Raw genomic sequence first — 72,089 nt, 5'->3', positions numbered from 1 at the left:
GCACCACATATTCCCTTTTGACCTATTCATGCTTCTTTTCCTGCATCTGTTCTTTATGCATGACATTCTTATTAAATATAACATCTCTACTTCTAATTATTTTCTAATTTCAAAATCCTATAACTGATAACCAAAGCCATCCATTCCATATCCAATGAAGGTGCATTTTTTAGATTTAGCATCAAGGTTGGTTCTATTTTCTTTATCAACATGGAAACAAGCTTCACAAACAAAGGTTTGTAGAAAAGAATAGTTTACCTTTTGCCAATCCATGCCTCCTCTAGAATGACACCATCCAAAGGATTTTAAGATCCTTTATTTATCAAATAAACAATAGTATGTATAGCATCTACCTAAAATTAGTGGCAGTCCAACATGCAATCTCATGCTCCTTGCACGCTCCATGATGGTCATATTCATTCTCTCACACACACCATTTTCTTGTGGGGTTCCTAGAACTATTTTCTACCTTCGGATTCCATTGACAGAATAGTAATCCTCAAATTCTTTGTTGCAATACTCACCTCCATTATCAGATTTGAGATATTTCAACTTTTTTCTTGTTTCATTCTCAACCAAAGCTTTCCATTTCATAAAAGTTTCAAAAACATCTGATTTCTATTTTAGCAAATATACCCATGTTTTTCTAGTTGTATCCTCTATAAAAATAACATAGTAACAAGAGCCAACAAGAGACGATACTCGAGTCGGCCCCCATATATCTGAATTCACAAGCTCTAATTTCTCACTCTTCTTCTCTTTCGCAAACTTGAGAAATATGACTCTTTTCTATTTACCATAGCACAATTTTCATAGAATTCTAAATCAATCTGCTTCAATCTTGGCAACAAATTTTTAGAGTGAAGGATTTTCATTCCTTTCTCACTCATGTGCCCAAATCTATGGTGCCGCAATTTTGAATCTATCCTTGCAACATCTATTTTTGTTGTCCCTACAAATTTTTTTTCTGTAGCAGCTAAGGTAGAATAAGTATTACAGGTACATAAATACAATGTGCCTACCTTTGCACCTTTAGCTACTACTAATGTGCCTTTAGTGACATGCCTTACCGCCTACAACAAGTCATTTCCATTCTTTAACTTGATCTTTATCTTGCATTTTCCAACAATCTAACAAGGCTCATCATCACCCAAATACACTTGTCCAAAATCACTTTAAACATAACATATAAAATATTTTTTATGGGGTGTAGCATGAAATGAAGCCCCTGAATCTATTACCCAAGAATCATTAACATTATGTAAAAACATAATCAAGGCATCTTGTAAAGTATTACTTGCAACATTAATTTCCTAAGTGTCATCTTTATTTCCATCTCCTTGTTTGTTTTTTCGAGACCAACAATCTTCCTATAAGTGTCTTGGCTTTTCGCAATATTAGCAATCCTTTCTTTGACTTCCCTCATGACTTGTCACACTCAAGGCCTTTTCCTCTTTCCTTTGATCTTCCCCTACTCTCTACATTCAAAACACTACCCGATGATGTTGAAGTCTCACATGTACTTTTCTGTTGCATTTCCTCACTTTGGATAGCACCAGCAACATCATCAACTTTCAAAGTGTTTATCCAGAGACACAGTTACTTACTGCCATAACCAAGCTATTCTTTCTTTTTGAAAATAACATATAATTAAGAGAGCCCTAACCTCTTCATCAAAGTTAACTTTTACAAAAGTCAATTGGTTGGTAACTGTATTAAATTCATTTAAATGATCTGCTACAGATTTTCTATCACCAATTTTCATATTAAATAAATGCTTGATAAGAAATACCTTATTCAAAGTTGAGGGTTTCTCATATAGTTTAGCCAGTGCCGACATCAAATCTGCAAATGTTGTTGCTTTTGATATATTGCATGCCACAGATGGTGCAAGGCACAACCAAATGGTTCTCAGTGCTTTTTTTTCCAGAATATCCTAATCTTCATCTGGCATAGCGGTTAGTTTCTATGTCTTTCCTTCCAATGTTCGCCATGAGTCCTTTTGATATAGGTAATCCTCCATCTACATTTTCCATAATTGATAATTTTGTTTGTTGAACATTTTGACCTTGAATTTGGTTTCTTCCATTGCTCCCACTCAAATATGAGAGTACCTACCAATTTAAAAAAATACACGGCTCTAATACTAATTGTTAGGGTTTAGGTAGATCTAGAGAAAATAAAAATTAACAATTATATACAACTATAAACATAAAAGATGAAGGAAAATGCATAATATAGATAACACAAAGATTTAATGTGGTTCACCCAAGATGGGCTCCATGCATTGAACACAACCATCCAATCTTTTCTTATTATCCAATAAATTAGTACAACACCATTACAATGCCCTTTTACATTCCAACCGCTTATAAGAATCAATTTTTAGGGCAACACTCAAAGTTGGTTATTTTAGGGTTTTTTCAATGTTAGTTTTTTCCATAAAAAATGACAATTTTTTTTCCTTAGGGCTGCGCCCCCAAACCCCGACGAGGATACATAATGAGTGTATATTAATTGCATGATCAGGTGCCACATATCAATAGTCCTCAATGCATAGCATCTTAGGGCTAACCCATGCCATGAATAGGGTGGCAGAAACAAGGGGTGAAACCCCAGGCGCTAGACCCATACCATCATGAATTAGGGAAAGGACATAGGGATAAAAGGAACCATGGCCAAACCTTAAGTGTGAGGGGCCTTAGTAGACATCAAAGGAGATCCTAGCCCCAAGGCAACATTTTCTTTAAGAGGAATAGGGAACATTACTTCTTGAGAGACCTCAAGAGTAGAGTGGTGATCCCCTAAAGTATAGGGAGACATCACTCCAACCAACTCCTCAAGGGATGAACTAGAGCCCATAGTTGAGACTAGAGCCAAAGCATTTAGGCAGATATTCATAGAGGAACCCATCAAATAATTTGAAGTTTCCATCAGTGGTCACAAAACCCTAAGATTTCTCATCCTTCCCTTTAGAAGAAGAATTTAGAAGAAGATTTGGAAGTTCCAACAGGGCACTTATTAGAGAGGTGGCCTACTGACGAGTAAATCTGACATAAAAGAATGGAATTTTCATATTTCAGAGGCTGAGACCAAGGTCCGAGATGAGACTTGATGTCAATGGACACAAGTAACATGGTGCTTGGAGTAATACCCACTCAAAAATGTGCATAGAGCAACTTGGAACGTTACTTTGTTATGGTGTCAAGTGAGATGAACTATCTAAATGAAGTAGCTAGCTCAGTAATGATCTCCTCATCTTAGAACTCCAATGCTAGACCAGTGAGGCAAACCCAAGTTCGGGTAGCACCCACCAAGTGTGACTCCAGTTTAAACCCAGGCTGCCACATAAGAGAAGTTAATATTTGCCAAAAAAACTAGGGCCCAGAGGAGGGGATGACGACACTATCCTCCTTGAGTGAGAACGAGAAACAAAATGTAACTTTAAATGGCATCAAAACCAAAACATTTCCTTCGACTGCCCATCTAGCCGAAAGCCACCTGTGAACTGCAATAATCTTAGGCTGTCTATCTACCCTTGAAATTGCCCACTAGAGTGTTTTCTATCTTGCCCAGAGTGAGATTGTGAGAGGAGTTCTTAATATTAACAAAAGTGCCATTCTCGGATCTCTCAATAAATACACTGTCTGTGTCGGGGAGACTGATCTCTGCAAAAAAATATTTTTCCTGATGGAGAATTAGCAAAAATTGACGATGGAGGAGATGAGTCCCCTAAAGAAACCCCATTGAACACCATCAAAGGGGACAAGGAGGGCTCCAAGTGTGGAAATTCTATTGTAGTTACTAATTATTAATCTCCTATATCATACAGATTATTTGCTTCTCAACAAATATTGAAAAGTAACACAACTACAACTCCACAAAACACATAAAATACTCAACACAGTGAACACGACATTTTCGGACAAATTGTCCCTGGAAAAACCCCAAAGGGAAAACCAGTACTGCAAATGAGAAATATATTAAACTTCAGCAAATTAAGAGATACGAAATTCCTTGCCTCTCACTGGTAGAACCTCGACAATCTCCCAATTCCTCCTGCTGATATTCCTCCACTACTATCTCCCAACGCTATCACTACGCCTCTTGCTAACACTACAAGACTATTTGCTATTACTGCAAACAAATTTCCTAACACTGCAAATGCTCTCCAGGATGTGTTTTCCAAATGCCCCTAGACCTCCTTTTATACTACCCTCGTTGATAAACCAATGGCCAAGACTGATTCTCAATCAACAGTTGAGATTAAAACAACCCAACAACCAATAACAAAATCAGTTTCCAGTTGCTTCCAAAAGTGGTCAATTAATTAACAAATAATTGTCCCTACTCTAACTAATTAGTTAGTAAAACAATTATTTACTAATTAATCACATCTGGACAAACAGTTGTCCAAAGCTAACAAACTAACACTCCCTCTTAGCGAGGAAGCTGTTCTGCATGACACCCAACTTCTCTCTGAAGAAGATGAATTTTGCCTTCCCTAATGCCTTTGTTAGAATGTCTGCTACCTGTTGATCTGTAGGTATAAATTGTAGTTGAACAATCCCTCGCTGTACACAATCCCTGATGAAGTGATACCTGATGTCTATATGTTTCGACCTATCATGAAACATTGGATTCTCAGTCAACTTGATGCAACTCTGATTGTCGCAATGTATCACTGTAGTCTCAACCTTCTGACCAAACAAGGCTACTAGCAACTTTTGAAGCCATATAGCTTCACATGTCGCCATGCTAGCTGCTATGTATTCTGACTCTGCAGAACTTAGAGCCACAGACTTCTGCTTCCTACTGAACCAAGAGAGAACCCCTGATCCCAAACTGAAACAACACCCTGAAGTGCTTCTCTTGTCCATTGTACTACCTACCCAATCTGCATCAGTATAGCCCATCAACCTGATTCCTTCACCTCAAGAATATCTAATCCCATACTCGATTGTACCTCGCAAATAATGCAGCACATGCTTTGCCACTATCCAATGCACTCTCTTTGGCTCTACCATGAACTAACTAAGAGTGTTGACTGCAAAAGCTATATCTGGCTTAGTGTTGACGAAATACATGAGAGAACCAATCAACTGCCTGTATAAGGTGGGATCTACATCCTTCTCCTTGGATGTGTCTACCTTCCTCCAATTTGTGATCATGGGTGTAGACATGGCTTTGCAATCCTCCATCCTGAATCTCTTCAAGATTTCAAAGAAATATTTCCCTTGTCCAAGGAAAATCTCTCCATCTGTCTACCATACCTCCATGCCTAGAAAGTAGTGCATAAGTCCCAAATCCTTCATCTTGAACTCTGTTGCAAGGTCCCTCTTGCACTCTTCTATGAGCTCCAATGAACTTGTTAAAAACAAGTCATCCACATATAGAACAAGAATGAGTATCTCACCCCCAACTACCAAGTAGTAGAGATTAGCATCTGCCTCACTCTTCACGAAGCCCATTTCCTACAAGTAACTATCAATGCGCTCATACCATGCCCTGGGAGCCTGCTTGAGTCTGTACAAAGCTTTCTTCAATCTGCACACGTGGGTCTCTTTGTTGTGTGCTACAAAGCCTTCTGGTTGTTCTATGTATACCTCCTCTTTCAATTCTCCATTAAGGAATGTTGTCTTGACATCCATTTGATGGATCTGCCATCCCATCTACGCTAAAAGTGAGATCATGGCTCGTATAGAAGTATACCTAGCCACTGGAGCAAATGTCTCCTCATAGTCTATTCCCTCCTTCTGAGAGAACCCTTTGGCCACAAACCTTGCCTTGTATTTCTCGATGCTACCATCTGCACCATGCTTGATCTTATAGATCCAACATGATCCAACCACTGCCCTATCTGTTGGTCTAGGCACTACCTCCCACACATCATTCTGCATTATTGAGGTATATTCCTCAACCATCACATCTCGCCACACTTGATGTTGTGCAGCCTCCTCATAACTAGAAGGCTCACTATCTACCAACTGACTAACTAGTGCCACATAGTCATTGAACTTGGCTGGTTGTCTCCTTTCTCTTATACTCCTCCTAGGAGCTCCCACTAACTCCTTGTTGAACCTCACGATTCCTGCTACCAACTGTAGAGGATGAAATATCAACCTCCATGTCCTTTTGATGCATCTCTTCTTGCACCTGATGCTCTATACTCTGTGAACACTCTCCACCTGAGCCATTGCTAGTACTAGTAACTGTACTTGAGCTTTGCTGCCCTTGACTTGATTGAGTGATTCTTGGAGCTTCAGTTGACTGTTCACTCTGATCACCTGTTGGCAAATCTCTGGACCTTCTAAATGCCTTGTCCTCCAAGAACTTGACATCATGTCGAACAATAATCCGCCTGGTCCCTGGAATGAATATTCGATATGCCTTTGAGGTTTCATTGTACCCCACAAAGTACCCCCTCTCTGCAGTCTAATCTAACTTGGTACGTGTATCATCTGGAACATGGCAATATGCCAAACTTCCAAATATCTTGAAGTGACTGACATCTGGCTTCTTCCCTATGAAAGCCTCTTCTGGTGTCATCTTACCTAGTACCTTATGTGGAACCCTATTCTGTATGTACACTGCTATACTACATGCCTCTTCCCATAAGTAGCGAGGCATATCCTGGTCATGTAGCATAGCCCTTGCTGCCTCCGATATAGATCGGTTCTTCCTCTCAGCAACTCCATTCTGCTGCAGATTGTAAGGAACAGTCCACTCTCTCTTGATTCCTTCCTTGGTACAGAACTCCTGGAATTCATTCCCTTTGTACTTGCCTCCATTATCTAACCGAAGAACCTTAATCTTCTTTCCTGTCGAGTTCTCCACAAGAGCCTTGAACTCTTGGAAGCGACTGAAAACCTCATCCTTGGTCTTCAAGAAATATATCCAGGTCTTCCTGGAGAAATCATCAATAAAAGTAACATAGTACTCATATCCTCTGAGAGATTTCGTTGACATAGGTCCACATATATCTGAATATACTAAATCAAGAACACCCTTGGATCTAGTGTCACTCCTTGGAAAAGATGCTTTCGCAAAATTCCCCAACACACATCCTTTACATACGTCATCATACTCTGTGCTCACCTCAGGAACACCTGTCACTGTCTCATGAAGCATTTTAAGTGCTCCATGATGTATATGGCCCATCCTCCTATGCCATAGCTCTCCAAGATCTCTAGGATTACTGTTGCTCATGAGTGCCTTAGGAGTGTCAAACTGCAGCCTATAAAGGCTTCCGCTCCTAACTCCAATAGATACAGGTGATTTCCAATCTTTATGCTTAATCAAAACATGCATCCCTCTAAAGAGAATATTATACCCTTTATCCTGAAGGATAGATACAGAAACCAAATTCATACCTAAGCCTGGCACATGCAACACATCGTGAAGGGAAATTACCTTTCCATTCTCCCTCTGAAACTGAACAGTCCCTTTGCCAACTGAGTTGAGCTTGGACAAGTTTCCCATAGAAATCTGGATACTAGTGTTCTCCTCCTTATAACTGGAGAAGTACCCTCTTACTCTTGTCATATGAAATGACGCCCCACTGTCTATATACCAAACACTTTGTGAGGTTGAGCTAACCATACAAGCTATGAGTGCAAACTCATCTTCCAATCTACTAGAGAGCTCATCTGCACTTGCTGAAGCTGCTACTTGCTTCTTGCCCTTATTTTCATTCTTCTTCCTTTTTGGGAAATCTCTGACATAGTGGCCAAACTCATGACAACCAAAGCACTTGACCTTAGATAGGTCCTTCTTCTTCTTCTCACCTTGTGAGCTTGATCCTTTGCTAGACCCCTTCTTCGATTTCCCCTTTCCTGCTAGGGAAACATTTTCCTGTTCCACCTCACTTTTCTGACTCTTGTTGTTGGCTACATTGACAAGACTAAGTCTAAACTCCTCCTGAGTGAAATCACTCCAAATTCGATCCCAACTCGGTAAGGTGTCTCGTCCATTGATAACTTGAACAAAGACATCCCATTGTTTAGTAAACCCATTTAGGGCTATTCTGACTAGCTCATCATCACTGGGACTATCTCCAACAGCTGCTAACTCATCCTTGACAAGTCTAAGCCTAGTGAGGTAACTTGTGACGTCTTCTCCCTTGTTCATCTGGGTATTCTTCAACTTTTCTCTAAGAATCAGCTTTCGGTTGGTGGTAGCATTCTGGTACAGATTCAGAATGGCATCCCACATCTTCTTCGCAGTATCTAACTCTGTGATATGTGGAACAATATGATCCTTGACACCATCAAGGATTATCCTCCTCGCCTTGGCATCATTCTTCTTGTATGTTGCAAGTTGTGTTGCATCTGAGGGAACAGCTACAACACTAGTAACATACTCCTTGATACCACTCTCTTCCAGCAATAAAGAAATTCTAGCTTTCCAGACACCAAAATTTGAGGCACCATCCAATCTATCCTGATCTCTCAAACCAGCTACGGCCATCTCAAAGAAATAAAAGAAATAACTCGAAAGAGGTCAAACTAGGTTTTATAAACCTTTAATTTCTTTTCTTCCTAGGGTAAACCTTTTCTACCCTCAACTTAGCTCTGATACCATGTGGAAATTCTATTGTAGTTACTGATTATTAATCTCCTATATCATACAGATTATTTACTTCTCAACAAATATTGAAAAATAACACAACTACAACTCCACAAAAAACATAAAATACTCAACACAGTGAACACGATATTTTCAGACAAATTGTCCCTGGAAAAACCCCAAAGGGAAAACCAGTACTGCAAATGAGAAATATATTAAACTTCAGCAAATTAAGAGATACAAAATTCCTTGCCTCTCATTGGCAGAACCTCGACAATCTCCCAATTCCTCCTGCTGATATTCCTCCACTGCTATCTCCCAACGCTATCACTGCGCCTCTTGCTAACACAGCAAGACTATTTGCTATTACTGCAAACACATTTGCTAACACTGCAAATGCTCTCCAAGATGTGTTTTCCAAATGCCCCTAGACCTCCTTTTATACTACCCTCGTTGATAAACCAACGGTCGAGATCGATTCTCAATCAACGGTTGAGATTAAAACAACCCAACAACCAATAACAAAATCGGTTTCCAGTTGCTTCCAAAAGTGGTCAATTAATTAACAAATAATTGTCCCTACTCTAACTAATTAGTTAGTAAAACAATTATTTACTAATTAATCACATCTAGACAAACAATTGTCCAAAGCTAACAAACTAACACCAAGAAGGACCCACACAAGTCACGAACACCATCCACATTCCCAATCTCTACGAAAATTATGAAGCAATCCATACGAATGTCATCAAAAGGCAACACTTGCACCAGGTCCTGAACGACAGAACCAGATGGGAGCAGATTTGTCGCATCGTCCTTGCTAGAGTCCCCTTGAACCTCCCCTAGTCGTTCCCGCCCTCCACTAACTGAACTCATTTCAAAGTTATTTGTGAATTGGATATCCGAGTTGGTTTTAATTACAAAGTTAAAAAAATATTTAAATTGCAATAAATTAGTAAAATAATACAAATCAATTATACTTGATTAAAAATCAGATTAATTGATTTTTTAGTCTCGCAAACTCCTTAAAAAAACTAAAGTAATAAAGAAATTCAATAGCATCTAATTATATCTCTATAAAATATTTAAACCATTTCCTCCTTATATGAAGGATTACATCTTTTCTATGTTGAGGGTAAGCAATTTGCATGAATATTTTGAAACCATATGTTATCTTTAGAAGAGTATGGACAATCTATTGATAGATGCCCTCCATCAATGCTATCAAGTTTGTGACATAGATGACCATTATTTATCTAATATTCATTTCACTTTTCAATAAAAATATTTATAATTTTTTATATAACATTCATATATTCTCTTATCTATATAAAGATTCATCTTGACAAAAAAATTGATTTATTATTTATTTTTATATATAATTACAAGACTAAAAATCCTAAGACCACTCTAAGTACTTTATAACAACCCTAAATACATTCAAATATTGAATATATAAACTAAATTCTAAAACAAATCCTTCATACATTATTATTAATACACTAACTTTAAATTGGACACAGCCTATACTAGAGGAAAAGCCTATAACATGTTCATCAAGAGAAACCATAAGTATAATTTGTAAAATTCCAAATATTAACGCAAGTGCTGTAACAGCACGAAGATCCCGTTTAACTACCAGATACAATGTAGGGAAGTTAAGATGCCGATCTTTTGAGAACCTTCGTCTGATTACTGACAATAGAGAGTGAGAAATAAACACAAGCATTATAAGAAGCAGAAGAACAGATGCAAAATGGACGCCTCTGAAGAATCTCCGCACCGAGTTGTGAAGCCTTTGCGTCCCTCAACGAGCACCAGTACTCTTATAGCTAACTGATATGAAATAAGGGATGTCTTAATTAATACAGATCAATAGAAATACGCGTCGGGTAGAAACAGAGAGCTTTCAACTATCGTTACTTTTCTCACAAACTGCCTTCTGTCGTCAGATTCGCACGGAGCTGTGATACAATAATACATCTTCCCTCCACGGACATACCTTATTCTGAGCACTGTCTTGCCCTCCAGCGACTTCCACTCTTTCAATGTCTCTGGCGCGCTTACATCACTTAAGTTTGAGAAGGTTTCGTCTTTGAATTCAGAACTGTCCTCAGAATTTTTGACATCATTTTCTTCAGGAGAATACCAGCTCAGTTTGATTTCCTCTAATCGTGGGCACTCTCCCATGTCGGGAAGTCTTTTGAGATTGTCGTTGTAGACTAGATGGAATACCTGTAATTCATGGCAGCCACTAACATCAGGAGGATCTTCAACCCTGGAGCAATTATATAATCCTAACTTCTTTAATTTCCTCAGTGGTGAGAAGTCGGGAAAGCTTTATAAATTTTCTAGTGTGGAAAACCAAACATCCTCCAACAAGAGACAACATGTTAGATCCCGGACCTTGCTTATACCAGACTTGCCAATTTTGAGCACAGTCAAATTTGATAGAAGTCTGAAACTCGGAAGCTCCTCTAGATTTCTCAAATTCCATAGTTGAAGATTTTTCAGCCCTTCACACGATTCTAAACTTTTGAGGGCTGAAACATCTTTTGATGCAACAATCGACTCTACCTGGGTATCTATATCTGGACATTTCTTCACTGCATCTAAATCTGGACATGCCTTCACTGCATCGCGATCCCATAATAAAGTTTTCGATAGTTTCTTACGTCCAATCAGGTAGGCCGTTGTCTTATTCCACCGGGAACGTCTCTTGAGGAGAGTACTCTGCAGCTCCACGCATTCTGTACAGTCGAGGGGCCCGTTCACATTATCACGCACACTAAATTCCACTTTCTCCAAATACCGCAAACTGTTCAACCCTGGAAACTCCCAGAGGGATCGGCAATAAACATTTATCTCTCTCAGAAAAGCACAACTGGTAAGATATCCCAGCTGATTGAGCACCTGGCTGCCTGCTAAATTGATCTGAAGATGTTGTAATCCTTTGAGGCTGCTTAGCTCTGGAAGTTTAAACATTGGATTTACTTCACTTATCTGAAGCCACGCCAGCTGTTGCAGTTTTTCCATACATTCAAGCGCTTTCAGGTCATTGCATTTATGTAATGTAATACTTCTGAGACAGCCCATCCCACCCAAGTCAAGTTTCCTCATTTTCTGCACGCCTATAAGCTGAAGCACCAACAGATTTTGAAGGTTGTTGAGAGCTATCTGGGACAGTCTTTGATGCATGCACTGCTCAAGCTTAGCCAATTCAAACCCTGCATTGTCTTTTGATATTAACCCACGTGTACTACGTCGGTCACCCATCCACCACAGCCATCTCCCCATTTCAACTGCTTTGCTTTGTGCGAGTTCAACATATAGGTCGTGGATGCGAATTTTAGGTCTTGATTCTTCAATAAAAGCCTTCTTACATAGATCCTCAACCTGAAACCACGTATAAATAAATTAAGCGTTCAGAGGTTTATCAATTAAAAACACACAAATTATAAACTAAAAGGTCTTTAAAGAAAATATTCAAACTCACTGCTTTCTCAATAAACGAGATCTCTTTGTTGACAATCATTGCCAGCCATTCAGTAACTTTATGGGGAGACATATCAGGCGGCATATAAAGGGTGAGAAGCATGAATATGGTGCGATATTCGGGACACATGTTGTCAAAAGGTTTGCGCAGCAAAGCAAACAAATCATCCAAACCATAACCGCATCGATCTACCCAGCCTTCTATCTCAGCAACCCACTTAGACAACTGCAGACCATGATTATTGAAGAGGTGACCTCCAAAAGCTTTTAAGGCTAGCGGATGAAATGTTCCTTCTGTCCCAGCGACCTCTTTGAACGAACATCTACCTGCACACTTTACAGCAAAAGCTTTCTCGTCTGCCCCCAACATTGCCACTTCTACAGATACCTTTTCCAACAAGATGGCTATGGCCTCTTCCTCTATGAGCCTTGGTACTCGAATGCATGACTGCTTATCTATCTTGAATTGCCTTTCTAGAACATCCGCACTCCGAGCGCTCAAAAGGATCCAGCTGTTTTCTCCCAGGTCTGCCTTGAGATAATACGCCACTTCATCTATACTTTCTTCTGTGATATTGTCGAGAACCAACAATACCCTTTTCCTCTCCAATCTTCTATATTACTCAGTTTGTGCCTGTGAGTTTCGTTGAATATTTCAGAATACTTCAAAAGGAAAGGAAGAACATCCTGTCGACAAAATTAAAACATTTGAGATATTGGTCACCTGATCTTGGTCGGTCAGTGCTTGGAGATACGACTGGGCCGGACAGCAAGTGAGATATTGCAAGGCAATTTTAAGTCTTTCGAATGAATCGCGTCTAGAAAATTCTAGATGACAGACTTTACCCTCGAAATCCCCCAATTTGAAGTTGCAGAAAGCCTTGGCAAGTGTAGTTTTCCCCTGGCCCGGTATTCCATACAATCCTGCAATACGGATTCCCTTTTTGTCTGGATGAACAAAGTTGAAGAAATCTACAACCCCCTGCAACCAATATATATAATAAATACATTAGCCTATGAATATATGGGAGATAAAAACAAGACAAAGTAGTGACACTACTACATAATAGGGATGTTTAAGACTTTAACTAAAACAAAACTTTAAGTTCGTCTTAAACATATATTTTACATTTAATTTATATGTTTAGTTATTTAAATGTCTTAAATTAAGACAATATAAAATAAAAATAAAGTTTCCTAAGCCTAAAATCTATTTTGCCCTCTTCACGCACTCGTCTACGGCCTCTTCTCTGCCGCCGGGTTTATTTCCCTTTTCACTCGTCTGCCTCTTCTCTGCTTCCGCGGCGGCATCGGCATGCAATTTCCAATGGTGGGAAGGATGGATGCTTTCTCATACTTATTTAGCGAGAATCAATGGGAGAGGCCAGTGTGTGAAGGTGCGGTAGGGGCATTGCAGGACTTGAGCAGGTACTATTTTTACCCTAACTATGGTTGTGCAGGAAAAAAATATCTTTATATTGCTGTCTTTTTTCATATTTATTTCTTATTGTTTGTGTGACATGGGAATGATGGGAAATCATGGATGCCTCAGACCGTGGCCACATTCCCCAATTTCTTTTCCCACACATCCATTTCTAATGAAATTCAATTTTAACATTGTGGTTCTGGATCTGGCACTGGTTAAAGGGATGTTGGGTCGTGCTTGTATCTGTTGTTGAATATTCACTTGGAACCGGGTTTGCGGTTTATCGAACTGCAACGGCTAAATGGGGGACTCCGTCCTCTTCTATGGTCCCTCCAAATACATGTGTTATCCATTCATAGTTAAGGGACATGTTCTTTTTCTCCATAGGTTCAGTAGTAACCAAGATTTGACTTCAGTAGCTCCATCTTTGTGCCTTTGGGCCTTTTCCTTTACTGCTGCACAATAATATCAGTGATTTGGATTGCAATACTAAATAACTTGCACCTTTGAATGAGATGCCTTCTTTTATGATTGCTCCAAAATCTTTCCCAATTTTACTCTGTTTGTCGCCATTATTCATACACAGAATAGTAAGGAAAAAAACGCGTGGCTCACCTACACTCTTGGACTCCATCAAGCTTGAAATAAATCGTTTATAAAATTTTGTGGTAAATTCTACTTCTGTGTATTTCTTTTGGAAGTTTCTTCTCATCACCGTAAAAACCACATGTTTAAAATTGGGCTTATTTTGCATATTTTAATATTTAGTACGCGGTTTTCATGGATACGTGTTTTTGTCTTATATGTTGTAGCTTCTAACACATATACAGATTACCAATGTCATGCCTGATCATTTTTTTGAAATGACTGTGAATTAGTTCTATTTTGATGTCTAGCCTTATAGTTACTGTGAATTTGCTATCACAACTTCTCTTTTGATCTCTGTCATTGTATTAGCTAGCCACCCTTATCACTATTCTTGGTCTGCAACAAATTAACTTCTTTATGTGCACAATAATAGTCATTGTCTCATAAGGATATAAAATATACAAATGACTGCTATAAATGATCCTAGATCACTACCTTTTATCTCAATCTTTGTTGATGTATTCATTATAAGGTTAGACTCAAACCCTAAAGGATTGTTCTCTCATGTAATCTTTTCTAGTTTTATTGATTTATGAAGTTCATCCAAGATCATGGACTCCATTTATAAGTCTTCAAGCCTTGAGTGCTACCATGAATGTCTTTATCAACTTGTTGTATCCGATCATACCTTGCCTTTAAATATATGTCTTTAGAGTATTGAATCATGCTATGATTTGCTTTTGCTATTAGGACATCATTGTCCTTTGGTATCTTGTATTGTTCTATTCTGAAAGTATTGTCACAAAAATGCTTCAATGAGTATCCTGAGTAGTAATTTGATGACCTTAATGGCATCTGGGGCCTTTATTTTTGTCTGGGTCTGTTGTATCCAACAGTGATCTTCATGATAGTAAATGGCTCCATTTGTTAATACAAACTCTTTAAACACTACAATACACCCAGTCATGACTGATGCATGCTCACTTTTGATTACCTTCCTAACTACAATATCTCTATGAGACTTATAGTCTTTGTGGAGGGATCTTATATACAAAAAATGATGAGCCCATATCCAATATTAAATTGTTCTATTGTATTTAACTTGGGTGCTTGGACTGTTATTTTATTGATTCATTGTTCATCAATCAAAGAACCTTGTCTTCGTGTATTGCTCATGCCATGGTTTGAGGTTGTGATCCTCCATTTGGCCTAATGACTTATACTTCCATATCCCTAGTTAGCATGACAGTGAGTTGAATGTTTGATGGCTACTTGGAAGGATGGTTTGAGGCTCTGAGCTTCTGTGGTACCCATGCTACTATTTTTCCTGTGAAGGTCACTTATTTGTATGGATTTTAAACTCCCTGTAAGTGACCGTTGTCTTTTGTATGCTCTTTAACAGTCACCATGACTATGCTCTTAATCATGTGACCTCATATTTGGTACTATCTTTGTAGATGGACCTATCTTAAACCTTGATCATAAGTGTTCTGATAGAGTTGCAACTTTGGCTTTAGGTTGTCCTTTTACTGTGTGCTGCATGCTAACATTTGACAGTCGAAGATCAGTCTCTTTTTTTTATATGATCATTCTTTTTAAATATTTGATTGTATTTATGGTCATCAAATTTACCCTGTCAGAATTCAAAAATATTCATTTATCTTTCTAATATTCTTTATCAAATGATATGGTAATTGCCACATTCTCTCCTTAAACATTAGGGATGTGTTACGTAATCTGACTCTCTTAGTTATATGGAAAATATGCAAGAAATTTTTTCATTGCCATTAATCTTGATTGCCTCAGTCTCTCCTTAAACATCAGGGACATGTTACGTAATCTAACACTCTTAGATATATAGTAAATATACAAGAAATGTTTTCATTGCTATTAATCTTAAGGTTGCAGTTTAAGTTTTTATAAGTAATACCAAACATTATTATTATTGTAAAATCTATGTAACATTCGTGTGACAGATAAACTCTCACTTGTTTACACTTGTAACTTATTTGGTCATAGGTATCGTTACCTACTTTATGATTTTTCAGATTTAAAAACTTTACCTTTTAGGGTGCAAGCAATTGTTTTTGGGGATAGATTTAGGTTAGATTTGAAATAGTGCATTATAGATGGTTTGTTTTGAATATTATTTACAGTTGGCAAAGGTTTTTACAATTTAAGAAGATTCGTAGCTAATTGCCACTCGTTGTCTAGTATTAGGGATTCATTTTTCATAGAAATAATATTAATTAAAATTTAGCAAATATTCAATACTTTTGAATTGTAATTACTGCAATTTTATAATTCCTCATGTTTGGTTCTTCAAATTTCAATAGTTTAAGGGGTTATCTCTTAAAGATCATGGGACGACTTGAGATGGTTTTCTAGCAAAATCATATGGAGTTCATAAACCAAGTCCTATTTATCTTTGTTAGCCTCTAGTTTCAAGTTCTACATTTTTATATTACTCATTTCATTTTTTCATACAAACACAAATGTGATGGTTAAATTGTTTCTTGGCACCCCCTCTTTCATAGATATGGAAGACAATGTAGTTGAAAATATGTCCAATGATTGCTTTGGTCTCTATCTTGAACTTGGTTGCTCGGAAAAGGGATCAATGTTGATTATTTCCATGTTGGAATGTTCAATTCCTGATTTTTTGAAGTTATTGATTTTTATCAAGGTTTTAGCACCTTCCATCTAAATATTTTGTAGGGGAAAATAATCTTCGTGGTTTGGCTGGCAATGAAAAGCCAAAGGATATCAAAAACCAAAAAAGGTTTCAAAGATTAGAAATTTGTTAAACCTTTATGGGTGTAATTTTAATTCCTTAAAATGTGACACATTTGATCATGTCTACCTTATCCAAGCTTATGTCATACTTATCTTATGCCAACTCCTTTTTAAAATTGGACCATAGGGACTATAATTTGTCATATTTAAAGACAAGTCTTAGATCACTAATTAATCAAATCAATCCATCACATCTTAGAACATTAGATCATTTAGAGCATTAATTGCTTTAGGCATATTACATCTTTTTATGACTAGTACTTTCAAACTCTTACATGTAGGTCAAAAGTTGTTTTGACCAAGGTTAAATGAAGTTCAAATCTTGATTCCTAGCATAATAGACTCCAAAAAAAAAATCATTAACATCACCATAGTGCCAAAACATACGTCATGTTATAGGAGCAAAAATAGACTCCATTTATAAGTCTTCAAGCCTTGAGTGCTACCATGAATATCTTTATCAACTTGTTGTAACTGATCATACCGTGCCTATCAATATTTGTCTTTAGAGTATTGAATCATGCTATGATTTGCTTTTGCTATCAGTATAGCATTGTCTTTTGGTATCCTGTACTATTCTGAAAGTATTGTCACAAAAATGCTTCAATGAGTATCCTTAGTAGTAATTTGGTGACCTTAGTGGCATCTGGGGCCTTTATTATTGTCTGGGTTTGTTGTATCCAACAATAATCTTCTTTGACAGTAAATGGCTCTATTTATCAATACAAGCTATTTAAACACTGCAATACACATAGTCATGACTGATCCATGCTCACTTTTGATTACCTTCCTGACTACAATATCTCTGTGAGACTATTGGTCTCTGTGGAGGGATCTTATATACAACAAATGATAAGGTCTCCTAAAAGCTCCCTAAACACCTCCCAGGCTTGATATTTTCCTAAAACAGAGTCTATTAGAACCATGAACTAACTTAAATTCACTTCTAATCACAATGACATGCCTTTCAATTGCTTATTTCAAGAATACAGTAGTCTATTTATGCTTCACAAACAATAATAGAAGCTTGAAAGCTGAAGGGTGTGGAAAAGTTAAGGAAGCTGAAATGTCACAAGCCATTTTTTGTTGCATAACAAATCTGTTGGTGTCATCAAGGGGTGATTACATAACTATTTCCTATCTAAACTTGGTGGTTTTGTTGCTTGCATAGAAGCAAAAACACTACTTTTCCTTAGTTATCCCTTTTGCCAAAGCCTACATTGAAGTTTATTGTACCATCTGGAACATTTTATAGAAACCCCATGTCTAACTCTATTTGGAAACCTAATCTTCCTTCATTGAAAGTGTTTCTTGAATTGTACACGTTGTTGTTGTAGAATGTGTCCAATTCTTTTACCAATCACTCCCAGTAGGCTACTGAGCTTCTGTAGCATTGAGCTACCTTTCTATACACTTGGAATGGATTTGTATCCAATTCTCCCTTAAGCCATGTTTCTGCACTTGGGGCACATAACTCGGATTTGATAATAAGTTAAATTTCCATAGATCAGCTAGAAATTGAATCCTTGACCTACCATAGGCAACTTGTCTAGATCAGTTGGAAATTGAATCCTTGACCTGCCATTGGCAAACCCCGACAATACCAGAAATTTTGTGATGATGTTTTCTTCCTCACTTTCTGTGATAGAATTCTATTTTCTTGACAGGTTTCCAATTGGTTATGGTATGTGTAAAGATTAATCATTTCAAAGATATGAGCTCTTTTTTTTTCTTTGACAAATTTTACTGAGATACTAATTCATATGCATCTTTTCAGCATTGTATCTTATAGGCATTTCTATTTTAGCCAAATTTTGGGGCCAAGATATGTTTTGGAAGCTAGTGACATTTCTAGGAAGGTCCTTTCTAGTGTAATTTTTGCTAGTGCATTGACTATGGGTAAGAAAATTGACACCATATAGTACATTAATATTTAAAATATAATTTTAGGCAAAGCATATTGCACATAAGTACCATTTTGTATTCCTACTCATTACACTGTTGTCCTATCTTGATAGATTATTGAGTCAACAAGTATTGGCATCAGGTTTGGACACTTTACAATTGCAACTGAAGATGTATGTATCATTTTACAACGTATAGATCTATTAGATATGGCTTTGGAAAGCTAGCAACTTAAATATGAACAATTTTTTAATAATTTGAAAAGTTTAATGATTACTAATTCATTAATGAACTATTCCAAATGTTATGTTCTAATTTTGAAGTCTATTTTGTGCATTTTGACTTAATTACCTCTAAAACTCCCCGTTTTAGGCTCAAACTACTATGAACTAGACCTTCACTTTTTATTTCAATGATTGACCCTTATAGTGTTGAATGATGAACTCAGAGTGTAGCCTTCATTAGGCATAGGATTTCTTTAAGGAATTAACACATGTTTTCATCAAAGTAATAATCGAGAACCCTTTGTTGATGCCTTATATCTAGAAATACCTTTTGGATTAATGCATTAGTTTTAATCGTGCTATTGTCAACATAGTGTATGATCAATGATGACTATCTCTTTGTTGCTTATGCTATGTATGCTTTCCACATATCCTTGGTTTATGTGGCATGTGTCCTTTGTACTTCTGCGATAACCTCTTTGGGACTATCACAATAGTGGCTGGTTGCTTTATGAAGTTTTCTCTATGTGACCATGTATTGCACTAATGCCTTGACATACCTTGTCATAGTGATGTCCACTTAGTCTAGGTCTCTTATACGTTGTTCTTTAGCTTTATTTTTTACTGTGATGAGGAATTTTGCTTACTTTAGCTCTTCATGACTCTACTACTCCAAATCTTCCCTATTTGTGACTTCTCACTATTATTGATAGTACTATCTTCTTCTTATATTGTTTGGTATCATTGCACTGAGATCATAGCTATGACATATCTTTCATTGATTGGTCCTCTGCTATTTTGACTAAGACCAATCATCTTTTATGCTAGTCATTGTATTTGCAAGATATGAATGTCAATATTGCATAAGTCATTGTTTCAACTAATCACTACCCTCGAGCTATCACCATTATAAGATTGTGAACTGTGACCTTATACATACTCTGTACTTGGCAAACTCTTTACAAACTGTTTCATACTCAAATTTTTCTCATTGTAATGTGAAAGGAGGTTAGTCTTTGTTGTTTGTGTGTCATCTCTCCCTCTACTAAGGTTTCACTTTCAGATCAAATGACTGATATGAAGACATGATGATTGTCATTGAAAGACTATTTATTAGTTTTTTATCATCTTTGATGACTGATTTGAAGCCTTGTTCTACAATATCGTTGTCCTAAGGCTAGAAGTTTTTTTGTACATTCATAACAATCAAAAGAATGTTGCTTACACAGTGAGTTTTTTATTGACTTGGTGTTTTAAAAAAAAATTCTTTCATTAGTTACCACACCCTATCATAGGTCTTCAACAATACGACTGTGTTTAGCTATAGAGACTGTATGGTATGCATTGAATTCTTTTTGAAGCTTCTCTTGAACTATAAATGAATACTTTTTGCAAAAGGTAACATTGTACTCTATCATGTATCAACAGGGTTGTTCTTTTGTTTTGAAGGTTTTGATCTTGGAAGTCATTTCACTTTCATAGTAATCTATACTATTGTTCTCTGCTCTATCATCAGGTGAAGAGGCTTTCTATGCTTTTGTTGAGATGCAACCATGTCTTATTGCTCATTCATCTTAGCTCTCTGTCCTCATGCTTAGGGAATGAAGTGACCTTTTACCAAAAGCTTTATCATTACCATTAACCTCAGTATATTCCTATCATAACTATATCTAACATTGTCCTTTTAAGGCTTGATTTAGATCTCCTATGACTGTCACAACCTACTATGATCATCGTTGCCTAGAAATGTTGATCTATGAATGTCTTCCATATTTACTATGGCTTCTTTTGGTCTAGGTTACTACATTTGATTTGAAACTTTGTCCTTTGTCAATGGATGCTTTGTGTAGAGGATGTGCCTTCACAAGTTTGTTTCTCTAACAGTCCCATATTCCTTTGGTCTATATAGAAAATAATGCCCTTTGAGCTGTTGTTGTTCCCAACTAGGTCTCATTGTCTTGATGAGACTGTGCTCTTTATCTTGTTCAATGCCCTTACATCAAAGTTTCATTGTCCCTCATTTTATTTGTATTAGTTGTCAAAACTCTTGATCTGTGACCATTCAAGGGTTTATGACTTCCTTTCTGGCTTTTGTCCTCAATCATAATGCCATTTAATATTGCCTGCCAAAGCAATGTTGTTTAAGACTTCTACAACGGATACACAAACTTATTTTTCAGAGACAAAAGGTCTCTCTGTGTCCTTCCTAATTTGGACTGTCAAACCTTTATATTATACTTGTGACTGACAATTGTCACTTTTATGCTCTTTAGGCTACTATAGGTGTGGTATCTATATGGTTACTCCTTGAATCCTTTGTTATCGCTTTAGTGATTGCTTCATTAGTTTTGACTACAACTTTGTGAAGTGTGATCTCATCCTCATGTCTTTTGACTGAAACTACCTTTGATATTGTGTCTTCTCTGTGATGTTCTTGTTTGAGCCAGTGACTATAGGTTTTACCCTTTGTGATCTTTGTCTAGAAAAGATAGTCCATGTTATTTGTACTATGTGCATATGACTGCAAATGGTTTCTAGGAACACCACTGTTCCAGATGCTTTGCTGATTGGCTCTTCATTATAACCTTTTGACTTGCAATTTTGGGAATGCACATAGTTACTATTTGAAGGCTCTGTTAAAATAGACGTGAGAGTGCTAATTATGATTTGATTTGATAGCTTGTACAATCTTATGACTTGGATGATCCTTTATATGGATTCTTTTGCTCTTGTCTTATAAGACCATCACTGCATCTACCTGATGACTACACTTTTGAAGATTACTGTCATGCTATAAATTACTCTCTTTTACAAATAATCCCAATTAATGCCTTTTGGGTATGAATGATGTTGTTTAGCTTGACACTATCATAGCTTGTATATGATGCTGCTATAAGAGTGCTACTATAGTGTCCCTTTCTAAGATAACTTGGAATTCTTGGATAGTGACTTGAACTCCTTATATTTATTTGGATTATTGAGTCTTATTTTTTTCTTATTTTGTCCCAAATCACTGAGTGTAATTCCCTAATAGAATTTTGATCTAACATTCTATAGCTATGTATTTAACTCATAGATGCTCACCTGTAATATAATACGATTCGTCTTCTAGTTATAATAATTCTTATCCTTCCTTTCTTAATTTGATTCCATATCCCTCCTTATAAAGCGAGAAAGGATTCCTCATGCATTGTTGTCGATAAATCTTAATTACTTTAAAACTTGAGAAATTAGTCTTTATTAATTTTTTTTCTCCTTTGTTATTATAAATGAATTATAAATTAATTTCATTGTTGCCTTTGTTAATCTTTTTCATTTGTCATCCATTTCATTTATATAGATAATACAAGGAGCTTTCTCACAATGTAATGTTTTTTTGTTTGGTCTTTATGAATTGGATGGGTACATCACAGCTATTCTAGTCTTTTTGTCAATCTATGTGTCTTGACTGTTGCCTTTGTACTAGAAGGGTAATAGTACTATCTTATTGTCCATAACAATGATTTTACCTTGATAAGACATTGTGTATATGGCAACTATCACAGGTTATAATAACTAGGAGATTGCTCTTGAACTTAGACCCCTATACTCTGCCCTACCATTATTGATTGTTGTTCTTATACTTATTGGACTGTGCACTAGTGTATTGGCTGGGAATTGAATTCTGAGATCACTATGACTGTATCTTAACATTGCTACTCTTCGATCTTGGAATTGAATTCTGAGATCACTATGAGTTGGTTTTATCTCATTTGGTTCTCTTTTAGAGTAGAACAAGGACAACAACCTGCCACTGACATGTACCATTATTTTATTAAGGTGGGAATACCATATTTATCAAGGTGTTGCTGTTCTCTTTTATGATTCGTGAGGAATATTTTTTTTTGAAAGGCAATGAAGTTTTATGTCTATTTTTGTAAGTGACTTTGGTTTTGACGTCATATCCTTTTTACTTTTTTTAGGTGGTTCCAACTATCTATACTGATATAAGAGAGAATAAGATCTTGACTAATCAGGTTAGTATGGGGTTAGAATATCAAGTTACATTTCATACATGCACAATAGCAATATTTATGTAAGACGTGTGACATAAATGCAAATTTAATATGGTTATTTGTAGTTCTCAGTGACTGAACACTTCAAAGCCGCATAAATTGGATTAAGTCGGTCCCTTCTTGGCATGTTTTTCTTTGATGATCTTTCCCGAATAAAGGTGAACACAATCATAATTATAGTTTGTAGTTCTTTTTTCTCAAACCTGTTAACAAATTTTGTTGTTTGTGCATACTTTAGTATCAAGAGTTTGCTATAATATTTTATTGTGGATGTCATTGTGAATGCTTTTATATCTGTGTGCTGAATGGTAAAATGGAATTTACTACAAATTCATTGTATGTTGTTTTATCTTCTCATCATGTGAAGCTTATAGATCCTATTTTCTCTTTCCTTCAGCTACATTGAAATCTTGTAAGCCTCCTTTAGGATTGTAAGTTGCTAAAAATTCCACAATTAGCCATGCTGCTAAAAATCAATTGTAAGCTGCTAAAAATGGCTCTATCCAGTCATGTGAAGTTTGATTTTATAGTGCTCATCTATACTTGTCAAAAATAAGGATGCCCTTGTCTATCGTTCATGGAGTTAGTAGTAGTGAAGGATTTGGCTTGTGGCCAAAAGGCAACTATGCCCTTTCTATGAAGACCTTGCTACCATCTCCTGTAAAGAACCTTGTGGTAACCTTCTGCTGTAGAGACTCTATTGTGAAGACTCTGCTACTGTTTCCTATTTACTACATACCTTCTGTTGTAGAGAATCTGCTGTGAAGACTTTGCTACTGTTTCCTATTTACTGCATCCAATATTCTTTGGAGAAACACCACATTATTATGTAACATACAAAACATTGAAAATAAATACAATTAATATGGTATTTCTTGTTAATAAGTTTGTTATGGTATTTTGCTGAGTGTTTTGTAAGAAATTAAATATTGAAAATAATTACATTGAAGGTTGAAACCTACACAAAAAAATATTTAAAAGAAACTGTTTATTTTTTTAATACATTTTGATTGAAAACTACAAAAGAAATTATTTAAAATACATTGTTTATTTTTTAATATAATTTTTTATATTGTATCTAGTGAGACAATATTTGAGATCTAAAGACATATTGTCTCTGATTTTAATTCCAACTATTGTCTCTATTGTCTCTAATCCCAACTTTTGTCTCTAAAAGTGAAATTGTCTCTACGAAGAAAATAAAAAACTTATGTTTTATATTGTTTTTATAGAGACAATTTATAAAGACGATAATTAAAGACACTCAGTTAATGACAAAATTAAAGACAATACACAATTTTTTTTTTGTCTCAAATTAAGACAATTTGTTCAAAAATTGTCTTAAATATTGTCTTAAAACACCCTCTATGTAGCATGAGGTGTTTTCACCTGACACATTCGTACTTGTCCTTGCATTCAATGGACATGATACCTTGGTGAGGGTGTTGGAAGTATACGACAGATTTCTTTCACAATTTCATCTCTAAACTTCACTTCATCATCACCTTCACTAAACTTCAACCCGTTAATTCGCCGTATTGCATTTAAAGATTCATGCCATTCTGCTCGTTTTTCCTCGGATTTCTCCAACTGTTTCCACTTTTCCTCCTCTGCGGAAATGTTTTTAAGAGCATCCAGTGAAATCTGGTAGAACAAGGGTAAAATTTTGAGATTGGGATTTGTACGGGTTCTGTCTCTCGCTTCCACAAAAGCAGAGAGTTCCAGCATGGGCCACTTTGATTCGGGAAAATCCATAGAGAGAAGTAAAACTGCTACTTGACATATCTTAGCTGCTTCAAATATAGGATGGAGGAAATTTTCGCCCACCGGCAAACTTTCGCGATCTTGATCAAAGAAGCAGGATACGCCCTGGTTTGTGAGGTCTCTATGTAGCTGCCTAACAAAAATTTTCTGCCTACCACTGTGACTTAGAAATACATCTTGATCCAAAAATTTCTGTCCCCGTTCACTGTTAAATTGAAATAAGGAGTGAGTTTTACAGTTGTACTCATATAGCGGAGAAAGAGAGAAACATTCAAATAATTTGAATTTTTTTATCTCACCTGCGAATCGGTGCGTTTGGCTGTGAGGAATTAATTGTACCAAAATTTGGCATCTCCACAGTCGAACGCCAGTATTCTCGGCAGCTTGAATTCATGACTTGAGTGGTGTCGATCTGATCCGACGTTGGGGGACATTCTTCTTGTATTTCTTCACACATTAAATTATAAACATAAGCAGGCATTTATAAACGGGTAGTGAAGACTTCTGTATATATATATGTGTGTGTGTGCGCGCGCTCTGTGTAATCACAAGACAATGCAAGATCATACAGTAATTCCTCCAATCTAATGTTTATATAAAATATAAGAATTTCGTAATAAAGCCTCAACATGCAAAAGCTCAAATAGTCTATTTGTCTGGCCTCAACTAGGCCGAGAGTAACCTACAGTCAGAGTAGTAGGATAAACAACTATGTCGTAATTGTGAAATAAAACTATTTCTAGTTGATGTTTATTTTTTGATTATTAAAATAATTAAAGTTTTAAATATTTTCAAATAAAATATTAGGAAAATATTATATATATATATATATGAAGTGAAAGAATTTTCATTTTGTTGGGTTTGGGTTTGTGTATTCTTCATGTCATATTATATCAGGAAGCAGTAGTTGGCTTTGTTAGTTTTTATTTATTCATATATCTTTAATTTACTACATTTGTGAACATTTTTTAACTCTTTAAATCACTTCTATCTTTCATCACTTTATGATTGCTGATCGAGCTGAAGATTCAATGGTGTTAACAATTATACCTCCACTCAAGAGGCCAGGAAGCTTTTGTCCAAGGTGTTCCATGGGATATGTCTATTGAAACACTTCTTAATATGCTTCTTATCATCCTTGAATTTGCAATGTATATCACTAGTTAGAAAACTTTACTTTAATATGATATTTTGTGATCCCACCACCATAACCTTGCCATTTTTTTTTTCCTAATTTGTTGTATCCAACCATGTCGAGGCCTTTCTTAAACATGACCCCTAGTTTGTCTATTTTTCTTTGCTTTTCTTCTCAACTTGGACTAAAGATTTCATCATCTCTAATGAGAAAAAATTACATGTCTCAATCTAGGTGAATAATCTTGGTATACCATTTCCATGTATAAGTGGATTTTTCCAATGATTTAGAGAAGACATTTTATATATCTATTTGCCCCATTTTTAACTTGATCAAGGTTTAAGATTTTTCTTGTTCATCAAATAAGCAAAAATCACTATCTGTTGAGTTCCTCTATCTTAATATCTTTTTTGAGTCAATTGCCCTCAGTTGCAAATGCCTCAATCATCTTTAAGTATGAAAATTAGTTGTCAAAGTAAAGTCATAAATTTTGTAAACTTTTGTTGTCATGGGTTTTTCACATCAAAATGTTGTAGTTGCTCATCGTGAAGAATATTTTACTTAATAAAATTCTATGTAATATTTTTGCATTATTCTTAGATAAATTTACACTTTAATTTAAATATTCAAAGGAAAGATCATTCATTGTTTCATTTAGTTCCTTGGAAGTAGTTTTGTAGTTCAATTGGGATTCACAAAATAAGCAAAATTATTTTATAGGGATGATCACATATTCATTAAAGATTTGTTTGAATTATGATAAAATTAATTTACAAGGGCAATCATGTCTCGCTTGCAGAGATTGAAAAAAAAAATTAGGGCTAGATTTCTTTTCGTTTAGGAAAAATTAAAATAATAAATTTTTCACCAATAGTTTCTAGAAACTATTGAATAGTGAGTTCATTGAAATGGAGAAAAATAAATTTGGAGAGGGATTTAGAAGAATAAAAAAGAAACATTGCCAACTTTCAAGTGAAGATGTAAGTTTGAACAAAAGATATGAAATTTATTCAAATTACTACAAGTGTAAGTTGGAGCTATGAAATAATTATGAAATTATTTTTTATTATATATTCATAGAGAGAGAAATTTAAAGGCAAGGTCAATAGTGAAGAGGGAGAGAGCCAATAGTAGAGAGATAGATGGGTGAGTAAAAGGGTAGAGAGAGAAGGAGGTAGAGAAGGAAATGTACAAAAAGAGAGATAGATAGAGACATAGGTGATAAATATAGTATAATGGAAAGGATGCAGGGAGTGTGTGAGAGTTGGAGGGGTCAATAGGTGAAAATATGGAGATTTAGGGATTAGAGGAAGGGAGAGGGAGAGGAAGATAAACATTCAGATATTGCGAGAGATTTAGATAGAGAAATAGAGAGAGGTGAGAAAAAGTGTAGAGAGGAAAGGAGATAGGGAGAGAAAGGTGAAGGAGAGATAAATAGAGCAAGGTGAGAAACATATTAGTGAGGGTAGGAGGGAGAAAGTGATAGGTAGGGAGGGAGATAAATAGAGAAATTTAGAGAAAGATAAAGAGGAAAAGAGAGAGAGAGAGAGAGAGAGAGAGAGAGAGAGAGAGAGAGAGAGAGAGAGAGAGAGAGAGAGAGAGAGGTAAGGATGGAAGGCAAGAAGTAGAGAGAGAGAGAGGGCACATGGAGAATGAGAGATAACACAAAGGAGAGAGATCAAGGAGGGAAGGAGAGAAAGAGAGAGAAATAAGGGAATTAGAGATAGATAGAGATGTGAGAAAGAAAGGGTAAAGAGAGAAGGTAGGGCAGAGATAGAGAGATAGGTGAGAAATAGAGAAGAAAGGGAAAGATGCTAGGAGTGAGTAATAAGAGTGGGATACAAATTGAGAGAGAGTGAGGGAGAGTTAGAGAGGGTGAGAGAGAGTTAGAGAGAGCGAGAGAGAGTGAGAGGGAGTTAAATAAGGAAAGAGAGAGATAGAGAAAGGATGAGAAAAAATGTAGAGAAGGATGGAGGGAGGTAGGGAGTTGGTTAGAGGTAGAGATACAAAGAAAATTAAAAAAAATAGTAGAGATGGAGTGATATAGAGAGAGATGAGAAAAGAGTAGATAGTAAAGAAGGGACAAAGGAAGTGAGAGGTAGGAAGGGGGAGAAATAGAGAGACAAAGAGAGAGTCAGTGAGAATTATAGAGGGAGAGAGATAGTGAGAGATGAGAACAAGAGTAGAGTGGGTACAAGAGAGATATTTAAAGAGGGAGACAAATAGTGAGAGAGAGAGAGTAGAGTGAGGAGGAGAGAGAGAGTTGGGGAGATTCAAAGTGAGTGGCATGGAGATAAATATTGAGAAAGAATTTAGTAGAAAGGGAGGTAGATGTGTGTGTAGAGAGAGAGAGAGAGGGAGAGAGAGAGAGAGAGAGAGAGAGAGAGAGAGAGAGAGAGAGGGAGAGAGAGAGAAGGAAAGGAGGGGGATAGTGAGGTTGAGGGAGGGATGGGGAGAGAGAGGTAGATGGGGTGTAGGTAGTGAGTGAGAGGTAGGAAGTGAGAAAGGTAGAGAGGAATAGAGAAAGGGAGAGATGTGAAAAAAAGACCAGAAAAGGTAGGATAGAGAGTTGGGGGAAGATTGATAGAGAGGTAGAGAGATACATTGAGAGAGATAGAGAGGTAGAGAAAGTTGGACTAGTAAGGGAGAGATGGGTAGGTATAGAGAGGATTGATAATAAAGAGGGAGAGAGAGAATTATGTATAGAGATATGTGAGAATAGAGTGGGGAAGTTAGGACAGAGGGAGGGAGAGTTAGAGAGGGAGAAAAATATATGAGAAAAAAGTGTAGACAAATAGATAAGGAGAGAGAGAGAGAGTTGGAGAGGGAGAGAGGGGGAGAGGGAGAGAGATAGTAGAGGTGAGAATAAGAGTAGAGAGTGGAGGTATGGAGGGAGTAGTAGAGAGAGAAGTGAGAAAAAAGGTAGATAGAGAAGGAAGCAATAAGGGAAAGGTAGGAGAGAGATAGAAATTTAGAGAGAGCATGAGAAATTGAGAGGTAGAGAGTTAGAGAGGTGAGAAAAATAGTAGAGAGAGAAGGAAGGAGGAAAGGAGTGTGGGTTAGAGAGTTAAGGAGGTATATAAATGAAGGGAGAGAGGGGGGTCAGTAAGATTACGAGAGGGAGAGAGAGAGAGAGAGAGAGAGAGAGAGAGAGAGAGAGAGAGAGAGAGAGAGAGAGAGAGAGAGAGAGAGAGGTTAGAGGGAGGTAGTGGTAGAGAGAGGTAAATTTAGGTAGAGAGATGTGAGAAAAAGAGTGGAGAGAGATGTTTTATATTTTATAGAACATCACACTTCATGTTGCACAAAATGTTCTTGTGTTATGTGGAACATGAAATACACTCATGTTTTATCTTTCATAAAATGTGAGCACATTTCATGGACAAACTGTGAGTGCATTTTGTGTTTCATGAAATGTGAGCAAATTTAATAATTATTAAATTTCCCTACTTTTTTGGCTTTAATGGACTATTTTTTTGTTGATCCATTTGACATGTTTTGACATTCATTCTCATTTCTCAATTTGCATATGAACTAGGATGCTTTTCATTCAAAACTCAATAAAGGAATTGTAAACATCTAAATATGTTCTAACTTAATTAAATACATATTTCTATTTATTTAACTATGTCATTAGCCTTTTCTTTCCTGGAGTTAAATAATAATTATTATTTATTTAATCACACTAATCCCACCTTTTTCAACTATTAATTAAATAAATATAATTGATTCATTATCCTCTTCTATCTAATCCTAACCACCAAACTTGTTCACATGGATCATAATCTAAATTCGTAATCATGTCCTCTTTACATGTCTTATCACCCATTCATTCAATCTTGACATTTATTTCTATTACTCCACTTTTACTGCATAGCATAAATTTGTGGTACCTTGACCTCTAATTGATATCCTTAGATATACACCTCATTTTGAAGGCCATCCAAACATTATACTATTTTATAAAAATAGTCTACCTTAGCCCTATAACTCCATAACCAATTCCTTCACAATATCAGATCATGGGAACCTAAGGGTGCTACATACAAATTGACCTTAGTTGCTAATCCCAAAAATTCAACCTTGGCTTGAAATAAATATTTCTCTACCTAAGCTCTTGACTTATTGGCATATTCTCTAGTCTAAGATTTGACCATTCAACTAGCTCTTTTTAGTAGCCTACTAAAGAAGTCATGGTCGAGAGAGTCCTCAAAGAGAACAATTTGAACCATGCAACAAGAGTAAACACAACAGAAGAAAAACAATGTGATAAAGGCAATGCAGAATCAAAATTATTTTATATCATGGAGTTGAAATACATATTGGTCAGCAACATGTAGGATTTCACATTCGACACATAGGCCTGATTACAAACATGCTCAAAACACAATAACTAGCCTCAAGCCAGAATTCGAGACAACTCCTAATCTCCTAAAATTTTGATTATTTCCGTATGTCCTCCAATCTATCTACCATATGCTTAGTCACATTGATTTATATGATATTCTCCTATAGGATTATCCACATCGGCCCAAGATGAAAATAATTGCCAATGAAGATGGCGTAACATGTAGAACGACTAATCTAGCCTCTGCCAAAATAATTCCTCTAGAAACGACATAGAATGATGTGTAGACCTAGAGAAAGGTTGACCACAAACCAAGGAACATTTGAGGATACAAAATCAGGCTCTGCAAGCTACGAAAATGATCCGCAAGATTCTCCATTAGTAAATACGTCCAAGCGGCTCTAGTGCACAAGTCACAAAATTGTCCCATATTTTGAAATCAATAACTTGTCAAAAAAAGATCCAAATAACCCATGGACCTAGGATAAGGTAGATGAACACGTGCACGAAGAAAAGTCTAGCTCCACAAGATCCAGTGAGAAAATTTGACAAAACACAAAATAGAATGCTGAAATTGCAAGGCCAAACTGAATAGAAAACAAACTAAAATGTAAATGTATTTTTTGGTTGATGCCAGATTGCCAAGAACTAGGGATTCTCCTGCATCACCTACTTAATAACTTGAGTTCTATAAAAAATTCTTTGGTGATAGTCTCTATAAGAATACTGACTTGGTCCTCTCTAACATACATATTGTTTCAATTTGTGTGATCTAAAATGTTTCCTATTTGTTATCTAAAGTGACATGGATCCTCTGCTCAAAAATTGTTTGTTGTGATGGTAGTAGATTTATTTATTTTTGCCCACATTGGTTCTTGGCTATACATTAGTTTCCATAATAATATCCACCATTGCTAAAGCATCCACCTAGTGGTCCTCTCCTTTTGGTGCGCTTGAAAGAGGAATTCGCTTCCTTTTTAGAATTATTATATCTTTTCTTATCTTGTTTATTTCTCGTGTATCCTTTTTCACCCTTCTTTCTAGATTCATTTTTTTCACACTTCCTTTTGAAAGGTTGAAATGGATGAGTCCATCTAGGCTTCTTTCAACTCCTATCTCTAATGAAATCATCCTTTTTAATTTATTGTTCCTGTGTTAGTGCCTTCTGATAACCTAATCCATAATAGTAGGTTCTAGGTCATCTACTACTCCATTGATACAATTGTTAAGACCCGTGATGAATTTTCAGATCTGAAATCATTCATCTTCTTGATACTGAGGCACATATTTTAACAATTATCTGAACTCCTACAATTCATTAACTATAAACTCCCCTTTCTTGAGTTCTTGAAAGTTTGTTAGTTTCTAGTCAAAGAAAATTTGGGATGGCTATATTTGTCTAAATATTTTCATGAATAGTTTCCATGTCATGAAGGTTAGTTTTAGACATAGCTCACTCCTTTTATTATCCTGCAATGTGGTTGGCTCTTCGAATAATTCCAAATCTCCCCAAACTACTTTAGTACTTTATAAATAGTTTCTATTCTCAAAATTCTTCTCTATTTATGTCAACTAGGCTTTGATGACATCTCCCAACATTGATCGATCAAATTGAGGAGGAGTAGCCTTCTTCATATCATGTGTTAACTCATGACCCAACTATTTCCACATTTCTACTTCAATTTGAGCTTTCGAGTATTCTCCTTAATGCTCACTATACTTGGTATGTTCATACCTATTGAAGTTCTCCCTTTGTTGGGATTCTCATTCTTCCTCTTTAGTTCCACATTGACTCAGAAGCCATTATTAGATATCCATGAGTTAGCCTAACTTTGGTTCATCCTAGTCAAAATTTGATCAAACTTAACCATGAGGATGTTTATGGGTTCATATCCCCCAATATCATTTCTATAATTGGCAATGTTTATTGTTCTCTTCCCTAAGAATGTTTAAGAATATTCTATTTTATATTCTTCATGCATTACATTACAACTAAAAAGTAAATAACCATACAGTTATGTACACAATAAAAACTTAAATTTTATTGCTCATAACAAAATGTTTACACACTAATCAAATTTTTATTACAATTAAAATAACTCTATCTAAGAGCTACAGTCATCACTAGTGATGGGCTCTTCTTTCCCATCCAAATTAGAAGGGATAAGTCAATATCCTAGGGTAGTGACATAGTGGTCTTTTTGACCTTTCATTACAATTCATTTTTCAAAGGAGGTTTCAAAGAAGATTTAGGTTTTTGTCTTGGTTTAATTTTGGTGGAAGATTCATTTATTTTCATCACCGAAGATAGCCTTTTGCGCCTTTCTCTTTGAAGTTGTACAATAGCTTACACTAATGTTTCAGTGCCAAATAGGGGTGACCAGTTAAAGTAATTATATTTGGTTCTGATCATGCATTGAAAGATGAGTTTTGATCATGGATCTTTTTGTGTTGGATTGGGGAAATCCACATTATGTAAAATGGCACATGTTTTGGTTTCAATTTGCAATTCTAGATGTAGTGATGGGGATCTCCTAGGTCCAATGTTTAACCCGATAACTCTGATAACATATATGTAATATGCTATTTAGGAATAAATAAAACCATAAGAACAAATTACTTTTCTATTGCTAAAAATAAAATTCCAACTTTATATAAATATTGTTTTTTAAGCTTTTCTAACTATTATGAATCAAGAATTAAATTGAAATCAAATATTATTTGAGTGACATTACATAATTAAAAAGTAAATTATATTTTTCTTCAAACATAAATTAAAATGCAATAAGTAAATGAGAAGATTGGAGTTTATTGTTGTTTTACTTTCTAATCTAGAATCTCATACATGTCTTATCTTATTTTGCGGAAGGTACAACACCATTAGGGTAATTTACGTTCAACCACAAACCTAACAGTCTTTGGCACACCTTCCTTGTTGAAGTGGCCCCATCTTTCATTGGGATGCAAACACAAGACTATGTCTCATTTCCATTTGAGTCTGGTGTTTAGAACCTACACAACTCTAGTTGGTCACACACTATAGGTACCTCCTAAACAAGGAAGTGTGAGCTGATGGTGTATGTGGGAAACATTGTGCCACCTTGGCCAAACGTTTAATATAATTGCAAGAATGTATAACGTATTGTCATATTTCACCACCCTACTTTAATTGTTCATCTTTACTCTTGTTCTGGTTGAATTGACTAGGTGGACTTAACCACTTTGACTTGCAAATTGCATTATATCAACTACTCATAGAAAGCTACTTTAGACTCAAGTGGATGTTATTTAGTAAAATATTAATTTCAATTTCAATTTCAATGTATTCATAATTCATGCAAAGGACTTCTCAAGAGTTAAAATCCTCATCATGATTCATATTAACCTTTCACATCCATATTTATGTAAGCAAGTGTTACTTCTTGCCACATTGCATGTGTACATGTATGTGCATTCCATGCACATACATTCATACATGCACATGTCTTTCCATATAATTGACACATCATATTAATGTATGTATGTTTTTCTCTCTTATCTTTATATTCTTACACATTCATTAAATCTCCATGTTTTGTTGCAATTCTATAATTGGTTAGATCATTATGTAACATTGGCATTCAAGCCTTATTGGCCAACTATGACACATTGAGTTCTTAGATTCTAAGTCTATCAACGTCTTAATATCAATAGAAAAAAATTATTTATGCCAAACGGAGATTACTTTATTATTTCATTACGCAATTTGACCCCATATGGACCCACATTAAGTATGATTGGCTACATATATGTCATCCTCGACATCAATGATAGTTTGTTAATGGTAAAAAAATTAGTGTAACCATATTTCAAGTTTGATAGCATGCTGATGGTTTATGGCAACTCTTAGATTACCCCTAGATAAACTGTTCATATTATATTATCAAACGATGTACAACTTTCCTAGCTAACTACAGATGAAATGCCTTTAAAATCGTGATAGATTGATATTTGATTTTTTCTTCTCAGCCCATGATGATAATAATGATAAAACTAATGATGTTCTAGCTTCAGAATCGACTGCCTCTAAAGACCGAATCAAAAACCAAATCGTTCGATTGAATGATCAAGAAACGGTTATGATCCCAGCTACGTTACTTGGCTTATCACTTGATGCATTCTTATTACTATGTATCAGTTACTACCACTGCAAGACAAATTAACATCCCAACCTCTTCAATATGCTCGGCTATATCATACATGAGCATGGAGACTCGGCTATAAAAGTCATTCCCAATATGTCTCCAAAGATTCAAATTTAAATTCTTGAATTAACAATTACAACAAGTGCTGCAGGGCAGCGTAGTTCCTGTCTAAGAATGGAAGGGTGGATTTGGAGTTGGGAGAAATGAGCTTGTTGTTTTCTTCACCTCCAACAAATATTGTAAGTGTTCCAGCATTGGCCCCCTTGTTTTCGTTTTGATTCCCGTGCAGAAAGCTATGTCTAGTTAAAGTTAGGACAAATTTTTTAGAGTTTTTTGAAAAATTACATAGTTTTAGATTTTATTATGTAATAAACAAATGTGACTATTGGACTTCGATTCTCAAGGGGTTTTTGTGACCCTTGGAATCTCATGAATTTCTATATGTTGGATTTTCGAATGGAATAGATTATTCTTTCAGCTTGCTCCAATTCTGTATTATCTTGTTCATCCACAACACCGCAGGTTCTGAACAAAAAAATAATCTATTCCATTCAAAAATCCAACATATAGAAGTTCATGAGATTCCAAGGGTCACAAAAACCTCTTGAGAATCGAAGTCCAACAGTCACATTTGTTTATTACTTAATAAAATCTAAAACTATGTAATTTTTCAAAAAACTATATAAAATTTGTCCTAACTTTAACTAGGCATAACTTTCTGCACGAGACTCGAAATTATGAGCCGTTTAGCTTGTTGGAAAGGTCTCCAAGAGTTGTAGACGAGATTTCTTTCACTGCTTTCAAGGGCTAAAAATGCCCTAAAGGCCTTCAAAAATGCCATTTACTAACATATAGAAAAACTAAGAAAATATATAATAATATTTTCAAGTTTTATTCTGATCAACATAGATCATAAAACTTATTGCAAAAGATATGTTCTTTCTAAGCATGTAGGCATCTCCTTATGATGTCCTACTTTTGACCACATCATCCAGACAATTCACATTCATATTGCAAATGTCTTCAACCATTGCAAATGAACAAACGGGTTTAAGTCATTATCAATGAAGTTTTATACTTCCCTTTGCACACATATCTCAAATTTATTTTTCTAATTGAATATACAATAAAGGTTTATATTAATTTAATTAATACATAGAAAGATATGTATTGCATCACGATTTAACATTTGTTATTACTTAATATTTGAAAATTATATTTTATTTTTAAATCGAACAGTTCTTTTTTATCTTTTAAATTTTATTAATGTAAATTGTAATAATCAATGTAAAATGTTAACATATTTACAATGCATAATCCAACAAAAAAATAGTTCCCTAATTTTGTTGGGTTAACTTTTGTGTGTCCATTACAATCAAATACACTCTGTCTCCTTACTGCTGGTTTGACAGAATCTGGATCTAGGGACGTTTGGTAACCTTCCATCTCTTTAGTATAAAATCAATCCTTAAAGTAATATGGGAACCAATAAACCACACCAATTTAAGCGTTGACCATTTTTTCAGTACATTCATCCTTAATCATTAGCTGAGAAAACAATTCTACCACCTCTACCATCAGACCATAGGTATTAGTCTTCTGGATGTCAATTATTTGATAATCATTAAACATCCAAGTTGAAGAATAATACACACTATAAGATGAGAGAATTTTCTGATAGACTTGAACTCTGCCTGCCAAAGAGAGGAATCTATTATTCCATTTATGCAATTTCTTATCAATTTTACACTAGACCCACTGCCACATCTCTTTGAGAGAGGGTGAAACAGAAAAGGGGATATCGAGGTATCGAACAATCTTATTGGGGCCTCCCCACTGAAACTCATAGGAAGTAAGCCAGTCGGGGGGTTCATCTTTCCAACCCCAGAGAGTAGATTTAGCATGTGAAATTCTAGCACTAGACATAGAGCCAAAGCTTTTAAGCTTTTGAACAAGGGAATTGATATTCTGGGGTGAGAGTTCAAGAAATAGGGCAGTGTCATCTACAAACTGGATGTCAAGAAGACTGGAGTCATCCAAGAGTCTAACCCCTCTAACACTAGGGGAGAGAGAGTCATCCCTAAGGAGGTAGACTAGATCATCTGAGGCAATGACAAACAGGGCAGGGGCAAATGGACAACCTTGTTTGATTGATCTACTAAGTTTAATACTATTAGAGAGGGAGTCGTTGATCTCAAGTTGAGCGGAGGCATCTTGAAGAAGGACTTTAACATATCTACAAAAATTATCCGGGAATCCAAAAGCCTGCAACATCATAATAATAAATTCCCATTCAACATGGTCATAGGATTTTTCAAAATCAAGTAAAAACATAGCAGATTCTTGGTTAGAGACCTTAGCCCAATCGATGGTTTCCTAGCTTGTGATGAGGTTCTCGAGGATATATCTACCCTTTATGAATCCAGTCTATGTAGAGTAGATAAACTTAGGTAAGATATTAACAAGGCGAAGGGCCATAGTTTTGGCAAGAATCTTATAGGAGCCATTAAGGAGAGTAATGGGTCTCCAATTTTTAATCAAGGCCTTACCCCATCCTTGGAATAAGTTTGATGATCCCTTTATTAATGTCAACACCAAGGGAACCATTGTCAAATGCTTCAGTATAGACATTGTGAAGGTCTTTAGTAATGCAATCCACATTGGCGTTATAGAATTGAGCAGGGAGACCATCCGGCCCCGGGGCTTTATCGGGTTTTAAAGAATTGATAGCAGTAGTGATCACTTGAGTAGTAATCATTTGATTGAGGAGGAGGGAGTCTTCATTAGATATCCTAGTTGGGATAAGGGATCTGCATTTTTCTCTATTGTCTTTAGCACTATCATTATCCTCAGAGGTGAAGAGGTTTTTATAGAACAATTCAAAAGCATCTTTGATACTAGGAAAGTCTATGATTTCTTTATTATCAATTACCAGCCTATCAATCTTTTCCTTAGACTTCTTATGCTTCAGGAGGTTGAAAAATAACTTCGAGCCTTTCTCCCCAAATTGGAGCCAATGAGTGCAGGCTCTAATCATAGCCCCGCGGATCCTAACTTGTTGGTGATTCCTAAGGGCTTCACTAGCTTGTGCAACTTGGGTAGCAAGGTGAGTGCAGCTAGGATTATTTTGGATGTCTTCCTCAAGGGTATGCAATCGATTGGAAAGTGATTTTTTTGTAAATCAGAACTCTTTGGCATTTTTTGGCCAATAGTCTACACTAATTTCTGCCAAGAGTTATCATTGTAGATCCATCTATCAACATGTGAGGGGAGGAGCTTATTTTGCAAGTTAATAATCCTAATAAGATTAAAGGCATTCAAGACATCCTAGTCAAAAGTAGGGAGGTGTTGAGTATAAGCTTGCTGGTTTTGGTATCACGAGAGGTCACAACATTCCTGATATTAATATGAGCAATGATGGGGTGGTGGTCTGAGAGTGTCGTAGGCCAAACAGTGATGAATTTACCTTGGTCATTAGGGAGAAAAGAAAAACAGTCCTTATTGGCATAAAAGAGATCCAATCTAGAATAGATCCTACTCGCACCCTTTTGGTAATTGCACCAGGTGTGCCAGAGAGTGTGGGAGGGACCTCTACCACCCTCCATCGGATCAAACAAAGACTTGGCAAGTTTCAGCCTATTCCATTGTACTCTTTTAGATTGGTGTCATTCAAAAGGTAATCAACTAGTCTTATAAGAATCATTTTCAATCATATTAAAGTCCCCTACAAGGATCCAGGGAATTTACAGAAGGGATTTAAGCCATTCCCATAGCAGACTTCTATCCCTATAATCATTGGCAGCATATGTAGCACAGAGTCCAAAATGAAATCCTTTCAGGTTAATCCATATCTAGACATCTCTGTTGTAGGGGGAAACTCCCCTGCAGGTAATTACGTTAGCCCATCTAGGATGAATAAGGAGCCTCACATCACCCCTGCCTTTAGGGTGGCTAGAATAGATTTTGATAGCATCCTTCCAAATAAAGTCAAGGGTGGTATCAAGAGTGAAACCAGTAGCCTTAAGTTCTTGCACTAGTAGGAAATCAACATCCTTGTGCATATCAAGAAATCTCCTAATGATAAACTTCCTGTCAGGTGATTCCACCCCTCTTACATTCCATGATATGTATTTCATGGGTAACAAAATCCAGATTAAGAGCTACTAGCAGTCTTAGAGCTAAAAGGGTTTGGGGTTCTGTCAGGGCCACCAGCTATGGCTGTCGACTTCTTTTTATTCTTAGCCCCAAGAGGCCTTCCCTTTTTTTTAGCCTTTGCGTTGTAGTCTAGACTATCTTCATCCTCATTAGGAGATAATCTAGATTGAGGATCATTGTTTACAACCCAATCGTGATCTAAGTGGGGGGTAGCATTTATTGTCTCAGTGAAAGTATCATGTGTTGTACTGAAAGAGGGGAACATGTTAGAAGGGATCTCATTATCAACAAAGGTGTTAGCAGGAATGATGAGGATAGTGCATGATTCATCCAACTCATGAAGGACCTTGGGGGGGAGACTCAAGTCAGTAGTGGTACCAATATCCGAAGGTTATGATAAAATAAGATTGGTAGTGGGAGAAACCATAGGATCTCCAGCTCTAAAAAATCATTTTAACAGAGCCATCCCCGATAGTAGTATTATTACAGCCATGAGTAGCCCCCTCAAACTTTTTAATCATCGACTTAACCTTTGAGTGACTTAGGGAAGAGACATCAACCTTGGGGGTGCTGGTGGTCTTCAGGGTGGTGAATTTGGTGCCAGACCTAATTTTTTCAGCTACAAGTTGTTGAGAAGTTTTCCTTCGACGTTTCTTATTGACAACAGTCTGAAAACTATCATCATGAGGCACATGGCCCGTATCCATGGGAGTAAAAATGGGAGTGGTAGTCAGGGGTTGAAATGTGCATAGGTCCGAGGTAGCCAAATTAGGCATACCAAAAACCATGTCTGAGATAGGGATATTAGAGTTTCTTCCACCTCCCATCGGATTCATTGAATTAGGGTTAATGGTAGTAGAGTCCATAGGGGAGGCAGTGTCAGTTTTTTCCACATTGGTTTGGGGTGGAGTGGGGTTGGGGATTTTAGGGTTCCCAAGATCTGACTTCGGGGGATGAGATTCACCCCCTGTATTTCTCTGCTTGATAATTGGGCAGTTTTTACATTGGTGCCCATTTTTTTTGAACAAAAAATAGGCATTTAGCCCTCCAAGTACTTCGATTGGGCATGCATACTCTTCATTTTTGATCTTAATTCTAAGAATCTCAGGGATATCTATCCCTGGTTTTACCGATACCAGCATTTTGGCATCAAGGTGAGGGATTAACATATTCGATTCATCCATCCTTATTACCTTACCAATGGGTTCGATGATTTGAGGAAGGAATCGCCAAAGGAAGGGAGGGACATTTTTGAGAAGGAGCCACCTAGGGCATGATAGAGCCATGATTTCTTCGTTAATGGCTTCAGGTGACCAGGCTAGGGCCTGAAAGGAATAATTTCCCACAACCCAATACTTCTTTTTGAGGACCTCAGCTTGTGTTTCCCGAGAATTAAAAAAGATTACAAACAACCATTTTTGGATTTGCCTGCAAAAGGAGAATCTGTAACCTAATTTTATATTCCAGTAGCTATAAAACCAATCATCTAAAAACTTGCGGGGAGGGCATTTCTCAATATCAAGTACCGCAAAGAAGATAGCAGTGTACTTAAGCCTATTTTTTTCAGAGATGATTTCTTGAACCATAGCACTATTAGGAGAAATGGAAGCAAGGTCAATGGTGACTCCAGATGTCTTACCTTCTCCATCGGGTCGTGTAGTTCCAACCACGAACTTAGCGTCAGAAGCAATGCCATCGTTAGGGTTTGCAACAGTCTCGGCAAAGGATTTCTTCTAGCTTGAGGGTGATGAATGAGGGGTGAGTGGAGGCGGATCAGGTGAAATAAAGTCCTCCGGCTCCATTAGGAGCTGAAAGATAGCTCACACGCACAAAGGTAAACAATCTTAAATGCAAAAGAAAAACCAGACTGACATTGCATAAGTAAGGAGAGAGGGAACAAACCACATGGAGGAGACATTCTCCTCCACAACCGTTAGTGCAAAGTTGGCCTCCACGCAAGCATCGAAGGCCACGTCAACGCAGAGATATCACTGAGTATTCACAGCGTCCTCAATGGTGAAATATTTTTTAAAGAAAAGCACCTAAATAATTTAAACTTAGAAACATCTAATTTAAAAATCAGAACACCTAAGTTAAAAACTTAGTCTAATAGTTTATTTAAAATTAATATAAATTAAAATACAACAGGGCTACTAAATGTTAACATATTTTATATTATGACAAAATTTATACAATTCAAATTATATTATTTTTTTTATTTTTATTTTTTAAATTTATTTTATATTATAATAAAATTGAAAAAATTTTAAATTAATAAATTTAGAAATATAATATATAATTAATTAAATTTATTTATTTATTTCTTGGATCCATAATGGATCAAAGTCGTTAAGGCATACACACCCTCCCCCTTGTGGAATTCAAATTTGTGTGCTCTCTTTAAATAATACAAGTTTTCCAGTACTAGACCAATTCAAACTGTACATATATTTTTAATTATGTTAAATTAAAAAAATATTAAAATATAATATTTTAAAAATCATATTAATAAAAAACTAAAGAGGAAAGGATTTTAGATGGTTGTTTAAGTATATTTTAGGTTAAAATTGATAAATTTAGGGATGGAAGTTGTTTTTTCAGGATAGGTAAAAGCATTATGAGAAAACAACACGAAAGAGAATACGACGCGTGGGAAAAATAGTACTTAATATGATGTTTGTAAAGTAGTGGTCGACTAACGACCACGTCATGTTATTGAGTGCTTAAGAGGGAAAGACTGTGGATTTTCATAGGTATTTTTAAGTATATATCGGGTTAAAAATGTCAGATTTATGGATGCAATTTTGTTTGCAGGGTGGGTAAACAGAATGTGAGAAAATTTAATCTATTTTTCTCTATTAAAGAGTATTGAAAACTACTAGTCGTGTACCTATAATAACATCATCATTGCCTTCTTTTTCCCCGTCATTTCTGGCACTATTGGAAAGTCCCGATTCCATCTTTCACAGCTTAGCAAGTATATATATGCAGTGAAAGTTTGACCATGATTATTAATTATTTAAAAAAAAAAAAATATTATATTTTAATTTTTAATAAATTAATAATGAAGTCAAAGGTGCTATCTATACTGTATAGATAAAAGAAGGAAGTATCCAGAAAAAATAAATCTAATTATGATTTTTTTTTTTTAATAAATTAATAAAAATGTCAATGGTGCTCTCTATACTGTGTAGATAAAAGAAAGGAAAAGTATCCATGAAAAAGAAATCTAATTAAACAAATTTCTAGGTGAACACTAGGTCATTGTTGATAGAACATAATATTCAAAATGATGTTTTTTTCAATTTTAAATTGTCAATTATAATTTTTAAATTTAGTATAATGTCATAGAAGTATTTTTTGATATAGTTGATAAATTCAACAATACCATATTAAAAATATTTCTCAATAATGTCAAAGAAGTATTTTTTGATCTTTTGATAAGTTCAATAATATCAAAAAATTTAATATAATATTATATTAAATTTGATATAATTGATAAATTTAAAAATATAAAAAATATAATATAATATTAATTAAATATGAAAAATATGTTAAATTATAAAATATTAAAATATAATAATAAAGATGGAGATGTTGAGAGGGAGGAGAGTATAAAATAAAGATAGAAATAGAGATAAAATGAGATAATTTTAAAATTTTATAAAAGAAATAATTAAGCTAATAATAAACAAAATTTGAAATATATATTAAAATAAGTAAAAAAAAAAGTCAAAACATTATATGTATTAAAATATTATTATTATTATTATTATTGGTGGAAGAAAATTAAATAGGCACGCATTTTAAATAAATGAATTGTGTAAGTGATTTTTTTAAAAAGTTTAATGTTTATTTTTTTATTTTAATAATTTGAATAGTCTAAATTTAAAATTATATGATATGTTTATCAAATTAAAAGGTTTAGGCATTATTATTAATCATTTATTTAAAATTAATATAAATTAAAATACAATAGTTCTACTTAATGTTAACATATTTAATATTTTGATAAATTTATACAATTTGAATTATATTATATTATATTTTATTTATATTTATATTTATATTTTATTTTTTTAATTTATTTTATATAATAATAAAATTGAAACAATTTTAAATTAATAAATACTAAAAACTATAATATAATATTAATTAAATATTAAAATATATTAAATTATAAAATATTAAAATATAATATTTTATAAAAAATTATAATAAAAGATAAATTAAAATACATTATTATCATTTAATATTTATGTCGAGAGGCATTCCTATACAGTCGCAGCAGGGGGTGAAAGATAGAATAAAAATAGAATATTTTGTGTAAACACTAAAGAAAATTGATGATTTGGAGATAGTTACAAATCCAAGAGAAGTGGAAAATATGAAACTTATGGAAGTGCAAAGAGTTGGTTACAAAGGCATGGGGTAGATACATTCTAATTTAATTTATATTCTCCATCGCTAAATGCATTTGGGCAAGCATTTCAATTTCATCACTCTCGGTAGCTTTAAAAAGAAACAAATCTTATCGCATTGAAGTGGTTTCTATTCACAACTTGCTAGGGTTCCATTCTTAATTGAATGAAGAAATCAAATACAGTATACGATATGCTGAGGGTGAGGCCTCTGCTTAGACATTAAGAGGGCCTATATAAAATGGGCAGTCAGTTCACCAAGACACCACTCAAGGAAAAAGTATATGGATCCATAACCGATTCTCAGTTTGGATCTATATGAGCAACAGGATCGGCTGAATCACCCGCTACATAGACTAGCTCTGCCATTGCTTCCCCCGTAACTACTGTTGGTTTCTTGACTGGATCATCGAGGTGAACCACTCTACACAATCCGTAGACTAAAGAAATGTTTTTTGCAAATACACAATGCCTAACGCCACTCTTTCCAAACTAGAGCACTGCATTTAATATGATTGTCAATTGGGTTTACGACAGATTCACATAAGAACAAATTGAAAGCTGTCATTTTGTGTTTTGCATAATTAGGAAACATATCAAGATGCGATTCTGGAATTGGTAAGTAGTTTTTTATTTTACATTTCTTTGTTTGGTTTTATTTTGTACAGAGTGATTGCTACATAGAACTCACTCTCATTTGAATAACTATCTAAATGATCTTCTCATGAAGCCTTTGATTTGTATACAAACATGGAGTATCTACAAGAAAAATGAGGCTATTCAAAGAGTCGGGTTGGTAAAGAAATAGCATCACTATATGTAATATTAAACATTTCCCAAATCGCTAAAACACCTTACTCGTCATTTCATTGCATTCTACAAATTTCTTTGTCCTCCCAATCTGCAACTGTAACAACTTATGCTACCCACTGCATGCGCAAGGGGACTCAATTTCATAAGAAGCATAGGGTGGGAATCTTTTTTGTTTTGATCATCTTTTCTAGATGAGGAAGATTTTCTATTTGAACAGGAATTGCTTTGTATTAGGTATTCATCACTTTTGATAGTAGAAGACTTAGAAAGATATATAGTTGTTATTTCTATAATTTTCATAGCTTTGCATATTGTCTTAAACTTTCAGAAATTAGATGCACAACATATATTGTGCATGGTTTTCCTTTATAGTGTGTTTTATCTCCATTTGATGAATGAAATGTTTCTCTGTGTCTTATTTCAAGGAATTATAATCGTTATATATTTTTAATTGGCTTTTATGATTTTAGTTATATTAATGCATGCAGGATTTTGGATTATTTTGGATTTTAGTCAACTGAAATACTTGAAGGTATGATAATGAGTTTTTCATGGGAGAAAGATAGGAATTTTTTCCAAAGAAAAATAGAAATCTCATAAATTGAAGAATTTGACCATTATTTCATAAAACAATTCTTTTTTCTTAATGCTTTGAGGGCTTTCACCTTCTAGACCTAACAAATCCAGCTTCAATTGAGGAATTGTGTGCAAAAATATGCCCAGAAGTAAACCCAGTTTTTGGGTATGTTAATCATCATTCTTTTTATTGATTAGAACTCTTATATTATTGTTTTGCAGTGAAACGATTGCATCATACTCTTTGTCTGTATCAAATCTTGGAACTAAATAGATCTGTCAATTTGTTTTTACAAATACTGATACATGCAAAGTACACACAATTTAACATTTGAGGTGTTTATCACACTCTTCTATAAATATCCACACCATGCTTTCTAATTTCAACACCATGCTTTCTAATTTCAACAGCTTACCTCATTTGCTCATATTGATTTCGCTAATATTTTTGTTCAATCTATTTCTTTTTCCTAATTGTTTGTAGTTTACTCCTGAGGACAAACCATATTAAGTGGTAGATGAGGTCCTTCACTTGAATCACCAAAAGACAAAGAAAGACAAGTTGTTCCTTCCCCAAGACCAGAACTACACCATTGATTTACGCATTTCAAGATTTTTACCATTCTTAAATATTATGCTCATGTCAATGCCAAAAAATAATTAAAGAGTTTTCAGTTTTCAATTTTAAAGTTCTATTTTTTCATTTTTATAAATATGAACATAGTTAAAAATGTTATTATTAAAATATCTATCTGTAAGTACAATTTTCAATTTTAGCATGTTTTTATAATATAATTTTTTAATAAATAAATTAAGATCACATCAAATTATCTTTTCATATTTATAGATACGAACAAAATAAAATTATTATTTTAAACAAATCTATAAAACATTTCTTTATTTTATAAACAAATTATAATGATGTTTCTATAATTTCAATTTCATGATGTTTCAAATTTAAGTACTTAAAAATATTAAGATTATGTAAAAGCACTTTTTTCATATTTATAAGTGTCAAAATATAGTAACAAAATTGTTTTTTTTTTAAATATCTATTACTTGCCTTTAAATTCATTTCCCAAATCCATGATGTTTCTATAAAATAATTACTTAAATAAAATAATATTATATCAATTTTTCTCCATATTTATAAATATAAATATAACAAGAAAATAAATATTTTTAAAAAGTCTATAATTTTTTACTTTCTATCATATATAATCTTTAATGGGTTCTTTGAAAGTGAACAAATATGGCTACCAAATAAAGTGTGACAACAAATCTATATCTTTCTATGACTAATAAGTTTTAGAGAAATAATTCAATACTAAGGCTTGACATGTGATTATTATAAATTCTTTCAAGTTTAATTATCTAATAATTATTTGAGTTAATGTTTCATATCACACTATAATCTATAAAAAGAAAGATAAATAGAGTAAGAGGTCCTTTAAATATTACCCTAAACCAAATTGAACCCAACTAAATTGATACTTAACTTTAACAATAAACCAAATTGAACCCTAACCTTTAAAAAAAATTATTTGTAACCCTAATCCTAGGCCAAATTCTACCTTAAATCAAAATCAAACTTGGTCTATAGCAAATAGACCCAAAGCCCTAAATCAAATCAAATCCAAATCTTCCAATCATGGAGAATGAAGAAATAGAAATAATTGACCTTGAAAACCAAATTAAACACTATACTAGAATGAACCCTAACCTTAACACTCAACAACATTTAACCTTAAACCTAAACCTTGAATTGAGGCTTTGACTAATCCTATTTTAATGATTTTTAAATTATAAAACCCTAATTAGTGTCTTACTAGGTGATCTCATTTCTAATCAATATGCCCTAATTAAATGTGTTTAAACTAATAGAATCTAATCCATCATAAATCTTAAACAAAATTTAACCCTAACACTAACCCAAACCTTACTACACTCTTAAGTTCTTATAAAACCTTAAGACAAGTTAAACCCTAAACCTAAACCTAATTGTAAATCAAATTAAATTGTAACCCTAAACTAATAGAATCTAATCCATCATTAATCTTAAACAAAATTGAACCCTAACACTAACCCAAACCTTACTACACTCTTAAGTTCTTATAAAACCCTAAGACATGTTAAATCCTAAACCTAAACCTAATTTTACATTAAATTAAATTGTAACCCTAAATCTTGAAGCCATAATTGTTCTTGAATCATAAGCTAATTAAACTATAACTCAAATCATATTTGAACCCTAATCATAACCCCTAAATTTATCACGTAATAGTAACCTTAATCATAACATTACATTAATCCTAACCCCAATTTAACACAAATCCTTGCCCCAAGGATATCCTAAAATTGTAATCCTAAATGTAGTGAAACCTTAACCTTGAACCTAATCCTACTATAATTCAACCCTGACCATTATAACCTAACCCTAAAATAAAATCTAACCCTAGAATGAAACCCTAAATACAACTTGAACCCTAATCTAACCATAAGTGAACCCTACCCTAAATTTATCCCTAACGCTAATTAAAAATTAATTTAATTGATTTCTAGTACAAACCCTAATTCTAATTAAACACTAATCCTAATTCAACCCTCTCACCTGTCTCCTCTTCCTTGTCCCTCCCTTCTCTAGGTCATCACCTAAAATAATATTTATACTAAAATCCTTATCCTAACCCTAATCATTATGTAAACCCTAATCATAATCTACCCCTAACATTAACCTTGATAGAAACCCTAACCATAATACTAACCTTAACACTAAACCCTAACCCTAACCATAACCCTATCCCTAAACCTAACCCTAACCTCAATCTTCAACAAAAACATCATAATTGCTATACTATCTCTAATAATATCTCTAATTGAAATCTTAACCCTAACCCTAACCCTAACCTTATGCCTAACCTAATAATAACCCTAAATCTAACTATATCTCTAATCGAAAACCTAATCTATAACTCCATTAGTAAACTAGATAATATCCATATATTGATTTGAAACCTAATCCTAATTGAATTTTACACCAAAACCATAACATAATTGAACTCTAATCATAATTTAACCCTAACCCTAATGTAATTGAATAATTATCCTAATGCTAGCCCAAAATAAAATATTATACTAACCCTAACTATAATTAAACCCATATCACAATCAAACACTATCCTTGACCATATCCCTAATCTATACCTAATTTAACCCTACCAATAACCTAATCTTATCATAATTGAGACCTAACCATAACCTAACCCTAAGCTTAATTATAACCCTAGAATTAATCCCTAACTACAACTTGAATCCTAATTTTACCATAAATAAGCACTATCCCTAATCCTAATTTAAACCTAGCCCTAATGTAATTGAATCATAACTCTAATTGACCTCTAATCCTAACCCTAAATATAATTAAACCCTTTCCACAATCAAGCCCCGACTTTAATTAACTATAACTTAACCATTAACCCTAATCCCTCTAATTGAATGTTAACCCTAAACTCAACTCTAATCATAAATTTGAACCCTAACTAGTAACTACAACTTGAACCCTAATTTGAGCATAATTGAACCCTATTCTAATCCTAAGCCTTTTCTAACCCTAACCTTAATCCTAACCCAAACCCTAACCCTAATCATAACCCTAACCCTAACCTAACCTAATCATAACCCTAAACCCTAACCATAAAAATAGGGAACACAACTCTACAACCCTTAGAATGCACTAATCATCTATTACAATGCATTAATAATATATGAAGGGTATTGATATCTTGGTGCATCCTAAGGGTTGGATAGTTGTTTCCCTAAAAATAACCCTAAACCTAACCCTAACCCTACCCGTAATTCTAACCATGATGTAAACCCTAATCCTAACCATGATACATAAATCCGAACCCTAACCCTAACCATAATTATAACCCTAAACCTAAATATAACCCTAACCCCAACCCTAACCATGATGCAAATGCTAACCTAACCATAACCATGATATAAACACTAACATTCATCCTAACACTAACCCTTAATGCTAACCCTGACCATGATGTAAACCCTAACCCTAGTCATAATCCTAACCATAACTATAACCCTAAGCCTAACTATAAACCTAACCCTAACTCTAACCCCAACCATGATATAAACCATAACACTAACCATAATCCTAACCATAACTCTAAACCTTAACCCTAACCTAACCATAGCCATAAACTCTAACCCTAAAAATAATCCTTAGCCTTAACCCTAAAACCTAATCCTAACCATAATCCTAATCATAACTCAAAACCTATCCCTAATCCTAATAGTAAATCCTATCCATAATCCTTATCCTAACCTTAAACCCTAACCCAAACCATAACCTTAACCCTAGGCTTAATCTTAAACCCTAACCACAACCATAATCCTCACCCCAACACTAAGCATGATGTAAATCCTAACCCTAAGCCTAAATCTAACCCTAACCATGGTGTTAATCATGGCCCTAACCCTAAACCTAACCTTAACTCTAACCCTAACCCTAGCTTGGATGTAAATCCTAACCATAGCCATAATCCTAACTATGACCCTAACCATAATCGTAAACCTAATAGCCTTAACCCCAACCATGATGTAAACAATTTAAACCTAACAATAACCCAAAACCCTAACCCTAATCATAATCCTTACCCTAACCCTAATCATAACTCTAACCTAACCATAATCCTAAACCCTAAACCTAATCATAATCCTTACCCTAACCCTAATCATAACTCTAACCTAACCATAATCCTAAACCCTAAACCTAATCATAATCCTTACCCTAACCCTAATCATAACTCTAACCTAACCATAATCCTAAACCCTAACCCTAACATTAATTGTACCCTAAACTTAACCCTAACCCAAATTGAACTTTAATCATAATCTATTCCTAGCCTTATTCTAGCCCAAACCCTAATCTTAATTTAACTTTAATACTAATTTAACCCTCACCTTAATGTAATTGAACCATAACCCTTATTCTAACCCTAGCTTTGATGTAAACCCTAACATAATTGTAACCTTGACACTGTACCCTAACCATAAACTTAACCTTAAACCCTAACCCTAATCATAACCCTAACCATGATGTAAACCTTAACCATGACCATAATACTAACCTTAACTCTGATCCAAAACATAACCATAAACCAAATGCTAATGATACCCCCAATTATAATTCTAACCCTAACCCTAATTGTAATTATTCTTACCCTTGCCCTACTTTTGATGTAAACCCTAAACACAATTGTAACCCTGACACTAAACCCTAACCCTAACCCTAACCATAAATTTAACCCTAATATTAAACTGTAACCATAACCCTAACCATAACCATAATCCTAAACCAAAACCAAACCCTAACGTTGATGCTAACCCTAACCATGATATAAATATTAACCATTATCATAACTCTAACCCTAACCCGAATCATGATGTAAACCTTATCCCCAATCGTAACACTAACCTTAACCCTAATGCTAACCATAACCATAATACTTGACATTAAAAAAAATTCAATATATCTCCGTGTAATAATATAATAATATTATAATATGATTTATTTGCTCCCCTGCTACTATCCCGTGTGGGGGCACCCCACGACGGAAATTAGTCTCACACCGGGAATTATCATTGTTTTTTTCTGCCTTGCCGGAATTCCATATTAAATTCTGTATACTTTATTTTCGTGTTGGTGGAATTCTGTACGCTTTGTTTTCACACAAAATCTGGTTGAGGAAGACTGGACGTTTAAGGGCTCCACATAAAATCGTTTCTACTAATCCAACCTAATGTTTTCCGTATTTTTTCCGAATGATGTTAGGTCTATTAATGTGCATTTATCTATTCTTTCCACTGCCATTTCTTGTTCGATTTTAACATTCACAAGAGGACCCGGGAGGAAAGCTAAACACCATTATTTTTTCAGGGTTGGGAAAAATCTGCCAAAAACTGGAATTTTTGTCAGCTTGTAGTGCTGTTTTAGGGCTGTTATAAATTAGTGTGGATTTTCTCCAAAAAATAAACACTTCAAATTTACATCACTGTTTGGTTTTTTATATCATATATTTATATGATTATTTCAGGAATATAATGCAATTTAATTTTGATGAAGAAAATAAATTATATGTATTTATTAACATATGAATATTTTATTTGTTTGTGTTAGATTGGGCTTATGTAGTTTAAAGGTTTTCTCTCTTTACATTGAAATATGTTGGGAAAATGAATGTTTTTTTTTGTCAAATTGATACTAATTATCAGTTTGACAACATTTTTTCTCAAAAAATTATTTTATTAATATTGAATTTTTACTAGCTACTGCTGATGTTGTTAATGCAATTTTAATATTAACAAAGACTTACTATTTAAGAGCCCTTGCTCAGCATTATCCAAACCCTTCATTCATTCATTGAAACATAAAACAAGTCCAGAGGCGCTAATTAGATTCATGCTTTATCTATATACAGCTCTCAGACACAAAACTAGAGACAATATTCTTACAAGAGAGGAATTTCTTATATTGTGTTTTCTAAATTTCAGCTCACACCAATGAATATGTTCTGTTTGTTTAGAGATTTTGGTTTTAATCAAACAAGACTGGGAATATAAGTAATACAGATTAGATATATATTTTCTTCACAGAAATAATACAGACGGAAATTGCTTTGATAAATATGATATAAATTGCTATCCGTGTAATCATTACACCTCATTTAAGTACAAGCGCTAGTAAATACCATTCCTCTCATTATTACATGAAGGTATTCTTTATATGAGATGAGAATGAAAGACGATTGGAGTGTTGCACGCTGTCAGATATTTCAGTCTTTTTATTTTCGCCTTGCATTTTCCGACTCACCATTAACAGAGCATGCATGAAGTTGTGTTTCTTCTGGGGAAGGCAAGATTTTAATGTGCTTGTAGAGCTTGAGCAATTATTTGACTGTTGGATAATACCAATCATGTCAAATTATTTCACGGTTGGATGATCAAAGTGAGCCCGCTCATCTGATAGGAGCTGGCTATCTAGCCAAAAAATTGCGCCCCGTACTCCCTACACACATAGAATCGTACAAAAGTGCCATACCATCATTCAGCATACATGCATGCGTTAAGTCGCCAAAAATGGGAAAAGTGGCCTCATGGACGTTGACAGGAATAGTTGGAGAACTAACCGCGTGAAGTCGACAACAAAATGGTAACTGTGTGAAGTCGACAGCAAATTGGTAATTGCATGCGGTTGACCTACTGGAGATGGCATACGGATGGAGTTGTTGGACGAAAAGGGAGTGTCATGAGCGCGAAGGCTTCCTAATGTGGGAAAATAGGGGAGAAAATAAGAGGCGAGGAGAAAGCGAAGTCCAAATACATACATTGCATAACACGACGCTTCAGAGAAGAAACACGACGTGTTACCAGGAGGAGACTAAAGTATGCTATAGCAAAGGTAGAGGTCGCAGTAAGTTGAAACAGACCAAAACTAACAGAGGAGGAGATACAAAAGGCGGACAAACAACCAAGTGTGTATGGAACTAAGATCACTAGCATTTCATTGGTGGTTTAAAAGTTACATAGGGTTTATTAGATTTGTAGGTTTTAAAGTGCAAAAGAGGGAAGGATATAAGTAGGTTATATATATATATATATATATATATATATATGGTTAAAATTGACAGATTTGGGGATGCAATTTCTTTTTTTTAGGGTCGGTAAAGGCAGTTGGAGAAAACAACACAAGAGAGAACATGATGCATGGGAATAGTGCATAATACAACGTCTGTAAAGTAGTGGTCAACTAACGACCACGTCGTGTTAACGTAAAATAACAGGACAAGACCCAAGGGGAATATGAAAGGTAGATGTTGTAGTTTCTTGAAATAGAGTAGGAAATAGAAAAGGTGTTCAAAAAAGTAGGTGTGTATGAATTGGAGATAATTGGCATTTATTTTGGTGCTTTACAAGTTACATATGGTTTATTAGATTTCTAGGGTTTCAAGTGCTTAAGAGGGAAGTATTGTGGATTTTAGTAGGTTTTTTAAGTATACATCAAGTTAAAATTGATGGATTTGTGGATGCAATTTTGTTTGCAAGGTGGGTAAATGCGGTGTGAGAAAATAGCAGGAGAGGCAACATGATGTATTGGAAAAAATATTGCATAACATGACTTCTATGGAGCAGTGCGAGAGCCAAGGGGGAGTAGGAAGTTGGTATGTATGAAATCCACATAATTGCTATTATTTTTTTGACAGATATATAAGTTTTTTAGGGTTTGTTGAATTCAAATTATAGGGTTTAATAGATTTGTATGAGGAAATGATTTTTGCATCGTTGAAGTATCATGAAAGTGATTTCAATAGCAGTAGAAAATAAAATGACATAATAAATATAATCATATCCAAGTGTTATGTGCATTTTATCAGGAATAGCTAACTAAGTCAGAGATAATAATAAGTGTTTTTTACAATATGATTACTAGCTTTAGATTTCCCCATCATTAACATGTGTAATGTCCCTTCATTTGTATTACCCTAAAATCACATTTGCAATCAGGTAATATTAGAATGTCAACTCACGAATTGATATCCCTGAAAGGTGTTGTTGAAGCTTTGAAATCTGGAATCAATTTGAAACAACAAATGCAAACATAGACATTGATTTATTCAGAATTTTTGTAATGATGATAGTTTGATTTTTAGAGTATTCTTTGTGTTCCCTTTTATCCAAGCCTTCCTCTCTTTATATTCTCCTTGCATCATTGGAATGATGTGTACCTTGGGAAATAGCCTCTCTTTTGAAAGGTGGTGACTTTCTTCACAACATAATCATGGCCCTTAACTATTTCATTCACTGTACAAAATGAACTATTAATATATATATTCTATTACTTACCTCGGGTAATATGGATTCTCTTCCCTTCGTTGTGTCAGCCATAGTTGGGTTAGTGTAGATGTAAATTTTCTTTCTGGCTCATGAGAACATGTTAAGGAAACTCGCAATAAAACATATGTGTGATCAAGGGGTGGTGGACCTTGAACATTTCCAAGTTGCTAGGAAATAGATGTAGATATTTTTTGTAGATAACAATTAGCAGTTGAAGTAGTTAGTTTTGTATCAATATAGATAGTTGCATTAAGTTTGACATAAATATCCTATCAAGGAAAATAGTGTTATCTATAAGACTTGGCGATTTTCCCATCGATCATGTTGAAGTAAACACATAGATAATAAATTGGAACTTGTTGCCATAATAAGAGAAAGTGATCAATTTCTATTCATACATTAACATGAGCAATCAAAAGATATCAAGTCACAAAGTAGCTTATATAAAATAATAAATTTATTCCATGTATCAATGAAAATTTGATTGCACGATCTGGTTCTTGAGATAAAATGATATGAAACTAGTAAATATTGGTGGTAGACAACCTTACATAGATGAAGATCATGATATAAACATATAATAGATCAAATGATTATGGTCAATATAAGAAATAGTAACTTCATATTCTGACATGTCTATAAGATTTTTTTCACATATCAATCATACAGCTCCTTCCATCGATGTTCTCAAGATAAGTATGATATCAACAATATAGCATCGAAGGAACTATGATGTAGATTTCAAATGTTTATTTAATCTATAATTGAACAACAAAATAAAATATCGATAGCATTGTGCAAAGGGAATGTTTGGCATGCATTTTGTAAGATAGAAGGAACATAATATTCACTCCATATTTGGTGTACATTTTGGTGACTGTCTCTTTTCACGTGTTTTGATACTCAATGTCTCTGCTGCTCCTAAGAAAATCATATGAAATGGATTATTATTCATGGCTCTATACAACCATCTTCCTCACCATCATGTCCCCATGTCAACTATGAATGTATTTGTGTACTAAAAATGGTATGGTAATCTTACTATGGTTTGTGAGGGGGAATGCTACAACTACTACATATAATTTATGTGTCATCACTTATATTTCAAAAGACTTTAGTTGTAGGCCAAGGATTCCTTCTCATTGTCACTATGTATACTTTTTAGATCTTTCTTAGGTGGACTATAATGCATTTGATATAAGCCTACAAATTGTCTCTCTTAGTTGTTGTGCTATTGAGGACTGGTTTTGGAACATAAGGATTTGATATGCCATGACTGTCTGACATTTTTGGTGGTTGTCATATTTATTTGTTTTCACACTTCAAGTCTGTGATGCTTTTTAGAAAATCTTATGAATCAGTGTTATTCATCGCTCTATCTAGGTATCTTCATCACCATCCTGTCACCATTCCAACTATGAATGTCTTTGTGTACTTTCATTCCCTTGTATCCACTAATAATTTTATAGTGTCATTCCCTTGTATTCAATTTAGATTATCATTTTGTCATATACTAGCTTTATGCAATGACAATCTCGATATTGTTTTCCTTATATAATGACTACAAGACCATTACTATGAGTTTCATGTGACTTGCTAGGGAGAGTGATTAAATTACTACAAATAATTTATGTGACATCACTAATAGTGCTAAGACTTTACTTTACGACTAAGGATGCCTTCTCAGTGACACAATGCATACATATATTTTATCTTTGTCTTAGGTGGAGTGTAATGCATTTGATTTAAGCCTAGAAATGGTCTCTAAAAGCTGTTGGGAGATTGAGGACTACCTTTGCAACATTAAAATTTGATATGCAATGTTTATCCTTGATAATAAAATAGTGTCGTTCCCATCTTCGTAACTATCATTTCCTTTGTTTTGACACTTCATGTCTCTAGTGCTCCTAAAAAAAAAATGAATTGGATTGCTATTCATGGCTCTATCCAGCCAAGTCTCAATGTTGTCTTTCTTATAGAATGACTATATGCTCATTATCATTAGGTTCATGTTGTTTGTTAGGGAGTAATACAAATGATGTAGTTGATATCAATCATATTGCCAAGATGTTTCTAATTAAATGGCTACATAAACTTCCATGGCAAATAAAACATCATATTTTTGAAGATTCAGAAGTAAACTTATTTGAATGTTTGATGTGTGATATGTCTTCATTTCACATTTATTGAAAGGAGCGACATGATTTTACAACATATATATCTAATTTGTTGTTGCATGTGAACATTGAAGATAATATACAAAAAATGATTATAATGAATATACTATTATTTAAGAATAGACATACTTGCAATTATATTTATTTATTAAATATTGTTATATCCCTTGTGTACTAGTACTATATTCCATATACCACAGGTCTGGTACATTTAGTTGTTAGGATGGGGAGATGATAAAAATGGCAAGTTGATGATTTGTAAGTCCAAAATTGTAGTGAAGATGTCTTGCATTTCTCATCAAACAACATTGAGTGGACAACAATTTACGTTAGAGATGATTCTATAAAAGACCTTTGTGCAACAATTCCACATGCGAGATTGGATGCATTTTTTGATAGGGGAATCCATGTTTGTTGGTTTTGAAGTAATGTTTGTCCATAAGAAGCATAAAGAAAACCATAAAATAGTGTACACTGAACACACCACAAAGATGTATTCCTGGATAGTAGATTGATTCATCACAATACTTTGTCAATCTTAAATTTTTATAACATGTCTAGTTGATAATATGGGAGGTTGTATTGTATTTATGTGTGTGGATGTATTCTAGAGGACCATAGGAACAACCCTCCATGCAAGAAGCATGTTAGGAAATTTAAAAAAAATAGGGTTGTTAGTGCTAGGTGAATGCTAAGGTGTTGTATGGTAGACCACAAGTGGCAATTTTCATATACAAGGAAATGTTTCATGTAAATCACAATGTTGAATTTTGTTATTCTATGGATGACATAATGAAGGAGCCATGATCTCATTTTGCACCAAACCTTTCAAGTGAATGCAAAAGTTATATAGAGCTTGTTGGCGATGGATGTCAGTATTGACGCTATCATGGAGGGACATGTGATTCATATTAGATTTTGACTTATAAGACACCTATCATTTCCTATTGTCTCACATTCCATCTAGTGTCCACATCATCTTCTTTGCAAGGGTGCAAGGCCTTCTTTCTACTCCAACTGTTAGTTCCCCCAAGACACATGGTACCTTCCTACTCATCACTACTTGACTCTTTCCAACTTGGAATAACCTATGCAATCATGGAAATTACTTTTTCCACATCAAACAGTTACATCTCTATTTCATTGCACTCCCACAAATATTTAATAAGAAATATCCACTAACTTGCGAGGTCGTGGGGCATAACTTTTCCTTAATTGTGAGAATACAAGTATATCTCGAGATCCCATTAGGTTTCATCTGTTGACATCACAATTTTTGCAGGGACACAAGGCACAACTTGCTTAAACCTTTCCAGTAGTGTGCAAGGGATAAAATAATAAACCAATAAATCCTGTGAGAGTGTGGGGAACCTAAAAACTCACTGTTACAACCTTAATATTGTTGGTATAAACTTGTTATCAATATATAGCCAATTCTACTAGCTCACAACTTATACTAATACATACAAGTATAACTTCATTGTTACCTACTTCTCATACCTTGTGCCATCTTCTCAAATATTATTTTTCTCTAATATAATACATGAGATTTAATTTTGTTACAAATTCCCTTGCAAGAATATTCATGCTTCCTACAAACATTATATTCCTTATATGGGTTATTATTTAGTGATTCTATCATAACACCACCATATGTAAAGATACGAGTATGTTGTACCACATACTATTCTACAACATCAACACATGTAAAAAAATATATTTTTAATATCACAACATTTAAAATACTATATGTATCAATTTTCTATATGACAGTAAAGAGTGAACTAACAAAAATTACATGAAAGCTAATGGTTTCTATGTGCTCCTATTCTCCTAGCCAGAAAAATTCAAACACTTTTCTCACTCACTAATGGTTGTGTCTTTGCATCCTCAGCATGTGATTTGGTGGCAGATCTTTTGTTGGGCATTGTTGGTGCTAGGATATGTTGGTGTCATTGATGTCAACATATTCCTATGATTTATTGCTCTGGTGGTTGCAGATTGGTTTGTTGGGATCATGGTTTGGTGTATGGAGTATTTCAAGTATCATTATATATTTTTGTATTGGTTTTGGTGATCTGGAAAGCTTAATTAATCATATCATATGATGTGGTTTGTAGTTTTTTTCTTTTGATCAGTGCTTTGTAGATTTTAGTATCTCCTCTGGTATATTTCGGTGTGATCAGGTCTTGAGCTAAGTTTTTGGGAGATTGTTTTGGATGGTCTTGTGTATCTTCATTTTAGATGGTTCATGATTTGGTGCTCCACAAGTTATCTTTCTTCATGACAGCTGTTATTGTTTGAGTTCTCTTGAGTTTTAGATGTTGATGGATAAAGATTTCATAAGTGGTGTTGTTGCAGTTGTTACTAATGACTCTAACATGCCTACTAGTGTTTCCTAATTGTGTCATATTTTTTTTGATGATCCAAATTGATTGTTATGTAAGTTCTTGGTGATTTTTCAAAACCGGTGATGTCCTTTAGGTTATGCGGTATTCCTGATGGTGTAGTGTGTTGCAGTTGATCTTGGTGTGATTCTTGGTGATGATGCATATTTAGAGATTTGAATTAGGTCCATGTTTTATCATGTATATCATTATATTGGTCCAGTGGTTGATCTTTGTATCATGTGATGTAATTTTATAATTATGAGTTGAGGATTTAGCCGACCTTATTGTAAAGGTTGATGAATTGTATAAATAGGTGATATAGTCATGTAATTTAGCTATCGAGGTTATGTCTGCATTATCAGAGAGTGATGTATGTGTGAACAAGGGATTCATCTTTCGGTGTGGTTTATTAAGACGAGATTGGTGTTGTAGAGAAGACAAATGTGCTTAATCAAAATTATCATCAAGCATTTGCAGATGCTATTATTGTAGTTCATTCCTTCTAGATTGTAGTTTGTACCTTGTTGTAAGTCAGTCAGACTTCCCTAAGGGTTGTAGTCTTCTAGGTTATTGTATCTTGAGTTGTAAGCTCTAGGCAGTGTGCCTGAATACTGGTGCATTCCCCATTGTAACGATTTTCACATAATACTATGAAGTATCTTCTTATGGGTAGTTCCCACTGTGGTTTTTCCCTTAACCAGGTTTTCCGCATCAAAAAATTGGTGTTGTGTGTTGTGCTATTAATTTTCTTATCTTTGTTGTTGTTGCAATTTATTAGATTTGTATTTGTGGTTGAGTTGGTAGATCCAGTGAAAAATGATTCCCCCCCTCTCAATTTTCTCTCATTATTGTTGCCAAAAATTGGTGTCAGAGCTAGATCCTCCGAAAGAATCTTAATTGCTTGAGGAAGATCCGGGATGGCAACTGGACGAGTTATCTTTAAGAAGGAGAGTCTGAGATTTGATGGAAGTAATTATGCTATATAGAAGAACCGGATGGAGGCACACTTGAGATGTCTTGGAGAAGATTACTGGAAGATTACAAAGAATGCCTATTTTGTTCTTCTAAATGCACCAGTTATGGCTGATGAGATCAAGGAAGCTGAAAATAACATTAGACCTAAGGAATCATTGTTGAGCGCCCTAACTGATTCGGAAATTACTAATGTGATGGGACTTCAGACTGCACATGAAATCTGAGAGAAGCTTGAGACCTTGTTTGAAGGAGATAAACAAGTCAAAGTTGCTAAGTTGTAGAGTTTGAAAGGGAAGTATGAGATGCTAAGAATGGGAGAAGATGAGAACATAGATTCCTTTATGGATAAAGTGAATGAACTTGTCTTAGGCATCATATGTGTCAGCGAGACCCTTGAAGGAGATGAAATTGTTGCTAAGGTGTTGAGATTATTGCCTCCTACTTACAAATACAAGGAAGCTACTATTGATGAGATCTGGAGTGTGACTACTATGACAAGAGATATGTTGGTTGGAAAGACTGCCACATTTGAACTGAGCAAATTTGGTGAAATAGATGGAAATTTTGAGACAACATTTAGAGCATCTATATCTACAAAGCAAAAATATGATCCCGATGAATGCGAAATATCCATATATGAAAGAGAGAGAGGAGAAATAGAAGATTAAGAAAGAGAATTGGAGGAGATTGAAGCATTGATTTCTCGAAGATTGCCTAAAGGAGCTGGTAAATATGATGGAAAATTGCCCTTGGAATGTTTTTCTTAGAATAAGATAGGACATTTTTCTTCTAGATGCTTGGAGAGAATATCTAAATATGATAGGCATGATAAATTTGATAAGCATGATAGGAATGATAAATATGAGAAGCATGAGAAATATGATAAGCCTTACAAGCCTAACTAGAAGTATAAGTGTATATGGTGAAAATGGATAATGAAAAAAATAATATTGAAAGACTAACAAGGATCAACCACAAAACCCTAGCCTAACAATGAAAAAAATCCACCATACACAAATAAAGATACCTAAGATCATATAAATAAATAAAATAAAGCAATATTACCATTCACATGTCTATTAGGATTTCAATCTCTATTTCTTCCTCTCTCCATTGATCTTGTTTGATATACTTGCTCTTAGAATTTATGTATACATAAGAGCTCAACAAAGAAAAAAAATGTGGTTGATAGCTTGATCACAATAAGACTTGATTGCATAAGGAATTTGATAATTAGACGATTAGGTGATTAGGAAGGAGAGTATCCTCTTATATATATGATACTGTAAGAAATAAAGGGATAAGATTGAGAGGTGTAAAGATAAATGTTCGGCTACGATTAAAGGGTAGGTAGATAAAATAATTAAATGATAAAGGGGGTAGGTAAGAGAAGAATTAAGAGATGAATGACATGTCTCATGGGTAGAAAAGGCTACTGAACTAATTAAATAAACAAAGATTTATTTAACTAATAGAGGAAGTGGGATAATTAAATAAATAAAATATTTATTTAATTTAGGAAAATGACAATTTAAATAAATAAAAATATTTTATTTAAATGAGGAAAGGCTTAGAAAAGGATTGATGAATTAATTAAATAAATATGAATTTACTTAATTAATAGAAGAATTAGGATAAAATAATTAAATAAATAAAAGTATTTATTTAATTAGACAGGGCAATTTTAGGTGTCTACATTTTTCCCCTCTTTGAGACAATGCAACTTGTCGCGTTGGCGCAAAAAAGATAAGATAAACTGATACAAAGTTTCTCCATGATGGGAATGATATGCCTTCTCGAAAGATTGTAAGAAAATGAAGGCTAGAAAGGCCCGACGAGATAGGGTGACAAGGTCACGCTAGAAGAAGAGACTAACACGGGAGACTAGGGTTAAGTAGCGTATAAAATAGGGCCACAAGGAAAACATCCTCATTTGCATCCACACACCTAAGAGATCAGACTGCAGAGAGAGAGCTTAGAGCAGTCAGACAAGTTAGCGATGATGGATAGAGTCCATAGGATCAATTGAGTCCAGCAATATTAGAGACCAAATGACATGGGTGAGCATGTAAGTACCTCAAAGCCTCTTTGTACATTTTTACATTTATTACTATCATTAATGAACTTTAGGGTAGATAAACAAAAATACAAAATCAGTATTTTGCACTACGAACATATCTAGGTCAGTGCCAAGCACATCTAGGTAGAATAGGTGCGTCTAGGTTAGGTTTGGTTGCATATATGAATGTAATTGTGTCTAGGTTTGATAGGGACACGTCTAGGTTTAGAAGGCATGCTTGTGTCATAAAGGCGTGTTTGTGAAAAAAAAGCACATCTATGTAGGATAGTGGTGCGTTTGTGATGTACAGGTATGTCTAGGGAAAGAAAGCACATCTGGGTTAATGAAAACCATGTTTGCATTGTGAAAATGCGTTTGTGTCTAAGTAGGCTCAAATCGATAATTATGTGATGAACATACATTATCGATTGGATAAGATGTTGAGAGGATACACTCACGTAGAGCCTCTAGGGAAAACAAATTGAGAGATAGGATAGAATTAACAATTATGTTATGAACATATGTTGTCAATTGGATAGGCTATTGAGAGGATACTCTCAAGAAGGGCCTCGAAATAGGGTCAAGTGCAATGTGATGAACATATACACTAGGATGCAACACCATGTGATAGACATAAGCACTAGGATAGAAGTAGCTATTAGAGTTTCAAGCAGATCCGAAGCAAATATGAACTAACAATTATATGCAGATTTAAATACAAAAGATAAAGGAATAAGATAGGACACAGATAACACAGAGATTTAACATGGTTCACCCAGAATGGGTTACATCCACCGTACACAACTGTCCAATCTTTCTTATTATCTAGCAAAAATAGTACATCAACCTTACAATGCCTTAAGCATCCCAGCCGCTTATAACATGCGTTTTTAGGGAAACAAACAAAGTTGGCCTTTTTGTACAGTACTAAGTGTATAGTACTTTTCTGATCAGTAGCACCATGTGATGGAAATGCGTACCACTAGGATTGACATGATTGGTTTCATTGGATGAAGGAGTACTTTCCCAAGATATAGTCACAAGAGAGATTCCCTATGACAAAGGTTACGATGAGAGTTGACCTTTGAGGAGCAAGAAACTATCAAGAGTATGGGATTGAGATACATCATGTATCTACCTGAGCTTTGGGCGAATAGAGAATTATTGACTACTCTAAAAGAGAGATGGCACTCTGAGACCTATTCGTTTCATTTGCCGACTAGCGAGATGTTAGTCACTTTAGAGGATTTTTATAGTATCTTGAGGATATTGATCCATGATGAGATAGTGTCGTATGATAGAGAGGGTGACAGGGATGCACTGAAATGAGTCTTTGGGGACCTAGAGTTGGAGATGAGATCGGGTCATGTCAGCTAGGATGTTATCCTAGCTACTGGACATAGACTACTGACAGTAGTTGGTGGAGTGATTAGTGGTTACCTTTGTCCAGACAGGGTGACATAGGGTATGACTACTGGCTAAGGGAGGACTATAGATATATTGGTGACACAAAACAGTAGATATGCATGGGGGTCATGTGTATTAGTACATTTGTATCATGAGCTACTCCAGTTTGTATATCTCGGTAGCTATGGGTTAGGGTCCAAGGTGCCTTTGTTACAGGTGTGACGATATGAGCACATTGCAGTGACTAGACCCATTCACTTCAGAGGGAGAGGGTATGGACAACCCTACACACACTTGTACAATATGATCACTTCGCAGTCACAGATTGGGAAGGTGGACTATTGGAGGTTGGTTATGGATGACATAGATAGTGTCATTTGGAGACCCTATCTTGATTGTGAGGATTGGGAGGACACCTCTACAGAGCATCCATATGTTTTTAGGAGTAGGTATTTGATTAGGTGGATGCCTTATATACTGGATATGAAAATCATTGACAGGGTATGTAGGAAATTTGGGCTACAATAGAGGATGCCTCGAGGATCAAGAGATTTTGGATGGACAATGTGAGAGTAGGCTCACTGGGGGCTGATTTTGTCCTATAATGCTACAGTTACATAATTTGACTAGATGGTTCCTATTCCATGGGATCTAATGAGGGATGTGGTTGACATAGGTACAGATGTAGAGTATGATTTCTATTTTGAAACACATCCAATACTAAGATTGATAAATCTACATGAGCATGTGGTAGTGGAGGATGATGATGATAGGGGTGGAGGGAGATGGAAGAGGTGGAGGAGAGGAGCAATGAGGAGGGTGGTGAGGGGCAAGGGTGGATAGAGGGATGCTGGAGAGAGGGCTGAGGAGAGATAGGATCGACAAGTAGGGAGGCCACCGAGACCACCAAGGGGTAGAGGAGGACAAGTATTACAAGTTGGTGGACAGGTATAGGGACAAGTACTAGGGAGAGATGAATAAGGAAAAGCTAGGCCAGAGGAGCATTCTCAAGGTGGAGATGAGGAGGAGGATGATCTGCTAGCGCTACAATAGATTGCAACAAGATAGGCTAATGAGATCGAGGATCTCGAGAGAGACATAACTCGATTGAGGTGATAGTTAGCAAAGATGCAGAGGGAGAGGGATCAGTCCATCTAGAGGTATACTGAGGCTAAGGAAGCATTGAGGGTAGGTAGGAGAGAATCTAAGAACATAGGGGTTGTATATGCATATTTCCTATGGGGAGGGGAGGAGATAATATACTGGAGAGATCTATACTATGCAACTATTCCTCTAGAGATGAGGGCTAGGAGTTTCAGGAGAGCTTCTAGGATGACTACTATAGGGGGGGAGATAGATGATAGGAATCCAGTGGTGGGGTTATGGTTCCACCTGCACCACCAGGCAGAGGAGACAGAGGAGGTGATCCTGGAGAAGGGACTTTGAGAGCTCAGATTCCTTTGAGGCCAACTGGCTCTGAGGGATGGAGTTCATCATAGCTCTCTTACATCTAGTTTTTGTACCATTTTTCTTTGTACGATGATGTAGACACCTTCGAGTGATTTTGTAGCCTTATATGCTATTAACATCATTGAATCATGACATTTATAATTTTTTGATATATGAGATGACTCATTCCTTGCGGCAGCTATATGCATCTATTCCTATGTATTGGTCTATATGATGATGTAGTTTTTGTATGCATGTTCTTATATGATGATGTTTATAATGATGTTATGATGCTTATGATATGGACATATGTACATGATGTTGGCTTGATGTTGATTGTAATATATGACTTCATGTGTTGTCATTGATGGCACATGTATACATACACATATGATCAGATTATCTTAGTCATCTTAGTTAAGACAAACCAGTATTACTCCTAAAGTCCCTTGTATTGCAACCGGTATTGGATGTTTAGTTTAAGATGGTTTAGAGGGTGTCTAATAGGTATATATAGACAATCGGTATATGCAGGAATGGCTTGACACCAGCTTGGAGATTCAACGGAGACCATCAAGAAGCAAATGAAGGACAATCGATTTATGTGTTGAATGTAGTTAACTCTTAACTAGTATCAGTGTTCCAACCGGTATTCATTGATTGTGTGATGAGTTATCATCGGCTGTGATGAGTTATCCCTAGCCAAAAGATTTGGCAGTAATCTATGATGAGTTATGTTAGATTGTCCAGATACAAAGCACCTAGGAAATTATGATATGATTCCTGATCTAACATTAAGTCTAATGTCTATATAATGACATTATGATGAACTATTTTTATGGATGCAAAAATAGAAGTGTTAAGTTGTTAAGGCATTGTGGAATATGTTGGTGATGCAGTTTTGAGTGAGCATAAGAGGATCTCTTCAAGAAATTTGTGCTACTTCTAAGATCAAACCACCCATTGTTTTGTAATCAATAGTCAAATCCCCTAATCGAGTAAGCTCTAACAAGCTTCAATGTACGAATCCTCTAACAAGGTGATCCATTAGTTTGGATTTTGAAATCCTCTATTGAGGTTACTCCTAACAGGGTACTACCTTAACAGGGTATAGCTCCTAAAAGAGCTTTGGGATCTTTAACAGGATTCACTCCTAGTAGAGAACTTTTGTAGACCTTAACCGATCAGTTACCTATTACTACAGATAGTTAACTTGTGAGTCCCATCTCACCATGGTTTTTCCCATTTAGGTTTTCCATGTATAATCACTTGTGTTATGGTGGATGTTTTACTTGTTGTGGATTCTTTAATATCATTTTGGATTGCATGCATAGTATTAAGTAAACTTGTTAAGTATCTCTATCGGTCTATGTTTCAAGTGGTATTGTTTTTGCTATCATTGATTCACCCCCCCCGTCTATCAATTGGTATCATAGCCAAACTTTCTTAAGGCTTAATCTCTTGGAAGGAAACCCTAAATCCACTATGGGGGATATGAGCTACTTTGAGATGGCTAGAGTTCTTGAAGCTACCAAGGAAGAGCTTGAAACCCTAAGGGTTAGATTTAAAGCTTCACAAGTCAAAAGGAGAGAGCTGACTGAACAACTATTGGAGATATCTGATAATAGTTCTTCAGGTGTAGCTAACATTGATGCATTGGCTGAAGAAGTTGAAAAACTAAACAGTGAAAAGCTAAATCTGAGAAGAGAGTTAGAAGCCCTCACTATCTGCATGAGCCAAGAGCTTGAAGCAAGGAGGACAATTGAAGACCTAATCAAAGAAAGAGATCATGAGATTATGAAGATCAAACAATTGAATGCAACTTTGCATGAGCATTGACATGAAGAAAAAGAAGAAAAGGAGGCTTTGCAGCTAGATCTTGAACTGGAAACATCTCTAAGAGAGATTCTCACAAAACACAATGAAGATCCTACCAGAGAGCTCCTTGAGGCTAATGGAAAGCTGGAAAAGTTCAATAAGAGTTATTTTATGTTGGATGAGCATATCCAATCTCAAAGGATGAAAGGTGATACATATGGACTAGGTTTTAATACATCTGAGAAAGGAGAATCTTCTGGTTCAAAGAGCAACATACATAAAGGTAAAACTGCTCCTAAGGCTAACAAGCCTACCAGTAAGAAAGCATTTAAACTTGTTTGCTTTGTCTGTGATAAACCTGGTCACACTGCAAATGTATGTAGAAGCAGACCTAATGAGAATATAGGCTTTAATGCAAATGCTAGGTATGTATCTAGGAGATTTGAAGGTCACTATTTTACATGCAATATGTATGGACATAGATGAGTTGAATGTAGATATGGAGAAACCAATCTAGCACCACATGTGAATACAAGACCTAATGGTGTCTAGAGGAGAACCTATGACAATTCGAGAAACATGAACTGACACAAAACCTATGTCAACCGGTTTAGTCCATTTGAAATAGAAAAAGTAACTAATGTGATTTGCACCATTTGTAACAATTATGGTCATGTGGCTATGAATTGTAGAAGGATAACTTGAAGAGGTAATGTAGGACCTTGGAGATCATCTGGAATGGCTTTCTATTATTGTCATAAACCGGGACACATGGCGAAGTTCTTTAGAACCATAAAGAAAAAACTTGTTAACCACTTTGAAGATCAGAAAGGTAAGCAGAAGGTAAATGTTGAGGAAACCAAAGAGGAGATGAACCGAATCTAGAAGAAGAAGAGTGAGGATAAGTCTACAGAAGAACCCAATCCTTCACCCAGTGTGGAGAATCCTACACCAAAGAACTAAGCCTTTCAATAGACCTAAGGGGAGCATGGTGATAAATCTACTTCCAGACCCCTTGAAGAATGCATGGTAAGAAAGTTGGCATTTTGAGTTATTTTGTGAGAAATAGTGATATATTTGTCTATCAGTTTTTTGAAAGATTATCAACCGGTTATATACCTATCAGTATTGGTAAGTGGTATATTAGTGTTTGTTACCCTATTAGTCGAGCAATTAATGTAGCGGGTAAATTTTATAAAAGTGATTTTTACTCTGTTATTTTAACCCTAATTGTATTCGAAAGAGAGTTCTTGAGCACTTGCAGAGTGAAAAGAGAATTGCTAGCTGATTATAGATGGATTTGTGTTGTGAATTGAAAGACTGAAGCTGATTCGAAGATTAGTGAAGATGGAACTGGTGTACATTTGAGAGATCAACTGGAAACCTTGATGGCGCAGAGGAATTAAGGTATTCTTTTGTTAATCTCTCTCAAATCATGTTTATCCAAAATGGCATCGTCGTCTAAGTATGTAGAGAGACTTATGATCATTGCTGAACCCATGGAGTCTATGAAAATAAACAAAATAATGTCATATAATGCTTTGTCTCAAGTTCTTGATGGTGTTATTATAAAAGGTGATTTATCTAGTTACATTGACTATAAAATTGGGGATTTAGGATCATTATCAATTTACTCTCAACTAAAATCCTTGTGTGATAAAAGTGGCAAGATCAAACCTGAGTACATTAGAGTTTATGAAAAGGGTTTTCACAATAAAACATATTTTCTTGAAGACTTTGAAGAGGAACATGTTAAGATAATTCTTACTTGGGTGCATGGTGAAAATATGTATCTTGAAAGGTCACACACAATCACTAAGGAAGCAATCCATGTTGTGACTGGTTTTTGCAAACCGGTGAAGTTCCAAAGCTGAGGAGGATTTCAAAAGAGTCCGTGACTACATTAACTCAGACCACCTCTGACGGACGTGCATTTTCAGTTAACAACATTAAGGACCCAGTGGTTAGACTGGCTACTATGGTTATTGGTTACAAGATATTTTATTCCAGTAGAATGAATAGTGTTCCATCTGGAGCTGTGCATACAACTTATAGAATGATTACCCAGAACATAGATTATGACCTATGCAAGGCTATAAGGAGTCAATTGATGTTGAATCTGCCATCAATAAAGAAAGAGAGCAGACAAAAGTTCAAATTTGGTCAATTATTGATTGGTTTATTCTTTTACTTTTAGAATTTCCTACTGGGAATTGGTGACATTCAATGGTCTAAGGACCTACTAGTATCTTCTCAAATCAAGAACAATATTAAGGCTGTAAGGAACACATTCTCTGCTGCACATAGGAGTAAGAGGGGATGGATGGAGAGGTAGACATGGAGGGAGTGAGAGACCTACGGAAGGAGGAGATAAAGAGGTTAGAGGAGGAAGAGAAAAGGAGGGTGTTCATAAAGGGATAGGGTTAAGGAGGAGGGAGAGAGAGGTAGAGAGGGACATAGAGAACTATAGAGGAGGCAAATAGATAGGTGAGAGACCTAGATGGACAGAGTGGAGTGAGATAGATAGAGGGGGATAAAGAGAGGTGGGTAATGAGACCTATATGTAGAGGTAGATAGGTGGAAAGGAAGGGAGGGAGAAACATAGAGAGGGGAGAGAGGGTGGGATGGAGAGGTAATGACCTAGACAATGAAGATAGAGAATAAGAGAGGAAGAGAGAAGACGAGAGAGTGGGAGAGGGAGATGGAGAGGGAGAGAGGGAGAAAGGAAGGTAGAGACCTAGAGAGGGGAGGGAGCGAGAATAGAAGAGATAGAAGAACAAAGAGATGAGTAAGACGAGATGGATAGATAGGTAGACATGGAGGGACTACGAGACCTAGAGAATGAGGAGATAGATAGGTTTGGAGAGAGAGAGAGAGAGAAGAGAGGGAGAGAGTTCATAAATAGATAGAGGTAAGGAGAAGGGAGAGAAATATGGAGAGGGAGGGAGAGAACTAGAGGATGGACAATTAGATAAGTGAGAAACCTAGAGGGGGAGAGAAAGGTGGGTAATAATATAGGGAGGGAGAGACAGTGAGGTGAATAGTGAGGGAGGGATAACCCTAGATATGGGGAGAGAGAGGATAAAAGGGATAGGTAGTGACCAAGAGAAAGGAGTGGGAGGGGAGAGAAACAATAAGGGACTGAGAGAGAAGAGAGACAGAGAGAATCAAGGATAAAGAAGTGAGAGAGAAAAGAGAGGGAGAGAGATAGGTCTAGATTTTGGGGAAGATAAAGAGAGTGAGATATGTAGCTGAAGAATGCTAATAGGATCATGTTGATTACTAAAATTTGACATGCCGATTAATGAAATTTGACTAAGTCTAAAATTTTATATGATCTTCTAAAAACTAGAATCTACATTATAAGTCCTATAGAGCTATACTTAAATGTTATATTTCATATATATATTCTCCTTCGGGGGTGGATTTAACTTGTGCCCAAATTGAAAAATCTACACACTCACAAAACCTTCACATTGGAAAATGCAGAACATTTGGCACATGCCAAATTTGGTGCTTGCCAAATGCAAAAAATTGACTTTTCACATTTGGCGAGCGCCAAATGTGAAAATTCAAATTTTTGCATTTGGCGAGTGCCAAATGTGAAAATTCAAAATTTTGTATTTGGCGAGCACCATATTTGGTGCTCGCCAAATGGTTTGCTTGGGAGAATACCAACCCTTTGGGTTGGATTTGCCTTGGGCATCCAACCTGTAGGTTTGGATGACCTTTTCATGCCAATGACGCATTTTTATGAAAAAGTAAAAAGTGGCACCTTTTTGGTACCACAACTTGGTGCACTTACCCGGATGTGATTTTTGATGAAGGGGGAGTATGGAAGTGGAAAGATGATGTGCAGAAAAATCCATCAATAAACATCAACATGGAAGATAACAGTGTTCCTCCTTCTCTCCCCACAAGCTCAAGTGGAAGTTCTAGCTCCAGTTCCAATCCTCCAAGCTCACCTAGTTCTTCAAGTAGCACAAACTTAGGTGAAGATTCAACTCCACCATCACCTCCGGCATCCGTTCCATGAAAGGTATGAAGTTTTGTTAATGTTTATCAGAGGAGTACCAATATAAGTCCAGTTGCTAATTTTTCTTTGTTTAGTACAATTAAAGCTAAACCCTTTTTGTATGAAGAAGTAGTGAAAGAATCTGTATGGGTTGATGCTATGAATGATGAAATAAATTATATTCATAAGAATAATACTTGGGAATTATTTCCACTTCCCAAAGGTAAGCAGGTGATTGGTGTGAAATGGATTTACAAAGTCAAATATCATGCAAATGGTTCAATAGAACGCCATAAGGCAAGACTAGTTGCCAAATTGTTTGCACAAACTCCTAGAGTGGATTATGAACAAACTTTTACTCATGTGGCTGGACTTGATATAGTCAAGATTATATTGGCTATTGCAGCACAATACAAGTGGCCAATATTTTAGATGGATGTGAAATCAACATTCCTCAATGGTTACATAGATGAGGAAGTTTATGTAGAACAACCTATGGGTTATGAAGTTCCAGAAAAAGAACAGTTAGTCTACAAGTTGAAGAAAGCCCTTTATGGGTTGAAGCAAGCTCCTCGTGCCTGGTATGCTAGAATTGATAGTTATTTCATGAAGAAAGGATTCAATAGAAGCCACTCAGAGCCTACCTTGTATGTCCAATGTATTGGTAATGATATTCTCATAGTTTGCCTCTATGTTGATGATATGATTTATACATGTGATAGCAAAGCTCTCATAGAGAAGTTTCAAATAGAAATGAAACAAGAGTTTGAAGTGTTAGATCTAGGACTTATGCACTATTTTATTGGTGTGGAAGTACAACAAACATCGGAAGGTATATTTATTTCTCAATCCAAGTATATAGCTGATTTATTGAAGAAGTTTAACATGGTGGCATGCAAAGCATTTGCAACCCCAGTAGCCCTTGGTGAAAAACTACCCAAGGAAGATGCTAGTCCCAAGGTTGATGCAACTCGGTATAGGAGTTTGGTTGGTAGCCTCATGTACCTCACAACCATGAGACCTGATATTATGTATGATGTGAGCGTCGTCTCTCGGTTCATGCAGGATCCACATGAGTCACATTGGCTGGCTGCTAAAAGAATTTTGAGGTATGTGAGCGGTACACATAATTTTGACATTCAGTATTCTCCCACTGACAAGTTTGAATTAGTTGGTTACACAGATTCAGATTGGGCTGGTTCAGTGGATGATAGGAAATCAACATCTGGTTATGTGTTCTTTTTGGGCTCTAGAGTTGTATCCCGGAGTAGTAAGAAATAGGCAACAGTGGCTCTTTCTTCAGCAGAAGCAAAATACATGGCAGCTTCATCAGCAAGTTCTCAAGCGGTATGGATAAGAAGGATATTGACAGATCTATATTTTGTTCTTGAGCATCCACCCACCATCTATTGTGATAAAAATAGCACTATTGCCATGACAAAGAATCTAGTGTTTCATGCCAGAATGAAACACATCGAGATCTGACATCACTACATTCGTGAACTGGTTCAAGATGGACAAGTGGAGTTGCAGTTCTGTCCTTCATCTGAACAAGTTGCTGACATCTTCACCAAAGATCTTCCAGTATCGACTTTTGTTACTTTCAGACCTCAATTGGGACTTACCTCCATTCATCATTTAGGGGGAGTTTGAAGATAAGGATGAATGATGCGTTGGAGTTGAACGCTAGAAATAAAACTATGTTGTGGTGGAAATAAAATAGCTTTCTTGTTGGCTTTTGTTTTTGTTAATCAGCAGTCGTATACTGCTAAGATAGGATGGAGTTTTTAGTTTTAGTTATAAAACAATTTTTTTTAGTTTTATTGTTTTAAGTTTTTTGTTTTTCCTATTCTTAAGAAAATGATTGTCTATAAGGCAATTACTGTTATTGTAAATTAGTGTTAGAGTTTTTCAATATCAGTTCTAAGAAATTATTCACAGCCTTTCTTCTTTTCAATTCTATTTTCTATGTCTCTCTAATTTCTAGATCTTTCAATATGCAAGTCGTACATTGGTGCCATTGCTTCTCATTTTCCTCTTTTAAGTGTTCTAAAGATATATTGTGTGTGACCAAAGGATTGGAATAAATGTTTAGTACAATTGGTATATACGAATGTAAGACCTTATCTATGTAAGTATTAGAATTTTGGTTTTCAATTGCTAACAATATTTTTTGCAATAGTGTTTTGACACATTTTTTGGATATAGGTATAGTTTTTTTCAATAGTGGAAGCTTTTTCTTACTATCTGTATGCATATTTTTTCAACAAATCAATACATAAGTTATTTATTTGATATTTTGATATGAATGTGCATTTTGAAGAGAATCAATCTGTGCAGTTCTATTTCTATCATATGTTGCTCAAAACAAAATTTGAATGCCTTAATACATCCAACAGTAAACCTAAATTCCATAGGATGATGAATATAGTGCATCTT

General features: G+C 35.2%; 1 protein-coding gene across 1 annotated transcript; it reads left to right on the top strand.

Annotated features, from left to right (window-relative positions):
* Positions 1-70,535: 70,535 nt before the first annotated feature.
* LOC131052558 (secreted RxLR effector protein 161-like) lies at positions 70,536-70,931 on the top strand. The gene has a single exon (XM_057987141.1). It carries the CDS (start codon positions 70,536-70,538, stop codon positions 70,929-70,931), a length of 396 nt encoding a protein of 131 aa, XP_057843124.1.
* The last annotated feature ends 1,158 nt before the right edge of the window (positions 70,932-72,089 follow it).

This window comes from Cryptomeria japonica, chromosome 8 (genome assembly GCF_030272615.1).
Source record: "Cryptomeria japonica chromosome 8, Sugi_1.0, whole genome shotgun sequence".
In the NCBI taxonomy this organism is placed as follows: domain Eukaryota; kingdom Viridiplantae; phylum Streptophyta; class Pinopsida; order Cupressales; family Cupressaceae; genus Cryptomeria; species Cryptomeria japonica.
This window is presented reverse-complemented; position numbering and strand designations above follow the sequence as displayed.

Coding starts and splice junctions, on each gene's coding strand:
- LOC131052558 (XM_057987141.1), top strand. CDS start 70,536: ATGGTGGCATGCAAAGCATTTGCAACCCCAGTAGCCCTTGGTGAAAAA.